The sequence below is a fragment of the Lutra lutra genome, chromosome 3, assembly GCF_902655055.1.
Source record: "Lutra lutra chromosome 3, mLutLut1.2, whole genome shotgun sequence".
NCBI classification, from domain to species: domain Eukaryota; kingdom Metazoa; phylum Chordata; class Mammalia; order Carnivora; family Mustelidae; genus Lutra; species Lutra lutra.
In genome coordinates this window covers 112,446,120-112,507,067 of record NC_062280.1, presented here as the reverse complement: position 1 = coordinate 112,507,067, position 60,948 = coordinate 112,446,120, and the positions used below count along the sequence as shown (strand labels likewise).

The 60,948-nt window shown below is 43.5% G+C and overlaps 2 protein-coding genes across 6 annotated transcripts in view; both read left to right on the top strand.

The window, feature by feature from the left end:
- Window positions 1-263: 263 nt before the first annotated feature.
- ERCC3 (ERCC excision repair 3, TFIIH core complex helicase subunit) lies at window positions 264-30,630 on the top strand. The gene is made up of 15 exons (XM_047722709.1): window positions 264-407; window positions 769-974; window positions 1,610-1,846; window positions 3,570-3,619; window positions 4,042-4,177; window positions 4,433-4,597; window positions 4,880-5,084; window positions 6,355-6,669; window positions 17,367-17,551; window positions 19,161-19,363; window positions 20,146-20,242; window positions 21,506-21,623; window positions 24,873-24,991; window positions 26,902-27,054; window positions 28,627-30,630. The coding sequence occupies exons 1-15, from the start codon at window positions 380-382 to the stop codon at window positions 28,756-28,758; spliced, it is 2,349 nt and encodes a 782-aa protein (XP_047578665.1). The 5' UTR covers window positions 264-379; the 3' UTR covers window positions 28,759-30,630.
- Window positions 30,631-55,625: 24,995 nt separating this feature from the next.
- Window positions 55,626-60,948, top strand: part of LOC125096318 (cytochrome P450 27C1) — a 22,308-nt gene continuing 16,985 nt past the window's right edge. For 3 of the 5 annotated variants that reach the window (XM_047723173.1, XM_047723172.1, XM_047723171.1), the window contains exon 1: window positions 55,626-56,104. In XM_047723173.1, the coding sequence (XP_047579129.1) occupies window positions 55,829-56,104 (276 nt within the window). In that variant the 5' untranslated portion in view covers window positions 55,626-55,828. The remainder of the gene's footprint in view (window positions 56,105-60,948) is intronic. The other 2 variants (XM_047723174.1, XM_047723175.1) reach the window with 2 other exon arrangements.

The following is a 60,948-nucleotide window of genomic DNA, read 5'->3' as shown; positions in this document are numbered from 1 at the left end:
TTCTTCTCGGAGCTCTTAACGCCATTAACTCTTTGCGCCCACGTCTCTTTCAGAATTTACGTTCCAGACGCCAGGGCCTTACTTTGTTCACTGTCCTATCCCGGCGGCTAAAAACAGTGCCTGGACGCTCATAAACATGCTCAATAAATATTTCACTGACTAACTACAGGAAGGAATGGAAAGGGGAAAAGGCCTGCCGCAGAAGAACAGGACGGAGAAAACGCAGTCGCGAAGTTTTCCCGACCACCCCGCGACCCGCCGCTCAGAGGCGGGACTTCCTGTGCGTTTGCCGAAGGAGCTTCCGGTGGAAGGGGAAGTCCCCCTGAGAGCATCCGCCGCAGGGACCCGGAGGCACCGGCTGTTGGGTGCTTTCGCTGCCATGGGCAAAAGAGACCGGGGGGATCGCGGTGAGACGTGGCGCGGGCGCCCTGGGGCCTGCCTGCGTTCGCTGTCCATATTGTCCTGTGTCGTAGCTGCTCTGGGCTTCGCAGCGGCTGCCGACCCCATAGTGTCTCGCGGACTGTACATGCTGTCGCGACAGGCCGCGGGGGCGGGGGAGATCCTTGACCTTTGGGCGCCCTGTGTCGTGGGCCGGGTGGGAGGCATTTGAGGGAGAGGACGCCAGCGGCACGCAGGTGGCTTTTGGGTAGGTGTGTGTGGCATTTGTGAAATACGGCAGCTGCCAGGCTTCCTCGAAATGCCCCTAGGCAGTGCGGAAAGAGCCCTCGCTTCCTCCTTCTCGGCTCACTTCTGTGTCCGTACCTGCAGATAAGAAGAAATCCAAGAAGCGGCACTACGAGGATGAGGAAGAAGATGAAGACGACGTCCCTGGGAACTACTCTCAGGAAGCGGTCCCCTCGGCGGCCGGGAAGCAGGTGGATGAGTCTGGCACCAAAGTGGATGAATATGGAGCCAAGGACTACAGACTGCAGATGCCGCTGAAGGACGACCACACCTCGAGGCCTCTCTGGGTGGTAGGCATACCCTCACCTAGGGCAGGACCAAGAGTTTGTAAACCCAAAATAGAAAGGCAGGGTACTACTCTCCAGAGCTGGCCGGGAGAGAGCTTTCTTACATAATGTTGGAGCATATAGGAATGCACAGGTGTGGCACACATGTGCTGGCTAGACCAGACTTGGGCTCCCTTCATCTCCAGCCCTCCTCTTACTCACCTTCCCTCTATTTCTACCGCTCGCTTCGAAATACTTTTTTATTACCAAATAAATGCCATGTACTATGTAATATGTTAGTTCCCCATTTAAAAAAATTAATGGAAGTTATATACATGCTAGGCAGCTCTTTTGCTTAACTTGAAGTAATTAATACTCTACATTCATTTAGAACCTGGCCAAAAGGTACCTTGAGGATAGCCAATGAGGTGGGCTTTCCCTGTGAAGAACACTGGGAAGCAGCTACTGACTTTGGAAACCTGTTCTAGTCTCTTCATTTCTTGTATCTGATTAAAGTAGGTCTTTACAAAAACATCCCAGGTGTTAAAGATCACTTTGTGGGCAGCTTCTCTTTTCTGGATAATGATCTGGGAAGGAGTCTGATACTCTCTGCAGCTCATTAATTTCTTTGTCTTTTGTGTCCATTTGCTGTTTCTTAGGCTCCTGATGGCCACATCTTCTTAGAAGCCTTCTCTCCAGTTTACAAATATGCTCAAGACTTCCTGGTGGCCATTGCAGAGCCAGTGTGCCGACCAACCCACGTGCATGAGTACAAACTAACTGCCTACTCCCTGTATGCAGCTGTCAGTGTTGGGTTACAAACTAGTGACATCACCGAGTACCTCAGGAAGCTCAGCAAGACGGGAGTCCCTGATGGAATTATTCAATTTATTAAGGCAAGTGGAGGCTAAGGCTGGCTCTTTTGCCTTCCTTGTTAATGCAATAATAGTGGAGACAGATGCTACACATTGTGAGCCTGTGGCAGTCATGAAAATGCCATTCAGATCTCATGTGGGGAGCACGCGTAACTGATTACCCCAGCTTCTACTCTTCTGGATCCAGTGTGGTGATCATGCTGAGGCCACACTCTCCATGAACTTTTCTAAATACAATGGGTACTAATATACTGGGGATACTAATTCAGCCCTTTTGGCCAGGGTTATTTGGGAATGCAGCCTAAAGTGAATGGTGTTTTCGGCTGAAAACTTCAAAACTCCTTCAAAACTCATATGCTGAAGCTGTAATCCCTAATGTGATTGTATTTGGAATAAGGAAGTAATTAAGGTTGCATGAGGTCACAGAAGTGGGGCCCTGATCCAATAGGATTAGCATCCTTTTAAGAAGAGTCAACTAGAAAGCTCATGTGCTCTCTTTCTCTTTGTGTGTGCACAAGGAAGAGGTCATACAAACACATGGTGAAAACACGGTAGCCAGGAAGAGAGCCTTAACTAGAAACTAATCACTGGCAACTTGATTGTCGACTTCTGGAAATGTTTCTGTTGGTAAATCACCCAGTCTGTGGTGTTCTGTAATGCAGCTGAGTAGACTGGTATAACTGGTAAACTCTCTAGGGCTGAATACTGCATGGGACCAGTAGTCAACAATTTCTGTTTGGGAATGTCAAAAAGAACTTCAAGTGTTGAAGTGGCTAGGGTTCCATATGAAGAGCAATTGAACATGCTTGGGTTTGTATCTATCTAAGAGATAGATGAATGCCTTTCAGTAGAGATGGACAGTGACGTTTGTTGTCCTTGGCTGTTCTAAAGGGAGTTGGATTTAGACTCCCAAATCTGGAGTGGCAGGTGAGTGCCACAGGCATCCAGTACAGTAAAGCATCCAATCTCAGAGAAGCCGATAGGGGCTCTGGTAAGAGTTCTCTCTTCTCCTGATGTGGAAAGGTGTGTAGGGAGAAGGGCTTGCACCTTGCTGGAATGAACCCTGCATCAGCGCACTGTCTCTGCTCAGTCTTGGTTGGGAGCTGCCTGCAGGAATGTAGGTGTTGGTACAACACAGTGGTAGATCCAGAAGGGCAGCAGCAGGAGCAGGCCACAGCCCGAGTGTCAAATTTCCATGGCTACCACACATCCTCTCCTGCATTCCATTCTGAAGATTATTGGGAACCTGGAAGATTTTAGCTATATTCTCTTCCATCAAAAAGCTTACATTCTAGTTGGGGAAATAGGAACATTGGTGAGGAGGTTGGGAGGCTTTGCATTTAATATATGCAGCCATTACTGAACCCTCACTCTGCCAGGTTTGTGCTGGCTGCTATAATAATGCTGGTGTGGCTGGATGAACTGTTGGGTTAGGGTGGGGCCTGTGGGAATGGAGAAGAAAGGGGAAAAGAAAATAAAAGAAAGATTTTGTATAGCATTTTATAAATCAAGGGATGTGTATCAGAAAGAGCCAGGCAAGAGCAAGGTTTTACTCTCAAAAGTAGAGGTTAATAAGAAAAAGCTCAGTTTAGGTAGAACTAACCTCTTTAGGATTAAACATTGGGCTTTCCTAAAGTAAAATGAACTTTTCACTTGGTAAAGTAGAAAGACATGCCCATTAGTGAATGTGTCCTGAATGAGCTTCGTGTTGCTAATTGTGCCTGTTTGATGTCACTCCTTGCAGTTGTGTACTGTCAGCTATGGAAAAGTCAAGCTGGTCCTGAAGCACAACAGGTAAGGGATTCTGTGAGAGGCCCACCCGTGGCACATTCACTCTGCTTATAGAAGGGGGCAAGGAGCACATGTCTGTGAACCGTCTGTCTTCACTAGCACCTACTCTCCTGAGTAAGGGGATAAAAGGAATAAGCAAAGTGAAGTGACCAAAACTGGAAATTCATTCACTGGCTACTGTGTTCCCCCTGGCAGTGGAGCTGGGATTCAGACCCCTCCTTATTTGACTTTAAAGCAGGGTTTTGCTTCTTATTTGCCATATCTTGGCCAGTAGCTCATAGCTCAGATTTGGCCAAGGCTGTGGGAGAGTAAGAGCAGAGAGAGGCACAAAGCCACTATTTTCAGACCATCTGATCAAATAAGCAACAGAACGTTCTAGAAATGGTGTACTGGTCACTAGTCACCTCCTTCATCACCTCTTGCAGGTATTTTGTTGAAAGTTCCCACCCTGATGTCATTCAGCATCTTCTTCAGGATCCAGTGATCCGGGAATGCCGTCTACGGAACTCCGAGGGGGAGGCTACAGAGCTCATCACAGAGACCTTCACCAGCAAGTCTGCTGTATGTGGCCTCCTGGGTCACCCTCTGGGGTGGGAGCATTTGGGATGTCAGCTCTCTCAGGGATGGTTAGTTTAGCGTTTGCAACCTTGGGAACCTACAGTCTTCTTACAGCTACGGTTCCCCTTGAAACTTTGGCTCTTGCCTGGTAGCAGGAGGGCTTGTTGTCATACAGAGGTCTGGTTCCCGCCTTGCTCTTACAGACAAGATCAGACGCGTTCAGGGTGGTATGGCCATAGACCCGCCTTGCTCTTACAGATTGCCAAGACTGCTGAAGGCAGTGGTGGGCCTTCCACTTCCCGGGTGACAGATCCACAGAGTAAATCTGACATCCCCACAGACCTGTTTGACTTTTATGAACAAATGGACAAGGATGAGGAAGAAGAAGAAGAGACCCAGACAGTGTCTTTTGAAGTTAAGCAGGTTAGTGAATGTATCCCTGCCTAAGCTGCCCCAGCCCTGCATGGTTTCTGCAGTGTGTGGGAGACCGGGTCCCCATCTATTCCTGTATTGCTTTCTCCTTTTTGACATCTGTGGGGTGTAGCCTCCTAATGGAGTTAGTCCTGAGTGTTCTGTTCCTCAGGTTGGTATGGCAGTCTTCACAAGTCCTAGAGAGATGTAGGAAATGGCCCCTTGGATTATGTACAGTTTATCAGCTTGGTTTGGACTTAAGATTATAAAACCTCTTTCATACTCACTCCCCAGGAGATGATTGAGGAACTCCAGAAACGTTGCATCCATCTGGAGTACCCTCTGTTGGCAGAATATGACTTCCGGAATGATTCTGTTAACCCTGATATCAACATTGACCTGAAACCCACAGCTGTCCTTAGACCTTATCAGGAGAAGAGCCTTCGGAAGATGTTCGGGAATGGACGTGCCCGTTCTGGGGTCATTGTGCTTCCTTGTGGTGAGTGACACCTGTGTGAAGAAGGTGGTCAGGCTCTTTTGTCTTGGTCTGCCAGCTTCCCTTCACTCTCCTGTGTGTGCCTTTCTCTAAATCACACCTGGACAGGGAACAGTGAAGGTCAGAGGGCTCCCTAATTCATTACTTAACAAAAGTTTGCGTGCCTGTGGTGTGCAGAGTGCTGACCTCAGCAGTGAAGATATATTGGTGGATAGATAGCACTTCTGATCTCATGGAGCTTGTTTTGGTGGTAGAGAGAGATGGAGGATAAACAAATCAATTAAGCCATGTATCAGACCTTGGGAACTGGAGAAGAGGGAAGGATCAGCAGTTAGTGATGTGGGGAAGGTGCTATTTTAAACAATGGGGTTAGGGTCTTGTTCCTTGTAATCAGTCTTGTGAGTCGTGTGTATATAGAGACCTCCTAGTACAGAAACTTCGCTTGCTTGTTCCTGGATGGCTTATTACAGTGGACATGTCTAAGAAGGGGCAGTATAGCTCCCTTGTTACCTGTCTGATATCATTTGTCCTAAGTCATGTCAGGTCCTGACCAGTGTTCTTGGCCAGAGGTCATAACAGATTCACCTGGGGGCCCTTCTTCAGACTTAAGGAGGTTAGAATTTCCAGGGGAGAGGCCGGTGCCTTTAGGTTCTTCTTTTTTTTTTTTTTTTTTAAAATCAGCCTGGGAGATTTTGATGCACATGCCTGGTAAGAAAAGAATTTCTGTTTAAAGGAAGAGCTTGATTTTTATCTTGATCTTCAAATGGTGGGTGATAGTAAACTTGGAAGCCCTGGAATTTCATTTCTGTCTGTGCCAGTAATGTCCGCCTTTCCTGTATTCCTGAGCTCTCAGCCCAGCATGCCCTGTGGTCGCAGCTGCCTTTTACTGAGCGCTCAAATGTGCAGTCCATGTACCCCAGCAGCACCACCTCCCCATGGCTTGGGCACATTATCCTCAGCTTTCCTCTTCTCACGTTCAAAATGGCAACAATAAGAGTGTCACTCACCTCTGGTTTGTTTTGAGATTTCAACATTTGAACTGAATTCATGGAAAATGTTAGAGTAGGGCCTAGGGCTTGTCTCTTTTAATTCTCATGTTCGGCGTGAGCTGAGCATATCTTCTTTCTATAAGAAAGAAAACAGGCTCTGGAGCAGTAAGTGCCCCAGAATATCAGCTGTGAGGATTATTACAGGTAATTCGCCCAGATTCATGTGTTGATGGGTCATTCTGTCTGTCTGTATCCATTGCAACCTGGCCTTTGGTTTCTCGTAGGTGCTGGGAAGTCCCTGGTTGGCGTGACAGCTGCATGCACTGTGAGAAAGCGCTGTCTGGTGCTGGGCAACTCCGCTGTGTCTGTGGAGCAGTGGAAAGCCCAATTCAAGATGTGGTCCACCATTGACGACAGCCAGATCTGCCGCTTCACCTCCGACGCCAAGGACAAGCCCATAGGCTGCTCCATTGCCATTAGCACCTACTCCATGCTGGGCCACACCACCAAAAGGTCCTGGGAGGCTGAGCGAGTCATGGAATGGCTCAAAACTCAGGAATGGGGCCTCATGATCCTGGATGAAGTCCATACCATACCAGGTAAGCAGGCTGAGAGCTGAGCTGCCTGCTCATTGCAGGGACAGAAATTGATTTCCACTTGTTGGGTTGAGGGAAGGACTGCTGTGTAGTGTATCTGTCTTGCTAGAAAGCCTTGCTGCTTCGAGTTTTAAAATAAATCATAAGCTTATGGGGGTGGGCGTGAGGGTGGGAGGTGGATGGGTGTATCCCTTCACGGCTTCCTCAATCATGGGCCCAGAGTAATCATTCAGAAAATGGTATTTCCCTCTTTCCTCCATCTTACTGTTGCAGCTCAGTTTACCCTTAACCCACCGGTTTGTAGTGCCATGAAAATTGTACCAGGAGCACTGAAGTCCTTGCTGTAGTGGTGTTCGTTTTATTTGGAGCCCGAAGTATTGATTCTTTTTTTTTTTTTTTTAAGATTTTATTTATTTATTTGACAGAGAGAAACCACAAGTAAGCAGAGAGGCAGGCAGAGAGAGAGGAGGAAGCAGGCTCCCCGCTGAGCAGAAAGCCCGATGTGGGGCTCGAACCCAGGACCTGGGATCATGACCCGAGCCGAAGGCAGCGGCTTAACCCACTGAGCCACCCAGGCGCTCCCGAAGTATTGATTCTTAATATATTATAGAAGCTTTACTTCTCCAAGTGTTGCAGGCAGTCTTTTTTTTTCTTTTTTTAAAGAATAGCTATATTGATACTGATCCACTGATAAAATCCACCCTTTATAAGCATATAGTTCGATTCTTAGTTAATTTGTGGACTTGTGCAGCTGTCACCGTGATCCAGATTTAGAACCTCTCTCTCATACTCATTTAGTCAGTGCTTTCACCCCCAGCCCCAGGGACCATTGAGGTGCTTCCTGTCTCTGTGGGTTTGCCTTTTCTGGAAATATAGTATGTATTTTCTTATATGTACCTGGATTTACTTTGCATGATGATTTATCCCTGTTACATGTATTGATAGTGTCTTCCCTTTTATCAAAATCATTTTTTTTTGAATTGCCTATCATTGTATTCTTTTTTTTTTTTTGATTAATTTTTTATTTTTTCAGCATAACAGTATTCATTATTTTTGCACCACACCCAGTGCTCCATGCAATCCGTGCCCTCTACCATACCCACCACCTGGTGCCCCCAACCTCCCACCCCCCACCCCTTCAAAATTCTCAGATCGTTTTTCAGAGTCCATAGTCTCTCATGGTTCACCTCCCCTTCCAATTTCCCTCAACTCCCTTCTCCTCTCCATCTCCCCTTGTCCTCCATGCTATTTGTTATGCTCCACAAATAAGTGAAACCATATGATAATTGACTCTCTCTGCTTGACTTATTTCACTCAGCATCATCTCTTCCAGTCCCGTCCATGTTGCTACAAAACTTGGGTATTCATCCTTTCTTATTTTCTTTTTTTTTTTTTTTACAGCTTTATAAACACATATTTTTATCCCCAGGGGTACAGGTCTGCGAATCGCCAGGTTTACACACTTCACAGCACTCACCATAGCACATACCCTCCCCAATATCCATAACCCCACCCCCCTCTCCCAACCCCCTCCCCCCATCAACCCTCAGTTTGTTTTGTGAATTAAGAGTCACTTATGGTTTGTCTCCCTCCCAATCCCATCTTGTTTCATTTACTCTTCTCCTACCCCCTCAACCCCCCATGTTGCATCTCCTCTCCCTCATATCAGGGAGATCATATGATAGTTGTCTTTCTCCGATTGACTTATTTCGCTAAGCATGATACCCTCTAGTTCCATCCACGTCGTCGCAAATGGCAAGATTTCATTTCTTTTGATGGCTGCATAGTATTCCATTGTGTATATATACCACATCTTCTTTATCCACTCGTCTGTTGATGGACATCTAGGTTCTTTCCATAGTTTGGCTATTGTAGACATTGCTGCTATAAACATTCGGGTGCACGTGCCCCTTCGGATCACTACGTTTGTATCTTTAGGGTAAATACCCAGCAGTGCAATTGCTGGGACATGGGGTAGTTCTATTTTCAACATTTTGAGGAACCTCCATGCTGTTTTCCAGAGTGGTTGCACCAGCTTGCATTCCCACCAACAGTGTAGGAGGGTTCCCCTTTCTCCGCATCCTCGCCAGCATCTGTCATTTCCTGACTTGTTAATTTTAGCCATTCTGACTGGTGTGAGGTGATATCTCATGGTGGTTTTGATTTGTATTTCCCTGATGCCGAGTGATATGGAGCACTTTTTCATGTGTCTGTTGGCCATCTGGATGTCTTCTTTGCAGAAATGTCTGTTCATGTCCTCTGCCCATTTCTTGATTGGATTATTTGTTCTTTGGGTGTTGAGTTTGCTAAGTTCTTTATAGATTTTGGACACTAGCCCTTTATCTGATATGTCATTTGCAAATATCTTCTCCCATTCTGTCAGTTGTCTTTTGGTTTTGTTCACTGTTTCGTTTGCTGTGCAAAAGCTTTTGATCTTGATAATATCCCAATAGTTTATTTTTGCCCTTGCTTCCCTTGCCTTTGGCGAAGTCCCTAGGAAGATGTTGCTGCGGCTGAGGTCGAAGAGGTTGCTGCCTGTGTTCTCCTCGAGGATTTTGATGGATTCCTTTCTCACATTGAGATCCTTCATCCATTTTGAGTCTATTTTCGTGTGTGGTGTAAGGAAATGATTCAATTTCATTTTTCTGCATGTGGCTGTCCAATTTTCCCAACACCATTTATTGAAGAGGCTGTCTTTTTTCCATTGGACATTCTTTCCTGCTTTGTCGAAGATTAGTTGACCATAGAGTTGAGGGCCTATTTCTGGGCTCTCTATTCTGTTCCATTGATCTATGTGTCTGTTTTTGTGCCAGTACTGTCTTGATGATGACAGCTTTGTAATAGAGCTTGAAGTCCGGAATTGTGATGCCACCAACTTTGGCTTTCTTTTTCAATATTCCTTTGGCTATTCGAGGTCTTTTCTGGTTCCGTATAAATTTTAGGATTATTTGTTCCATTTCTTTGAAAAAAATGGATGGTACTTTGATAGGAATTGCATTAAATGTGTAGATTGCTTTAGGTAGCATAGACATTTTCACAATATTTATTCTTACAATCCAGGAGCATGGAACATTTTTCCATTTCTTTGTGTCTTCCTCAATTTCTTTCATGAGTACTTTATAGTTTTCTGAGTATAGATTCTTAGTCTCTTTGGTTAGGTTTATTCCTAGGTATCTTATAGTTTTGGGTGCAATTGTAAATGGGATGGACTCCTTAATTTCTCTTTCTTCTGTCTTGTTGTTGGTGTAGAGAAATGCAACTGATTTCTGTGCATTGATTTTATATCCTGACACTTTACTGAATTCCTGTACAAGTTCTAGCAGTTTTGGAGTGGAGTCTTTTGGGTTTTCCACATAGAGTATCATATCATCTGCGAAGAGTGATAGTTTGACTTCTTCTTTGCCGATTTGGATGCCTTTAATTTCCTTTTGTTGTCCGATTGCTGAGGCTAGGACTTCTAGTACTATGTTGAATAGCAGTGGTGATAACGGACATCCCTGCCGTGTTCCTGACCTTAGCGGAAAAGCTTTCAGTTTTTCTCCATTGAGAATGATATTTGCGGTGGGTTTTTCGTAGATGGCTTTGATAATATTGAGGTATGTACCGTCTATCCCTACACTGTGAAGAGTTTTGATCAGGAAGGGATGCTGTACTTTGTCAAATGCTTTTTCAGCATCCATTGAGAGTATCATATGGTTCTTGTTCTTTCTTTTATTAATGTGTTGTATCACATTGATTGATTTGCGGATGTTGAACCAGCCCTGCAGCCCTGGAATAAATCCCACTTGGTCGTGGTGAATAATCCTTTTAATGTACTGTTGAATCCTATTGGCTAGTATTTTGGCGAGAATTTTTGCATCTGTGTTCATCAAGGATATTGGTCTGTAGTTCTCTTTTTTGTTGGGATCCTTGTCTGGTTTTGGGATCAAGGTGATGCTGGCCTCATAAAATGAGTTTGGAAGTTTTCCTTCTATTTCTATTTTTTGGAACAGTTTCAGGAGAATAGGAATTAGTTCTTCTTTAAATGTTTGATAGAATTCCCCCGGGAAGCCGTCTGGCCCTGGGCTTTTGTTTGTTTGGAGATTTTTGATGACTGTTTCAATCTCCTTACTGGTTATGGGTCTGTTGAGGCTTTCTATTTGTTCCTGGTTCAGTTGTGGTAGTTTATATGTCTCTAGGAATGCATCCATTTCTTCCAGATTGTCAAATTTGTTGGCGTAGAGTTGCTCATAGTATGTTCTTATAATTGTCTGTATTTCTTTGGTGTTCGTTGTGATCTCTCCTCTTTCATTCATGATTTTATTTATTTGAGTCCTGTCTCTTTTCTTTTTGATAAGTCTGGCCAGGGGTTTATCAATCTTATTAATTCTTTCAAAGAACCAGCTCCTAGTTTCGTTGATTTGTTCTATTGTTTTTTTGGTTTCTATTTCATTGATTTCTGCTCTAATCTTTATGATTTCTCTTCTCCTGCTGGATGTAGGGTTTCTTTCTTGTTCTTTCTCCAGCTCCTTTAGGTGTAGGGTTAGGTTGTGTACCTGAGACCTTTCTTGTTTCTTGAGAAAGGCTTGTACCGCTATATATTTTCCTCTCAGGACTGCCTTTGTTGTGTCCCACAGATTCTGAACCGTTGAGTTTTCATTATCATTTGTTTCCATAAATTTTTTCAATTCTTCTTTAATTTCCTGGTTGACCCATTCATTCTTTAGAAGGATGCTGTTTAGTCTCCATGTATTTGGGTTCTTTCCAAATTTCCTCTTGTTATTGAGTTCTAGCTTTAGAGCATTGTGGTCTGAAAATATGCAGGGAATGATCCCAATCTTTTGATACCGGTTGAGACTTGATTTAGGACCAAGAATGTGATCTATTCTGGAGAATGTTCCATGTGCACTAGAGAAGAATGTGTATTCTGTTGCTTTGGGATGAAATGTTCTGAATATATCTGTGATGTCCATCTGGTCCAGTGTGTCATTTAAGGCCTTGATTTCCTTGTTGATCTTTTGCTTGGATGATCTGTCCATTTCAGTGAGGGGAGTGTTAAAATCCCCTACTATTATTGTATTCTTGTCGATGTGTTTCTTTGATTTTGTTATTAATTGGTTTATATAGTTGGCTGCTCCCACGTTAGGGGCATAGATATTTAAAATTGTTAGATCTTCTTGTTGGACAGTTCCTTTGAGTATGATATAGTGTCCTTCCTCATCTCTTATTATAGTCTTTGGCTTAAAATCTAATTGATCTGATATAAGGATTGCCACTCCTGCTTTCTTCTGATGTCCATTAGCATGGTAAATTCTTTTCCACCCCCTCACTTTAAATCTGGAGGTGTCTTCGGGTTTAAGATGAGTTTCTTGTAGGCAACATATAGATGGGTTTTGTTTTTTTATCCATTCTGATACCCTGTGTCTTTTGATTGGGGCATTTAGCCCATTAACATTCAGGGTAAGTATTGAGAGATATGAATTTAGTGTCATTGTATTGCCTGTAAGGTGACTGTTATTGTATATTGTCTCTGTTTCTTTCTGATCTACTACTTTTAGGGTCTCTCTTTGCTTAGAGGACCCCTTTCAATATTTCCTGTAGAGCTGGTTTGGTATTTGCAAATTCTTTCAGTTTTTGTTTGTCCTGGAAGCTTTTAATCTCTCCTTCTATTTTCAATGATAGCCTAGCTGGATATAGTATTCTTGGCTGCATGTTTTTCTCATTTAGTGCTCTGAATATATCATGCCAGCTCTTTCTGGCCTGCCAGGTCTCTGTGGATAAGTCTGCTGCCAATCTAATATTTTTACCATTGTACGTGACAGATTTCTTTTCCCGGGCTGCTTTCAGGATCTTTTCTTTGTCACTAAGACTTGTAAATTTTACTATTAGGTGACGGGGTATGGACCTATTCTTATTGATTTTGAGGGGGGTTCTCTGAACCTCTTGAATTTTGATGCTTGTTCCCTTTGCCATATTGGGGAAATTCTCTCCAATAATTCTCTCCAATATACCTTCTGCTCCCCTCTCTGTTTCCTCTTCTTCTGGAATCCCAATTATTCTAATGTTGTTTCGGCTTATGGTGTCACTTATCTCTCGAATTCTCCCCTCGTGGTCCAGTAGCTGTTTGTCCCTCATTTGCTCAGCTTCTTTATTCTCTGTCATTTGGTCTTCTATATCGCTAATTCTTTCTTCTGCCTCATTTATCCTAGCAGTGAGAGCCTCCATTTTTGATTGCACCTCATTAATAGCTTTTTTGATTTCAACTTGGTTAGATTTTAGTTCTTTTATTTCTCCAGAAAGGGCTTTTATATCTCCCAAGAGAGTTGCTTTAATATCTTCCATGCCTTTTTCAAGCCCGGCTAGAACCTTGAGAATCGTCATTCTGAACTCTATATCTGACATATTACCAATGTCTGTATTGATTAGGTCCCTAGCCTTTGGTACTGCCTCTTGTTCTTTTTTTTGTTGTGATTTTTTCCGCCTTGTCATTTTGTCCAGATAAGAGTTTATGAAGGAGCAAGTAAAATACTAAAAGGGTGGCAACAACCCCAGGAAAATATGCTTTAGCCAAATCAGAAGAGATCCCAAATCGTGAGGGGGGAGAAAGGGGATAAAAATGGGTTCAAAAAGAAAAAAAAAAAAAGAAAGAAACTATTTAAAAAAAGAAAGCCAATAAAGAAAAAATATAAAAGGAGGAAAAAATATATATATATTAGATAAACTATTTAAAAAAACGTTAAAAAAGAAAACGGTAAAAGTTAAAAAAAAATTTAGCAGAAGAAGAGAAAAAGAAAAAAAAATTGAAAAAGAAAAAAAAATTAAATTAACTGCAAGGCTAAAAAATCATGGGGAGAAAGCCATGAGTTCCGTGCTTTGCTTTCTTCTCCTCTGGAATTCTTCCGCTCTCCTTGGTATTGAAACAGCACTCCTGGGTAGGTGAACTTGGTCCTGGCTGGGTTTCCCGTTGATCTTCTGGGGGAGGGGCCTGTTGTAGTGATTCTCAAGCGTCTTTGCCCCAGGCGGAATTGCACCGCCCTTACGGGGGGGGCGGGGGGGGGGCCGCGCTGAGTAGCTGAGTAATTGGCTCGGGTTTGCTTTCGGGAGCTTTTGTTCCCTGAGCGCTTTCCGTAGAGTTCTGGAGGATGGGAATGAAGATGGCGGCCTCCCGGTCTCCGGCCTGAGGAGCCGATAGCCCGGGGCCCCACTCCTCAGTGTGCCCCCAGAGAACAGCACCCAATGACTCCCGTCACCCTGGCCTCCGGCCGCGCTCCGAGCTGGCCGAGCCTGCGACCGGTCCAAGGCAACCCCGAGCTGAGAGTCACTCCTCGGCTCTGTCTCTGCAGCCAGCTTCCCTGTTCTAATACCGGTAAGCTCTGCGACACTCAGACACCCCCGATCCTTCTGCGACCCTGTGGGACCTGAGGCCGTGCTGTCCCCACCTGGGCTTCACCCCAGTTAAGCCTCTGGAGCGATGTCCCTCAGCGGAACAGACTTTTAAAAGTCCTGATTTTGCTCCGTTGCTCCGCCGCTCGCCGGGAGCCGGCCCCTCCCCCCGCAGTCTATCTTCCCGTCGCTTTGGATTCACTTCTCCGCCAGTCCTACCTTGCAGAAAGTGGTTGATTTTCTGTTTCTAGAATTGCTGTTCTTCTTCTCTTCAATCTCCCGTTGGATTTGTAGGTGTTTGCAATCTTTAGATAAGTTATTTAGCTGATCTCCCGCTACCCGAAGTAGTCTCAGCCTGCTACTTCTCCGCCATCTTGACTCCTCCCTCTCAAAATCATTTTTGATGAAACAAGTGAAGGGGGATCCCTGATAAGTTAAGAGGTATAAATTAGAGATTTCTCTGAATAAATGAAATCAGAGGCATTTTCACATAGAATATTCAAAATATGGCCAAAGTGGCCCTAGCATCCATTCTTTTCAGTGCAGTGAGAGCCTCTCTGGTGCTCCTGGATTTCTGAACATAACTAGAGGTGTTCACGGCAAGCCAGGTAGGGATCAGAGGTCTTTCAGGTTGAAGGAACAGGGCATTAGTCCTGAGGTGGGAGAGTACTTGGCATGGTCCAACCCAGCAAGGTGGTGGGAGGGATATAGACAAGAAGAGTCCAAGCTAAGGATAGAGAGAGGCAGACAGGATGGAGTGTGGGCCAAATGCCATAGGACCACATAGGTCACTGTAGGGTCTTTGGCTTGTACTATGGTGGGAAGCCATTTGAGGGATTTGAGCAGAGGATGACGTGATCTCATTTATGGCTATAAAAATACTGTCCTGGCTGCTCTACTGAGAATAGACTTAAAGAGGCACGGTCTAGTGGAAGCAGCTAGATGGGTCCCAACAAGAGTAAGAATAAAGGTAATCTACTTCTGGATGTGTTGTGAGGGTGAAGCTGACAGGCTGGAAGTGGGATCTGAGAGAAAGCGAAATCAAGGACAGCAATAAGGTTTTGGGCTTGAGTAATTGGAAGGAAGGAGTGGCCATTAATTGAGATGTTGAAAGCCATAGAAGGAACAGGTTTGAAGAGTGCTGAGTGGGAGTTAGGTTTTAGACATATTCATTTGATTGCCAGTTAGACATTCTGATAGCGGCAAAGATGTTAGAAAATGGACAAGAGACAAGAATAGACATTTCACCAGACAGATTGTGCAGATGCCAAGAGGCATTGGAAGCGATGTTCCACATCATTAGCCCTGAGGGAAATGCAGATTAATACCATGAGATGAGATGCCACTTCACACACATCATAGTGGCTACAATGAAAAAATACTGACAATAATGAATACTGATGAGAGGCCAGAGCAGCTGGTATGTATCACCAGAGGAATCTCAGAATGTAGTCACTGTGGAAAAGTTGGGCAGTTTCTTAGAAAATTGGCATATGACTCAGCAGGCCCACCCCTGGGCATACATCCTAGAGAGTGAAAGCTCAGGTTCACACAAAAACCTGCTCCTGAATGTTTATAGCGGCTCTAGTCAGAGTCTCCAAAACCTGGAGTTTTGGAGAATGCCCAGCAGTGGGTGACCAGACAGACAAACGGGTCCATCCCTCCCTTGGAACGCTACGTCAGCCATGAAACAGGACACATAGTTGCTGTGTGCAACAGCTTAGATAAATCTCCAGAGGTACGTGCTGAGTGAAATCAACCCATCTCAGGAGGTTATATAGTGTATGGTGCCTTTAGAAAGCCTAAAGGATAGCGATGGAGAGCAGATCAGTGGGTGCCAGGGGTTGAGGAGGGTGTGACAGTAAAGGGAGAGCACAGGGGAATGTTGGGGTAATGTGTTGGTCCATATCCTGATTATAGTGGTGGTCACACAAATCCATACGTGTGTTAAAATTATAGAACCAATCCCACCCACCCACTTACCAGTTTTACTGTGTGCTAATTGAAAAACTAAAAAAAGTTTGGGAACAGGGGACATTGGGTCTGATTGGATTGGAAGTTGGTGACCTAGAGAATCACATCCTACAGATGAATTTGAAATTGCCATGTAGCGGTTTAGCTGGAGGCTATGTTTGAAGCTTGGGAAAACTTGAAGCTTTCTGCTTGAGTGTGTATTTAGTTTATGTTTATGTTCCTCTTCAGCCTGTGTCTCAGGTCCCAGAGGGCGGCTATCAGGCCTGGATTGATTGTCTGGTGATGAGGATACAGAAGTGTACCCCCACAAAATTTCGCTCTTGCCGTGGGTGTCTATGTGTGTCTCTTTCTTCCCTGGTTCACTGGGTCAGTTTGTCTCTGGCTGGGTGGAAGAGTAAAACCAATAACTGTAAAGAATTCTGACTTCAGTCCTGTGAGCCCCTTGGCTTGGCCACACTCGCTGGGCCAGAGAGCCAAGGTCAAATAAGGGAAGTCTAGTAAATCATAGTAAGTTTTGTGATTGTTAAACATCTATCACATTGGATTAGGTAAAAAGATAAATCTTTGAGATCTATCTCAAAAGGTAGGTAATGATTTTGAATCACTTGGCTCTAGTTTTTCTGATTCTTGCCTTAAATAAGAGGAAATATCTAGCTAGAAATGACTACCCCATTTATAAGGATTTTTAAAAGATGAGCTCATGGAAACCCACAGTCGGGTTTTTTGAAATTAATGTGTCATACCTACTTTTGTGTGAGGAATTATAACATTCCAAAGAGAGAAAGACGGGATTGCTGGTTGACCAGATGGATCTAATTGGAAAAGTACGAAGGTGGTTTCCAAGGCAGGTCAGGGTGCCTGGGGTTTCATGTCTCCCTGTTTTCTCTTTGGTCTCTGGGAAGATGGTGGGAAGCCAAGCAGATCCAGCTTCTATCATTCCTCTGATCCCCCATTTTCCCAGCCATCTTCCTGTAATCTGGGTACAAATTTTAGGACGAGCAAATTCCTTGCATCCTTTAGAGCTCAGTGGTGTTTTAAGTGTTGTAGGTCATGTTTCAAATTGCCATTTGTGCTCCTGCTGGTAGCTTAGCTGCTTTAAGGAAGGATCCTGGGGTTCCCTAACTTGGAGCTTCCCTAAAGCCATTTCTCCCTTATGTTCTCTTTTTCTTCCCTCTTTTGAACAGGTCTGAAAATGATGATTAAGCGTTCTTGACTAGTCACTCTTGTCTAGAGCGATTCCTGTGATTCAGAAACCTGGGGGTTAGCCCCCATAGTGTCCCAAGCCAGTGTGAAGTTGCAAGGCTGGGTGTGGTCCTTGAGCATTTTAAAAAGTGACCGTGTGAATGCACCGATTGTCTTCCTAGCCAAGATGTTCCGACGGGTGCTCACCATCGTGCAGGCCCATTGCAAGCTGGGTTTGACCGCAACCCTTGTCCGGGAAGATGACAAAATCGTCGATTTAAATTTTCTGATTGGGCCCAAACTCTATGAAGCCAACTGGATGGAGCTGCAGAACAACGGCTACATCGCCAAAGTCCAGTGCGCTGAGGTAGCTGGCTCCTTCCCAGGACTGTCTCCAAGGGAGGGACTCCCCCAGGGTTCAGGGGAAAGGGATCAGGTCTGTTCCCCATGGGCAGATACACAGGTCAGGACTTGTGGAAAAGTGCTGCCACCTCATCCTCTTGCCTTAGGCCCCCTGTGTGGTGGGCAGTGTTCTTCCCACTCTGCAGACTTGGGAAGCAGAATCACATTCCAGGGGCACACAGTCAGTAAGTGCTCAAGTTGGGATGGTAATTCAGACTGGTTTGACTCCGGAGTCCATGGTCCTCTTCTCTGGGAGTGAGCACCTCAGGCTGTTCCCACCCACCCTCACCCTTGAGGAATTCTTGGTGGTCCTGTATGGGCAACTGTCCAGACCCACCCTAGTGTCTAAGCCTCTTGGTTTTGATGCCCCTAGAAGGCACCTGTGGCCTAGATCATTTATTTCTGAACACACTGGGAAATCCACTGTCCCAATCTATTCTGCAGTGAATACCTGCACAGGTAAAATGCCTGAAGTAAATGTAAGTCTTCTCACGGGGAACAACAGCACCCTGAAGTGACTGTCACTCCCTGGCTAGGGTAGGGTGGCCTCTGTCCTGAAAGGGCAGAAGGGGTTCCCTTGGAGGGAGGTAAGTGTGAAGAACCTGTGCAGGTGGACTTGCTCCGCTGAAAACTTCCCTACCCTGTAGTTTCATCTTCATAATCGGCACCCATTTTACGACGCAGAGAATTGCTGATAATGTGTGAGCCCCCCGTTCCTCTCCAGTTGCTTCTCTCCTCCCTCTGCTTGTGGAACTTGGGTTTGTCACTCTTTTGCTTCCCTTTATTATTTTATTTCCTGTGTAAATTTCTCTCATCTATTTTGTTTAGCTTTGCCTTAAAAATAAGTCTTTAGGGATGCTTGGGTGGCTCAATTGGTTAAGCGTCTGCCTTCAGCTCATGTCACGTGGAATGGAGTCCTGCTAGGTTGACTCAATAGACAGAGTTAGGAAGTATGAGTGCATTTCTCCATAGCAGTGCTGTGCATAGACTTGTGTGTGAAGGGGTGGTCTACACAGGAGGGATTACTTGGACCCCTGGTTAAGAACCTGATTTCCCTTACTTGGAGCTGTTGTAAAAGTAATTCCCTAGATATCAATGCATTTAAAAATCTATGTGTTAAGAGATAAATATGAGAGTGTCCTGGTTCACCATTAGGTATTTGATTTGTGTGTGTGTGTTTACATATATATAGATGGATGGATGGATGGATGGATGGATGGATGGATGGATTTGATTTGTGTGTGTGTGTTTACATATATATAGATGGATGGATGGGTGGATGGGAGGGAGGGAGGGAAGGAGGAAGGAAGGAAGGGAGTGGGGAGGGACAGAGGGAAAGGGAGGGAAAGGGAATCTTAAGCAGGCTCCAAGCCCAGCTTAGAGCCTGATGTGAGGCTTGATCTCACAACCTGAGGCGAAATCAATAGTCTAATGCTTAACCGACTAGAGCCACCCAGGTATCCTTTTTTAATTTATTTTAAAGCTAGTTCTGCTAAATGAAATGGTCTTCAAAAGTTTCTAGTCATGTGATGTTTCAAAGTGGAAACTGACCCTTGGTTCTTACTGTGTCACAGGTTTGGTGCCCAATGTCTCCTGAATTTTACCGGGAGTATGTGGCAATCAAAACCAAGAAACGAATCTTGCTGTATACCATGAACCCCAACAAATTCAGAGCTTGCCAGTTTCTGATCAAGTTTCATGAAAGGAGGAATGACAAGATTATTGTCTTTGCTGACAATGTGTTTGCCCTGAAGGAATATGCCATTAGGCTGAAAAAGTAAGAATTGAAAAGTTGGAGTTGCTGCTAGGCAGCTTATTTTTCTCAAGCCAGAGTGCAGAAGTGCTCGGTTTTTGTTGTTTGTTTGTTTCCTCTTCCTCTCTTGAAGCTCTCAGGATCTTCTTAGGATCTAAAGGTCTGGTTCTGTGGCCCCAGTCCCAGGAACCAGGTAAGACAGTCAGACTTAGTGGTCAGACTCAAGAGGTTAGAACATATAGAAAGGGAGCCCGGTCACCCTCAGCCCAGGGATCAGGGGCTAGATTTGCACTGCTTTGGTGGGACACTATCTTTGAGCTGGGCTCCAAAGGTGGGCAAAAGTTGGCATCTGGAATGGCAGGCCGAGTTAGCACGCTGGTAGAGCTGAGGTCAGACTATATGGGCCAGGGGCCAGGAAAGCCAAGCTGACTCATCCAGCATCCCAGCTATGGCCCTGCATCTAGAAAGAGCTTCTCAGGAATCACCAGCAGTGTCTTCCCTGGCCACGGTCCCACCTGGATTCTGTGTTAGCACTACTTGTGTAGACATGAAACTTAGATCGAGGGATGCTGACTCAGGAGAAAGCATAAACAAAGAAAAAAGGAAAAAGTAAGGGAGGGAATCCTGAAGAAAATGATGACCAGAATGTTGGCTGAGGGTCTGTGGCCACTCATTTTTATGGGCCTCCTCCTGATATTCTTGGAGGAGAGAGACTTTGCAGAGGTTTCCTTTCCCCCTCATGTGCTTTCAGGATAATTGAGGGGGTGATTCTGTGGCCTTCCTAATACAGCTTTATTCTTCTCTAGACCCTATATCTATGGTCCTACATCCCAAGGAGAGAGGATGCAGATACTCCAGAATTTCAAGCACAACCCCAAAATCAACACCATCTTCATATCCAAGGTCTGTGTGGCATGCAGGGTGTCCCCCAGGCTAGGGGGACACTGGGGGATTTCTAGACAGTGAATTCATGTTTATTGAAGGGACATCACGTGTCAGTTTTCATTCCCATGTTTCTGTGTCTGGGGACAGAGGAATGCTTCCTGATGGGTAGCAGAAGGAGCAGATGCAGGCCTCAATGTACTGTGGATAATTTATAAAGTCTCTTTGCTTGACTAAGATTTTTCCTGCTTCTTTTGGGGATATGGGGATTTAAAATTATATTTTATTTATCTAAGGGGGAAGTAGGCATTCAGATGAGGTTCTCTTTGTGGAGTTAGAGATTGCTGTGGCCTGTAGGGAGCCTTTCTCCTGGCTCCTCATGTGTCCTGATGGTGGGTGATGAATATAAGCATGATAGAAACTCATGAAGGCCCGGCTTGGTGATGCTCTTAGAAGCTGTGGCCCAATAGTGGAGAGCGGTCATTCAGATTAGAACAGACCCAAAGCTCAAAATAAATGAGATTTACTAATAAGGTGATCATGGCTGGGTCAGTAATACCAAACTGTGGTGTGTCCTTGGGAATCTTGGTGGTAGGAACCCTCAAGTGGAGGCCGTTACCTGGAGCCAGATCCATCCCTGTGTGGACAGTGACCCCTACCAGGACATGTGTCCTGCACGTGCCAGTGGTTTCATTGACCTCCAGCTAAGAGTGTGGATGTTTTTTTTTTTTTTTCCCCTAAAGATTTTATTTATTTATTTGACAGACAGAGATCACAAGTAGGCAGAGAGGCAGGCAGAGAGGGGGAAGCAGGCTCCCCGCTGAGCAGAGCGCCTGATGCGGGGCTCAATCCCAGGACCCTGAGATCATGACCTGAGTCGAAGGCAGAGGCTTTAACCCACTGAGCCACCGAAGTGCCCCGGAGAGTGTGGATGGTTTTGTGCAGACATATTTCTGTAGCAAAAAAGGAGAGGGGTCATTTATAGATAATGTTGATAGGGCCTTCTTATCTCTGGGCCCCAGCAGCCCATACTGGCAATGTTGCTGAGACAGCTGGTGGGGTCTGTGGATCTTGACAGCTTCTTTAGGAAAGCTCACAGGAGAATTCACACTAGGTCCTAGATGCCCGCTGGCATCTGCAGGACTCTGGTACTGAGAGAAGAGGATGGTGATTATCTTTCTTAATTACTGGAAAGTTTATTTAAATTCAGGGCCAATTGATTTTTTTTTCTCTTTGTCCCAAATAAAAAACCTTCCCAGACTTATAGCTGTTTCATTTCTGTAGGTGGGTGACACATCGTTTGATCTGCCAGAAGCAAATGTTCTCATTCAGATCTCATCTCATGGTGGCTCCCGGCGGCAGGAGGCCCAGAGGTTGGGGCGAGTGCTCCGAGCCAAAAAAGGTAAAGGTGGTCCTACCTCTTCTGCTCCAGGAAGTCTTTCCTTTTGAACCACTTTGGTTAGGAAGAGGGCAGGGCTAAGCTGCCTCTGTGTTCATGGTGGCAAGGTTGTGCCCCTGGGCCTAGTAGATTCTGCAGGGAGGGATCCCAGAGTAAGGACCAAGATCTGCTTGGTTCTTATTATTTCTCGTGCCTTGGGGTTGCTATGTGGATATTTTCCCTGGCAGCTGCTTGGTTCACATGGATATCCTTTCAGCTGGGCGCTTGCTTTGGTAGATAGTAAGAGGAGCTAGGAGCAAAGTGTGTAATGGTGTAGACATAGAGGGAGAAAGCAGAGCTGGGCCACCAGTGCCATCTAGGAGCTGGAGCTGTACCCTGGACCTTGAGTCAAGAGTAAGGGGAAGGCTTGGGCAGCCACGGATGGCTTCCTTACACACCACCTGGGAAGAGCCCCACCCTGGGCGGCAGCTTGCAGCAGGGCTGGTGCATGTTCAGCACTTGAGGACTCTGGAGGTTGGAGTCTGTGCCTGATTATTGTGGCAGAAGGACCCAGACCCTAACAGTGGGCATGGCAGGCACTGACGATGCTGCTTAGAGATGGCCACGGCTCTCCTCCTAGGACCAGGCAGGCCCTAAGACAGGGACACAGGCCTTGGCCTCAGGCCTTGCTTTCCTGTCCTAGGAGACAGCTGGACTGCAAGGGTGTTAGTGGAAACAAGGTTAGTGGGTGTATGTTGGAATTGTACCGTATTAGAATATGTGTAAGAGGGTCTAACTGTATTTAATATGGAGGCAGGGCACGTTAGTGGAAAGAACATGCATGTGGGCACCAGGCCAACCTTGTGACCTTGGGCAGGTAGTTTGCCCCTCTGAGCCTTGCTTTTCCATCCAGAGTGGGAGTGACATCCTGTCTTACCAGGCATTTGTGAGGAGTGAGCCTTATGCAACAGGATATAAGAAGCTGTTGGGTAAATTGCAGCTTTTATAAGCTGAAAGGAATATAATCTGCCTAGCATATGTGAACATAATTCCTAATTTATGCCTTATTCACCACCTCCCAAAAAAGAAACAAATCTAACCTGAAAACCACTTTGAATTTGAGTAGAATTTTGTTTTTTATTTTTAAATACTAGTTGAGAAAAGGTATTTGGCTGCTTTCTTTGCATCTCTGAGCTCTTGTAAGACTAAGAAACAGTTGAATTCATAGGCAGTACACAGATGCAGAATGTGCTGACAATTGAACTGTGAAGCAAAAATCTGCAGATTGTCCAGAGGCATCAGCTTTTATAGGGTACAGTATTCTCTGTCCTAGTTTCTGTGATAATTCTGTCCTAGGTTTTCTCTTTGAGCCATTTTTTTTTCTTAGTAACTTTATTGAGATAGAATTCACATACCATACAGTTGATCCATTGGAAGGGTACAATTCCGCGGTTTTTCCCTTCATTTTCCTTTTCCATTCCCTTCCCTTTCCTTTCTCTCTTTTTCTTTTTCCCTTCCTTCCTTCCTTCCTTCCTTTCTTTCAAGAGAGCATGAGTGTGCACAGTTGGGTGGAGAGGGGCAGAGGGAGAGGGAGAGAATCGTAAGGAGGCTCTACACCCAGTGCGGAGCCTGACTTGGGGCTCCATCTCAAGACCCCGACTGAGATCATGACCTGAGCCAAATTGAACCCTTAACCAACTAAGCCACCCAGGTGCCCCCAGTGGTTTTTAATATAATTGCAAAGTGTGTAAGCATCATCATAAACTGTGTTTAGAATATTCTCATCACTCCAGAAAAGAAACCCTTTCCCACTAGCAGTCACTCCTTTCTCCTTGTCTCCTAGCCCCAGCTGCGGGCAATCATGACTCTGTTTTTACCTTGATAAACATGCCCATTCTAGACATTGCTTACATGCAGAATCATGCAGTCTGGGTCCTCTGTGACTGACTTCTTTCACAACCGTGATGTTTTCAAAAGGGTCCTCTATAGTAGCATGTAGTTTTTAAGATTTTATTTATTTATATGAGAGAGGGAGAGAGCGCACACAAATGGGGAGAGGGGTCAGAGGGAGAGGAAGATGCAGACTCCCCTTTGAGCAGGGAACCCAATCCTGGGACCCCGGGATTTACCTGAGCTGAAGGCAGCTGCTTAACTGGCTGAGCCACCCAGGTGCCCCAGTACTTCCCTCTTTTTATTGCTGAATGATCCTCCATTGAGCAAACATATCACACATCTTGTTTGTTTGTTCTTCTTTTGATGGACACTTGTGTTGTTTCTACTTTTCAGTTCTTAGGAATACTGCTGCTGTGAAATTCGTATGCAAATTTTGTGTGAACATAGGTTTTTCGTTCTGTTGGGTATATATCCAGGAGTAGATTGTTGGGTCAGCTGTGGTAGCTCTCTGTTTAACATATTAATTATCTGCCAGACTATCTTCCAAAACGGCTGTACCATTTTACACTCTACCAGCAGTGTATGAGGAATCCAGTTTCTCTACATCCTTGACAATTGGTATAATTATCTCTTTTGTTTCTGGCCATCCTAGGGAGGGCTAGGGGGGTACCTCACTGTGATTTTGATTTGCATTTCCCAAATGATGACTGATGATGTTGGGCACTTTTCATGGGCTTATTGGCCATTTGTAGATTTTCTTTGGAGAAATGTCTGTTCAGATCCTTTGCCCTTTTTATAATTAGGTCATTTGTTTTTTCATTGTTGATTTGTAATGTGATTTATATATAGTCCAAATACAAATCCCTTATCAGGTACATGCTTTGTAAATATCTTCTCCCATTCTGTGGGTTGTCTTTACTTTAATGGTGGTGTCCTTTAAAGCACAAATGTTTTTAATTTTGATGAAGTGCCCAAGCAAAGTCAGGGCTGTTTGCACCCTGCCTGCAAAGCTTTCCCACTACATTACAGTTGGCCCTTGAATAACATGGGTTTGGACTGTGAGGGACTTTTTTGATAACTGTAGTGCAGTAAGTGTATTTTCTCTTCTTTACAATTTTCTTAATAATGTTTTCTCTAGCTTATTTTATACTAAAAATAGTATGTAACACATACAAGTCAATCAACTATTTATGCTATTGGTAAGCAGGCCAGTCAGCAGTAGGCTCTGAGTAGTTAAGTTTTGGGGGAGTCAGAAGTTACATGTGGTGCCCCTAACTCTCATGTTGTTCAGAGATCGGCTGTACTTACTTTTGAGCCCTGGACGCTCGGTTCCTGGCACTGTAACAGCTAACGTTGTCCTTTCTCCTTTCCTCTCTTAAGGGATGGTTGCTGAGGAGTACAATGCCTTCTTCTACTCACTGGTGTCCCAGGACACACAGGAAATGGCTTATTCAACCAAGAGGCAGAGGTTTTTGGTAGATCAGGGTTATAGCTTTAAGGTATGTATTCATTTGATCTCTGCTCAGAATAGAACTAAGGCTCTTTTTAGTGCCCACGCCTCCAGGAGAAGTGGGAACTGCTATTGGCACCAGTGTGGGACAAAGCTCAGACAGACACAGAACATTAGGGCATTGGAAGCCCTGCCTCAGGTTCCCTTTATCTCGGCATGAATTGCCAGGGACTTTGAGGGAAAATATTGTTCAGAATCCCTTCCTGCACCCAGCTTCCCACAGTGAATGGTCAAAGAATGGTGCCTCTGCAGCAAGGGGCTTGGATTGTCTACTTGTTAACATTTATAGTTGTCTTGCAAAAAGAATGTTAGTTGTCAGTGGGAAAAAGTGCTAGCCTCGCAGGACTTGAGATGCCACGGAGCTATGGCCATCACTGTGCCACCATGAGCCCCTTGGGATTACTTTCCTTTGCTGGCAGTGGTTGTCAGCCAAAGCTTTAGGATTTCCTGTTGTTCACAGACCTGATTTGTAATATGAGGAAGGCTGCGATGGGGTTCCCCTCCAGGTAACTGGGAGAGCCCTTCCTTTAGTCAGCTGGTGAGCTAGGGCCTCAGTGGGCCTCACTCTGGAGCTGTCCGCATGCGACGAACTGGTGGTTATACAGCTTCGGAGATGCTGAAGATTTGGCTGACCTCCATCAGCTGAGGTGTTTGTTCTCCTTCCTGTTTATGTCAGGACTTAGTGTTCCTAAAGATTTTTATGTGTGGGAGTGAATGGGGGAGCTGAAGGCAGGTAACTAAAGAATGCCCCTAGAACATGCAGGTTCCCAGGTTCTTGGTTTACAAAAGAATACAGGCTGCCTTTTCAGATGCTTTTGATTATGTGTTTTTACAAGTTGATAAGTTCCCATTATTAGCCATAGACAAGAGGTCAGGGCTGTCTAGCCCCTCCTTTCAGACCTCTCCTGCTGAGCTGGAGTATAGGATATTTGGCCATATTTTAAAGGATTTGCATGATGGCCTTTTTATGTACCTGTAAAAAGTATGCGATGGTGGCAGCATTCATATCTCCTTCTCCCTTGAGAGTCAAGGATGACAGAAGCACCAAATCAGGGAGTGTTCTGGGTTGTTTGAAAGGTGAGCTGGACAGAAAGGCACCTTGGGCATGTGATTGTCTGTGTTGGTTTGGGCTGCCCTTGCCTTCCTTGCCTTCAACACCGCCCACCGAGAGCAGCCAGGTTAGAGTTCCTAGAATCAGGACCCTGCAGTTCCCAGAGGAGTGACTGGGCCAGGGCAGACATGGCAGGTATCTGTACTCCAGGTCTGCAACCACTTGAAGGGCTCAGCCACAACCCTACTTCTGGGACTTTTCTTTTAATTAAAATGATGAGAAGAACTTAAGGGGGGAAAATAATTCCTCTACACCAAGCAGTCCAGGCTTTCTTCAGGGATATGTAGGCAGTGTAGTAAGTAACCCCCAAGAAAGGTAAACCAAATCTCCACCATGCTGTTCTCTTGCTCTCTTAGAAAAAATCTTGTAAATCCACCTCAACAGGCTCCCATTTCTAAGTGTTCCCTCCCACTGGAAGCCCTGGCTGCCAAGCCCAGGAGGCGGAAGACCCTGCCCAAGGGCAGCAGGCTGTGCCTGTCAGTCTTTGGTCCCTTCCTTTATCTGGTGCAAGATGGAAAACTGCCAGAAGGGACATTTTAGAGCTGCTGAGGCTCCTGTTGATCTGTTGTAAGTGATCATGTATCTGCTGTTTGAAGAGTAGTTTTCTCTGGAATTTCCTTCACCTCTCCTGCCCTACAGTTAGTAGTTAAGCTCATTGTCTCAGATGGCTCCGAAGCTGGTCTCTGGAGTGCCAGGGAGGAGCTCTCCTTTGTTAGTCACCTGCTCAGCTGGGCCAAACAGAGGGAAAACAAAAGGGGACATAGGGCCTGTGGCTTTCGGCTCTACAGGTGATCACAAAGCTTGCTGGCATGGAGGATGAAGAGCTGGCATTTTCCACGAGAGAAGAGCAGCAACAGCTCTTACAGAAAGTCCTGGCGGCCACTGACCTGGATGCTGAGGAAGAGGTGGTGGCAGGAGAATTTGGCTCCAGATCTAGCCAGGTGAGTAAATGGGTGAGGTTGCAGGTGTCAGTTCTCCCAAAGGACAGGAGTCTTATGTACACGCATGTACTTAGTTGTGTGTGCGTGCACGTGCACCTGTGTGACCTTTGTAAAAACTTGGAAAACCCAGGAAGCTGCAGAGAAGAGAGTAACAGAAACAGCCCCCATTAGCCTTTTGGTGTGAATCCTTCCTTCCTTACATATTGTTTCTCATGGCCAAGTCCACGGTGGCTGTAGCTGGCCTCCTGCTCCGTTCCCCTCACAGTCTGGTCTAAGTTTTGTTAGTTTCTTGAGGTTGCAACCCAGAATATCACAGGTGGCCCCAGGCTTACACCAGGGTGGCTGTGGGAAGAGGTGTTGCAGCCTGGGCCCGCCATCTGGGGCATTGGGCAGGTCACTTCAGCTCTAGCTCCCTGTTATAGAGCTGAGCCTTCCAGCCTGTAAGGTGAGTCTAGGAATGAGCTCACATTGTAGTTTGACTGTTTATCTTGAAACATTTAGAGTTCTCTGAAGATAGTGAATTATCCATTTATTCTGCAAATACTTACTGTATGCCTACCATGTGCCAGGCCAATATAATGTGGTATAATTAATGAAAGTTCCATTATGGGGAGTTCTGATTAGCCCTTCCAAGAGAAAAGTACAGTTTAGTCAGTTCTTTGGAAACAAATTAAATTGATATTAGAGCCAAAAGGTGAGCAATGGTTGGGACAAGGAAAGAAAATCAGCGTCCCCTGGGGAAGTGCTGCTTTTCTTCCAGCCGGAGTCCATTCTCCCAAATGTGGGGGCTGGATCCCCCTCTGGGCACCTTCCGTGGATGGATGCTTCAGGGAAATTTCTTGCCTCTGTGTGCTAAGGCCATTCCTACCAACCAGTGAGTCACCTAATGTCAGGCTGTTGAAGGAATTACTCGGTGCCTGTCAGCATACGTGGCTTGTAATCTGGTACAAGTAGTGTTCCAGGCTCTGGGTCAGACTGTTGCCTGTGTGGTATCTGTTCACACCACTTATATCAAGATGGATGAGGCTATCCCCATCTTACAGATGAGTTCACTGAGGCTCACACATTCAGTATTTGTCAAAAGTCATCCAGAGAGAGATAGAGCCAAGATTCATGCCCAGGGCTTTCTGGATTTCCACTTGATTCAGGGCCTAATGGTAGAGCCTTAAGGTGTTGGGGGACTGCTGCCCTCGTTGAAAAATTCTTTTTATAAATTGGCATTAAGAGAGGCAGAGTAGCATTATGGTTAAGAATAGGGAATCTGAAGCCAGCTGCCTGGGTTCAAGTCCCATCTCTTAAAGAGCTGTGTGATCTTGGACAATTTACTTCATCTCTCTGTGCCTCAGTTTCCTCATCTGTAAGATGGGGATTACAGTAATTGTGAGGATTGGATGAGTTAACACATGTGAATATGTATACAATGCCTGAGACACAATAAGGGGTCAATAAATGTTCTTAAAAAATTAGTATTTATTAAACTTAAAAACATTACAAAACTTATTAGGATTATAAATGTTATAAAAGGAGTGTCTTTTCCCTTGGAAACTAACCGTGGGCTGGGTTCCCCTGCAGGTATCTCGGCGCTTTGGCACCATGAGCTCCATGTCTGGGGCCGACGACACCGTGTACATGGAGTACCATTCGGCTCGGAACAAGGCTTCCACGAAGCACGTGCACCCGCTTTTCAAGCGCTTCAGGAAATGACATCCGTAGGGTCACGTGGGTGAGGGCTGGGTCCTCGGCACCAACATCAGATAGGGATTTTCCACATCCTTATTCTTTGCTCTAGCATTGGCCAAACTGATCTAGAGGCGATGTTTGTTAACTGTGTTGAGGAAAGTGGATCAAGAGCTTGGTTCTGTTTTCATGGGTCATCCAGGGCTTAAAGAAAGTTGGGAGACTCTGTTTTTTGGGTTTTTTTCCCCCAGACCCCTTTTCAATCATGGGCAGTGGTCATTCCTGTATATAAATATTTGTAATATTTAAGATGTATTTATCTTAATGTTCTGAATAAACAGAAGTGGAGAATTTGACCACTCTTGATTACAGGTGTTCTGCCTTGTCACAGGCCCTTTTTGTAGCAGGGACTGAGGAGTAAGATGGGGCCCATCTCTGAGGAGCTCTACTGGGGAGACACACCCCAAGATAAAGAAGACCTGCTTCTTGGTGTTGAGGCATGGACAGGGCCAAGGCTCAGAGAGAGGGAAGAGCTAGAGCTGCCTATTCACCGTTTAGCCTCTGTGCCTTCAATGCTAGGCACCCCTGTGTGCAGGTCCTCTTGGTCACCTGAAGGCCATCCATGCCTAGGAAGCCACCGTGCACACAGGCCCTACAGTTGGGCTTCACCGAGAGAGTGAGCTCTTACTTCTTCCCCAGATTCATTTTTGATATTGTTGGGAGGCTGGGTTCCTTTTCAAATAGCAGTGTGATGTTCTTGGGTCTTTAATAGCTAGTTCCTTTATTCTGAGAAATGTCTTTTTCTCTCTTGTTCTGGGCATGAAAGAAAAGAGGGAAAGAAAAGGCAGGAATGTTTCATAAAAGAGAGACACACAAGGCATATATAGGTCACAAAGAATAACTTGTTATTTTGAGGAGGAGGCTTATCCTAATAGGCCACGGTACTTGCACCTGGGGAGTGTTGAAAGCCTGTGCTAAATAAATAAGGCCTCTAAATTTGGAGTCCCTGCCCACCCTCCCACCACCCCCCTGGGGCTCCGCAGCAGCAGCAGCAGCAGTAGCAGCATTCTGTTTCCTGTCATCAGACACACCTCTACGGCTGTTCTGTGAAGCAGCTGCAGACCAGGCATGGGAAGACAGTACCTATTTGATCAGGAGTGCTTTGCAGCAAGAGCCACCTTACCCGAATTCCACTTCTCTGAGCTGACTTTTGGGGCCAAACACTCATAGTCTGGCCAGCAGCTAGCTGCTCTGTGCAAACCCCAGAAATGGCCCGGAGCAGCCAGATCTGAGGCCTGCGCTCAGGCATGTATGCACTAAGGCCTGTAGGGCTGCTCATTACTCACCCTGATGGGCTGGCACCTAAATGTCTTAGACTTGATCACAACCGGTATTATTTCCAGATTCTTATCTCCTGTTACACCTTTCTGCTTGAGATACTCAATACCAAATACTTCTTGTATCTTCACATTTCTGCCCTTGGTTCTCACTGTTTTCTTGTTCTGTAATCTGTCTACTGATAATGTGGACTTTTACCCAAGCCCTGTGATCTAGAAAATGGGGACTGTTAAAGAAATCCTCCATTTTTTGTGTTCTGGAAAAGTGCTTACTGTAGAGAGCAACCTTCCCACATATGACTTGGACAAGACTAGAGGATGCCCCCTTTGTTTGCCTGTGACAAGGCCAGACACAGATCTTCCATGTTCCCATTTTTTGCCTCTGCTGTGCTATGTCCTTTATGGTGTTGGTTTTCTTCGTTTTTTATATTTGTACCTATTAGTCTGAGTTCTGTCTGTACCTTAGGAGCTGGTGTATAGTAGGTGCCTAGTGACTGTTGAATTGGATTCTTAAAAGAGTTTATGGACTTAAGAAAAGTTAAAGAAAAATCTTTAAACACTTTTTAAAAACGTAAAGTTTGTGGACTTAAAAGGAGCACTATGACCCCGTCTGCTTATTGAGTGAAACCCCTACTGGTAACCATCCACCCCACTATCCCTTCCTCCTGCCTTGGCCCTGAGCCAGCCCTCACACCCATGACAAACGGCATCAGCAGGATAAAGTACCAAAGAGGAGAGTTGCATGAAGAACTACAGAGATTTCCTTATGGTCCCCTGAATCTCGCACCAAGCACTGGTCAGCACGGGCACATAAGAAGCCACGTGAGGGGCACCTGGGTGGCTCAGTGGGTTAAAGCCTCTGCCTTTGGCTCAAGTCGTGATCCCAGGGTCCTGAGATCAAACCTCACATCAGGCTCTCTGCTCAGCAGAGCCTGCTTCCTCCTCTCTCTCTGCCTGCCTCTCCGCCTACTTGTGATCTCTCTGTCTGTCAAATGAATAAATAAAATCTTAAAAAAAAAAGACACATGAAAGGATTGGGGGAGCTTACCCGGGGCCTGGTTGGTTCTGTTCTTATCAGCCAGAGCGAGAAACCTCATCATTCACAGGGCATCTAGTAGAACGTGCAGCAAGGCTCTGTGTCAGCAGTGTGTGAAGTGAGAACTAAAGTAAGGCTGCCTCAGTCCTAACAAAGTTTAAAAGCCAGACCCAAAAGGACCAAACTGTTTGCACGTAACTTACTGTGTCCCAGAACAAAGCTAACTGCTGCAATAAGAAAATATCCCGCAACCAATAAGGTAAAATTCCTGATGCCTGACATCCAATCAGAAATCACCAGGCAGTTGGGGAGGCTGTTGGCTCAATCGATGAAGCATCCAACTCTTGATTTCAGCTCAGGTCATGATCTCAGGGTGGTGAGATGGAGACTGTATCAGGCAATGTGCTGCTTCGTGCTGGGTGTGGAGTCTACTTATGAATCTTTCCCTCTCTCTCTGCCCCTCCTTTTCCCCTCCCCTCTGCCTGCTCATGTATGCTTGCTCTCTCTTAAAAAAAAAAAAAAGAAAAAAAGAAAAAAATTACCAGGCAAACAAAAAGCCAATAAAACACAACCCATAAAGAAAAGGGAAATAAAATGGATCCAGAAATAACCCAGTTGATACAATTAGTACACAGGCTATTAAAAGTTATAACCGTGTTCCAGATGCTTACAAAGCCAGAAAAATTCAACATGTTGACACAGAAGATAAGAAAACCCATGTCAGACTTCTAGAGATTAAAACTACAATGTCTAAAATGAAAAATCTACTTTATGGGTATCTTGGGCAGCTTCTGAAATGGCTCTCAATTATCCCACCTCTGGCATTCAGGTTTTGGTATAATCTCCTCCCTTAAAGGTGAGCTAGAAGTACAGACTTGCTTCTAATGGATAAAATCTATCAGAAGAGATGGCTATCCCTTCCAAGATCGGGTTACAAAAGACTTTGACTTCTGTCTTGTTTCTGTCATCTCTCTGACACTTCTCCTTTGCTTGCTTTGATCAAGCACGCTGCCCTGTGGAGAGTCCCACACAAGAAGGAACGGAGTGGGCGTGGTGGTGGGGCTAGCCTGACAGCCCAGGAGGGACTGAATCCTGCCAATGGCCCCATGAGCGAGCTTGGAAACGGATCATCCCCAGTTGAGCCTTAAGATGGCTGTACCCCTAACCTAGCCCTGATTACAGCCTGTGAGAAACCCTGAGGCAGAGAATCCAGGTGAGGCCCTGGACTCCTGGATTCCTAAGGCACAGAAACTATGAGATAGTAAATGTCATTTTAAGCCACTGAATTTTAAATTTAAAAACTTTCCTATTATTTATGTCTTTTTTTTTTTTTAAGATTTTATTTATTTATTTGACAGACAGAGATCACAAGTAGACAGAGAGGCAGGCAGAGAGAGGGGGAAGCAGGCTCCCTGCTGAGCAGAGAGCCCGATGTGGGACTCGATCCCAGGACCCTGAGATCATGACCTGAGCCGAAGGCAGCGGCTTAACCCACTCAGCCACCCAGGCGCCCCTTTTTTTTTTTTCTTTTTTTTTTTCTTAAAGCAGAATTAATTGCTAGGTTCTGGGGATGGATAGTGGTCCTGGCTGCGTATAGTTAACAGGGCAACATGGCAATGGAACGGGTTACCAAGGGTGGTAGAGAGGGTGAGATGCTGCTGTAGCAGATACCCAGGAGCGGTGGATGTGGTTTTGAAACTAGGAAGTGGGCAGAGGCTGCTGGGCTTTGGAGGCACATGTTAGAGCACACCTAAATTGCCTTCAACAGACTATTAGTAGAAATCTGGACTATACCAGTGAGTGCTCAAAAGAAAGTGAGAGGGACACCTGGGTGGTTCGGTTGGTTAAGTGGCTGCCTTCGGCTCAGGTCACCATCCCAGCGTCCTGGGATCGAGTCCCACATTGGGCTCCTTGCTCGGCGGGGAGCCTGCTTCTACCTCTGCCTCTGCCTGCCACTCTGTCTGCCTGTGCTCACTCTCTCTGACAAATAAATAAAATCTAAAAAAAAAAAAAAAAAAAAGCGAGGGACATGGTATTGGAAACAACGGGGATCTCTTACACAGCGGCAAAAAACTTACTGGCGCTATTGTCTGTGGTTCTGTGGAGAGCAGAACATTTTAATGAATTTGTGATCTAGGTTTGCAAGATTTGCAAACAGCATTCAAGGTGCCACCTGATTAGCTCTTGCTCCTTAAGTAGTAAGATGGAAACGGAGGACAGAACTGTTTTAAAGAGGAGTCATTTCTTGATGGTTTAAAAAATTCTCAGCCTCTCCCAACAGCAACTGATAGCTGAAACAGTGTGGTTATTGGAGATCAGATATTGTGAAGGAAAGATTTGTGAACTTGAAAATACACCAACTTAAGTGCCCAAAGTGAAACAGGAAAAAGACTGAAACAAATGAGCAGAGCATCCATGAGCCATGGGGCGACTTCAGGTACATCTATTCAGAATCCTGGCAGCAGAAGAGGGAGAAGACAAGACAGAAAAAAGGGTTCTTGAATATATAATGACTGAAGTTTTTCTAAACTTGATGCAAAATGTAAGCCCCCAGTAACAAGAAACAAAATGAACTCCAAGCACCCAGGATACAAAAGGAAACAACACCCAGAATACATCAAAATCAAATTGCTTAAAACCAGTAATAAAAAAATCTTAGAAAGAAGCCAGAAAGAGGATATGTTATTATTTACGGGGAACACAGATAAAGATGACTGCAGAAAGAATTCATCACTAGCAAACCTGCACCACAAGTTGTGTTTAAGGAAGTTCTTCCAAAGAAAGGAAAATAATATTAGTTTGAAATCTGTGTCTGTGCAAAAGAAGGAAGAGCACTGCAAAACAACAGTGAATATGAAAGATTTTCTTATTCTTTACATCTCTAAAGAATTTATTGCAGAGTTCTGGAGAGATAGATAGTGGTCATTGTTGTGCAACAATGTGACTATAATTAATGCCACTGAACTGTGCACTTAAAAGTGGTTCAAGAGCACCTGGGTGGCTCAGTTGGTTAAGCATCTACCTTCAGCTCAGGTCTTGATCTCAGGGTCCTGAGATAGAGCCCGGCATTGGGCTCCCTGCTCAGCAGGAAGTCTACTTCTCCCTCTCCTCTGCCCCTCCCCACCACTCATTATCACTCTCAAATAAATAAGTAAAATCTTTAAAAAGAAAAAAGTGGTTAAAATGGCAAGTTTTATGTTACATATATTTCATTGCAATAAAAAATAAAAATAACTTTAAAGCAACAATAATGTGGAGTTTATAAAGATAAAATATATAACAATAGCACAAAAGCCAAGGGGATGGAAATGGAAGTATACTATTGTAAATTTCTTGTATTATATATAAAGCAGCATAATATTACTTGGAAGTAGTCTGTGATAAGTTAAAGCAACCTCTGAAGTAGCCACTAAAATAGCACAGCAAAGAATTATGGCTGATAAGCCAACAGAGGAGCTACAATGGATTCATGAAAAATACTGAACCCTAAAAAGGTGAACAAGGGAAATAAGAGGCAGATACAAAAAATCAAGAATAAATAGGAAATGGTCTGAACAGCCTCAATTAAAAGGCAGAGAGTGTCCGATTCTGAGAATGAGAACCAAATTATGCTGCCTACAAGATGAAATATTAGGATGCAAATAGGTTTGAAGTAAAAGAATGGAAAAACATATACTGCCTTAACACTAAGCAAAGGCAAGCTGGGGTAGCTATACTAATACTGGGTGAAGTAGACTTCAGAGCATAGACTATTACCCAGATAAAGAGCATCATTTTATAATGATAAATAATTCAATTCATAAAGGGAATAACTCTAAATATTTTTGTCCCCAATAATAGTTCAAAAATACATGAAACAAAAGTTGGTAGTCCTGCAAGAAGGAATAGGATAAGTTTACATTTATATTCAGAGATTTTAATACCTTTCTTTCAATAATTGGTAGAGTCAGTAGACCAAAAATCAGTTGAGACACAGAAGACAACACTATTCACCAACTTGACCTAATCGACACTTCCAGAATACCACCCACTAACAGAAGAATATATATTCTTCTCAAGTTAAGACAGATCATTTGCTAAGACAGATTTCATCTGGGCCATACAGCAGTTCTCAATAAACTCAAAAGGATTCAAGTCATACTGACTATGTTCTGTGATCACATTGGAATTAAATTAAAAATCAATAAAAGAAAGATCTCTGGGAAACCCCCCAAATATTTGAAAACCAATAGTGCGATTATAAATTAAAAACCTCAAAAGGGAGTTTATTATTTTTGAATTGAGTGAAAATGAAAACCATGTTGTTTATATTTTTGTATTTCTGTATATTACAATGTTTGGTATCTTAACCTTTCTGGCTGGGAAGTGACTGGTCCTCCTGGGGTGAGCAAGTTCTGGGGACAGCAAAGGGTCCAGCCAGGAGCATGTCTTTGATCTGCTGACTAACAAATCCAGAACCATCCCTCCTCTATCTGGCCCAGACACCTGAAGAGGTAATATTAATCATACCAGAGCCAGATGTGGACAACTAGGGACCATCTCTCTTAATTTAGAGCCTGCTGAGATTATTCAAATTAGCCAGCCCTGAAGTGTTTATCCTGCCTTGCCTTGCCTGTTTCACAGAAACTCCAGTAAAGATTCTAGCCCCAGCCCCACCCCCCAACTCCTGCTATCTGTCTGGTGACCACCCTGAGGCTTCCCCAGGGGGTCCTGTGTGGCATGGTGTCCCATGCCTTGCGTTTCTATGACGTGTGAGTATAATGAACCTCTCCTATGTCTTCTCTTGTAGCTATACCTGGCTGACCGTGACATAACTGAACCCAGCATATCAAAAATTGGGACATACAGGCAATCCAGTTCTTAGAGGAAAATGTATAGCATTGAACTATAATAGAAATTAAGAAAGATCTTAAATCAATGAACTCAGCTTCCATTTTAAGAAACTGGAAAAGAAAGAGCAAACAAAACACAAAGGAAGCAAAAGAATTTTTTTTTTGTTTTTTTTTCAAAGCAGAGGGGTACCTGGGCAGCTTGGTCGTTAGGCATCTGCCTTTGGCTCAGGTCATGATCCCCGGGTCCTGGCATCCATCCCACATTGGGCTCCCTGCTCAGCAGGAGGCCTCCTTCTCCCCCTCCTACTCCCCCTCCTTGTGTTCCCTCTCTCGCAGTGTCTCTCTCAAATACATAAATAAAATCTTAAAGAAAAAAGGCAGAAAATCAATGAGATGAGAAACAATGCAGAAAAACAGCAAAACTGAAAACTTGTTCTTAACCAGGACTTCCATGGAAGTTTACAAACTAATTGTAAAATGTCAAAGAATAAAGAAACAAAATATTAAAGATAATTTGCAAGAAGAATGCTGTAGGCACAGGAATGGAAAAATACACCAATGGAATGGAACAGACAACCTAGTTAAAACTAAACTCATCATGGAGAACCTGATTCATGATAAAATAGCATTATATGAGTGTATATACACCCTTATACATCTATATCCATTTCAGTGGTGTCTAATATCTCTCTCTCCCCTTTCCTTCCTCCCTCTTTCCTCCTCCCCACTTCCCCTCCTCCTTCCTTCCTTTCTTTCTTTCCTTCCTTCCTTCCATCTACCTAATTATCTCCCTATGAATTCACATTGATACCTATATAATTCCAGTTCAACACACAGGGCTTACTTTAGCTTTCATATTTACAACTCCCTTCTCTGACAGTGAGAAAACTGATTCCCATCTTACATAATTTATTTTCCCATTTTCTCAGTCCTAGAATGTACATAAGTTAGTTTCAGAGATGTTAATTTTTACCTCTGTAGAAGAGAAGCCTATTATTATTATTATTATTCAGTGTTTGTTTAGGGATATTTGAGGGCTTTAACCTGAGGATATACATCTTAATACTGTGTTCAAGCATATTTTGGGTTCTTTCCCTAATCTCCCTTCCGTGTGGTTATGTTATTCATTGGATATTCAGTTTGGCTCATTTGGAGTTTTTTTTATTAGTGCTGTTAAGTTTTAGTTTGTATTAAATTTTCCCCCTCTTTGTAGATTTTACTTATTTTCTTTTTTTGATATGTGAAACACTAACATAATTCCAAAAGTCTGGGCTTTGTAAAAAATTACATTCTGAGAAGTGTCTTTCTCACTCCCCTGCCCCCTTAATTTCCTTTGTCTTTTCCATCCATTTCCTGACATGCCCACTAGCCATCCATCTAAACTTAGTTTATCTTGCATGTGCTTCCTTCTCAAATGAGTAAATACATGTATATTTTCTTATTTTTCCTTCTTTCTTATTATTTCTTCTTTATTACACAGTAGTAGTATACTGTAGATCATCCTTTGCATTTTGCTTTTTAAAATTTTTATTTAAGTAACTCTACACCCAATGTGAGGCTTGAAGTCACAACCCTGAGATCAAGAATCATATGCTCTTAAAAAAAAAAAAAAGAATCATATGCTCTATTGACTGAGTCAGCCAGGCACCCCTGATTTTTTTCTTTTTTTAACTTAATAAATTCTGGAAAATCATATCAATTCATGGAAATCGTCCTCTGTCTTTTTTTCTTCTTCTTCTTTTTCTTCTTCTTCTTCTTCTTCTTTTTTTTTTTTTTAACAACTGACACCACCCCGGACATTGGGTCTGCTTGGCCCTCCCTTCTTTCAGAACTGAGCCACTGTCTATGGTATTTCATTATAATAGCCAGAGCAGACGAAGCCAACTGTCTCTTGTTTGGCATTTAGATTACTGAAAATATTCTGCAACTGCAAGTAATGCTTCAATAATAAACATTGGGCAATATATTTTCTTATTGTTGGAAGTATATCTTCAGGAAAAATTCCTAGAAATGGGATGGCTAATTCAAAAGGTAAAGGCAAAGTAGATTTGTTGGATACTCCCAAATTACCCTTTATGATGGATGTACGAATCCACATTCACTCCAGCAATGTATGAGATGCTTGTTTATCCACTGCCTTGTCATCAGGATGTATTATAATTTTAAAGTTTTGGCAATGTGGTAGGTGAGATATGGAATTTTAGTGAGTTTTAATTTGCTTTTCTCTTATGAGTGGGGTTGAAAATCTTTTCACGTATAAATTTTCCAATAAAAATTTTATTTTTTATTTATTTATGTTTTATTTGACACAGAGAGAGAGAGAGATCTCAAGTAGGCAAAGAGGCAGGCAGAGAGAGAGCGGGAAGCAGGCTTCCCGCTGAGCAGAGAGCCCGATGCGGGGCTTGATCCCAGGACCCTGAGATCATGACCTGAGCCGAAGGCAGAGGCCCAACCCACTGGGCCACCCAGGCGTCCCCACATAAAAATTTTAAATTACCAGTTCCCATCTTCTGCCAGTTTTTCCTTATTTTTTTCCCCCTCCTTCTTTCCCCTCAATTTTACTTATACATTGGCATATTGGTCCTTGCTCTGTAATATATGTTGCAAATATTTTCTCCCAGGGTGTTGACGGTCTTATGACTTTGTTTATGGTGATATTTGCCATGCAAAACCACAGTTTTTGCTTTAATCAACTATATCAATCGCTTAGTGCATTTAGTGAATCTGGATTTCGAATCATAGTTAGAAAGACTTTTTTTATATGCAGGCTATTCATCTAGTTTTCTCCTAATACTTATATGGATTCAGTTTATATTTAGATCCTGATCATTTGGAGTTTATTATTTCTTAAAACTTCATTGTGCTCACTTCGGCAGCACATATACTAAAATTGGAGTTTATTCTTTTTAAAATTTTATTTATTTATTTTTAATTAGCATATAATGTATTATTTGCTTCAGGGATACAGGTCTGTGAATCATCAGTTTTATACAGTTCACAACACTCACCATAGCACATATCCTCCCCAATGTCCATAACCCAGCCACCCCATCTCTCTCCATCCATCCCCCAGCAACCCTCAGTTTGTTTCCTGAGATTAAGAGTCTTTTATGGTTTGTCTCCCTCCCGATCCAATCTTTCTTTCATTTTTTCCCTCCCTACCCTCCATGACCCCCTGCCCTGCTTCTCAAATTCTTCATATCAGAGACATCATATGATAATTGTCTTTCTCTGACTTGTTTTGCTTAGCATAAAACCCTCTAGTTCCATTCATGTTGTTGCAAATGGCAAGATTTCATTATTGTTGTTATTTTTTTTTTGAGGGCTGCAATGTATTCTGTTTTATATATATATATATATGTATATATATATATATATACACCACATCTTCTTTATCCGTTCATCTATTGATGGACATCTAGGTTCTTTCCATAGTTTGGCTATTGTGGACATTGCTGCTACAAACATTAGGGTGTGGAGTTTATTCTTGAATAGTTTGGGGTAAAGCTCAATATTATCTTTTTCCCAAATGGCTAACCATTTGTTCCAACATCATTTATTAAAAAGTCAATTTTTGCCCTAATGATTTGAGTTGCTACCTATAACATATACTAAAGCTTAATATGTACTTGAAATTATTTCTGGTTTTTCCATGCTAGACTTGACAAGCAATGATAGACTTGCTTGTCTATTGCTGTGTTAGCACCACATTTAATAATTATAGAAATTTTATAGCATGCTTTAATGATTTATAGGGCTAGTCTCCTTATATCATTTTCTTTTAGTGTTTTCTTTGGTATTCTTGATTTACATGTTTATTTTTCCATATGAAATTCAGCATCAACTTGTATATTCCATTAAAAAAAACTTGTTAGTGTCTTTCTTGGGCTTGTATTAAATTTATAAACTAATTTAGGGAGACCTGACGTTTTTATAATACTGAGTCATTATATTCAAGAACAAGAAATGTTTCTCCATTTGTTCAAGTCTACTTTTATATTTTTAAAAATTTCCTCATGTAGTTTTTAAATATTTATTATGTTTACTCTTAAGTCATTTATTTTCTTGTCATATAAGTGGGATTTTCTGTATTATATGTTCTTACTGCTTATTGTTTGTATAGGTTGGAAGCTATTGATTTCTTTTTTTTTTTTTAAGATTTTTATTTATTTATTTGACAGAGAGAGAGAGACAGAGAGCAAGCACATAAGCAGGGGGAGCGCAGGCAGAGGGAGAGGGAGAAGCAAGCTCTCTACTGAGCAGGGAGCTGGATGCAGGGCTCGATCCCAGGACCTTGAGATCGTGACCAAAGCCAAAGACAGACACTTAAGGAATGAGCCAGCCAGGTGCCCCACTGGCTGAAGATTTCTATATGCTAATTTGATAGCCTGCTAATTTTTGAAGTGGTAGTTTTATCGCTAATTCCCTAGGGGTTTCTAGATACATTCATATTATCTACAAAGTAGAGATAGTTCTACTTTTCTTTAACAAATTTCATGTCTGTAATTGAGTCTCTTGTCTTTACTGGCTAGTGTTGCCAGTATAATGTTGAATAGCAGTGGAGATGGTGGGCAAACTTGCCTTGTTCCTGATCTTAGTGGAAGGTTCCTAGTGTTTCCCCATTAAATGAGATGCTGGTTGTAGCACAAAAGTTTGTGTGTGTGTGTTTGCCATGCACATGTGTCTATTTACATATTAAGAAAGTATCCACCAGTTTCTATTTTCTTGGGTGTTTTTAATGAGTTTTGGGTGATAAATTTTGTCAAAAGCTTTTTCAGCATTTGTGGAAATAAATTTAATTCTTCTTCTTAAATCTATAAATACGTTGTATTCATTTATTAATATTTAATCAACCTTGTATTCCTGGAATAAATCCCACTTGGTTATGTTGTATCATTTTTATAATGTCATGTTGGATTCTATTCACTAGTATTTTCTTTAGAATGTTTTCATGAATATTCATAAATGATATTTATAATCCTTTTTTTACTGTCTTAATCAGGTTTTGGTAGTGTTCCTCTTTTATAAAAAGAGTTTAAAAAAAGTTAAGAAGTTTTCCTTCATTTTCAATGTTCTGGAAAAAGGTGTAAAGCACTGTGACTCTCTAGTCTTTAAAGATTTGGTAGAATAATCCTGTGAAAACTTGAAGACTTGGTTCTTTTTTAATGTGGAAGTTCCTTGATAATTTTTTCTACTTCTAGGAAATTAGTCTGTTTAAACTGTGTACATCTCTAATGGGATCAGTTTTGACAAACTGTATTTTCATAAGAAGTCATCCACTTCATATAGGTTTTCAGTATTTTCATAGAGGCCTGAGAAAACATCCTTTAGGATTTTAAAAATATCTTCTGTTTCAATGATTATTTCCCCACTTAATATTTCCTATTTTGCATATTTATACTTTCTCCCTTTTTTTCTTGAGTAAATGTAAGTAGCAGTTTGTCTGTTTTGTTCATTTTTTCCCCAAGAAACCTGGATTTCAATTTACTAATTGAATCTATTGTTTCTTGATTCTTTGCTGTATTAATTTCTCTTTGAGCTGAGAACTGAAGTTCTTTCATTTTATTGATAAAAATGTTCAAGCTTCTTCTGATCACTACTTTAAGTGAATTTGATGGATTATACTATTAGTTTTCATTATTACTTTTTCTTAGAAATTTCATAATTTTGGTTTGCATTTTCCTGTTTATTCAAGGAGTTTTTTTTTTTTAAGATTTTATTTCACAGAAAGAGAGAGAGAGAGAGAACACAAGAAGGCAGAGCAGCAGGCAGAGGAAGAGGGAGAAGCAGACTCTCTGCTGAGCAGGGGGCCCGACACAGGGCTCAATCCCATCAGGACCTGAGCTGAAGGCAGATGCTTAGCCTACTGAGCCACCCAGATACCATGCTCAAGGAATTTGATAGAAGGTTATTTAATTTCCAGATGGAGGGGCCTTTTAAAAAATTGTTATTAATAATTTCTTATTCTTATGTTCTAGCACCATTTGTTGAAAGACTTTCTCCATCATATTCCCTTTGCTCCTTTGTCAAAGGTCAGTGGATATTGTGAGGATCTATTTCTGGGCTCCCTATTCTGTTTCATCAAAATACTTGTTTATTCTTTCACCAATATCACATTGTCTTTATTCTTGTAGCTTTATGTAGGTCTTGAAGTTGGGTAGTGTCAGTCCTCCAACTTTGTTCTTTTCTGTTTTATTGGCTATTCTGGGTCTTTTGCATCTCCATATATACTTTAGAATCAGTTTGTCAATAGCCACAAAATAATGTGTGTGTGTGTGTTTTTTTAAAGATTTTATTTATTTATTTGACAGACAGAGATCACAAGTAGGCAGAGAGGCAGGCAGAGAGAGAGGAGGAAGCAGGCTCCCTGCTGAGCAGAGAGCCCGACGCGGGGCTCGATCCCAAGACCCTGAGATCATGACCTGAGCCAAAGGCAGAGGCTTAACCCTCTGAGCCACCCAGGTGCCCCAATAATGTGGTTTTTTGATTGGAACTTAATCTGTAGATGATATTGGGAAGAACTGGCATATTGACAATATTGGGTCTTCCTATCCATGTAATATCTCTCCATTTATTTAGATCTTTGATTTCTTTCATCAGCATTTTTTTAGTATTCTTCATATAGATCTTGTACATATTTTACTGTATGTATACTTAATATTTCATTTGCTAATGTAAATGGTATTGGGTTTTTAATTTCAATTTCCAACTGTTCATTGTTAGTTTAAGAAAACAACTGACATATATTAATCTTGTATCTTTTCTTTTAAAGATTTTTATTTATTTATTTGACACAGAGAGAGAGCACACAAGCAGGGGGAGCTGTAGGCAGAGGAAGAGGGAGAAGAGGGCTCCCCACTGAGCAGGGAGCCCGACGTGGGGCTTGATCCCAAAATCCTGGGATCATGACCTGAGTGGAAGGCAGATACTTTAACCCACTGAGCCACCCAGGCACCCAGTATCTTGTATCTTTAATCTTGCATCTTGCAACCTTGTAATTGCTTATTCATTCTAGGAGTTTGTTTGTTGATCCTTTGGGATTTTCCACATGGATAATCATGTCATCTGCAAATAAAAATAGTTTTATTTCTTCCTTCCTAATCTGTATACCTTTATTTCCTTTTCTTACCATATTGTCCCAAGTTGGGTGTAGAGATTACTTTGAAGAAATTAGAGCAGAAATTAATACAATTAATTCTACCAAACATTAAGAGGATGTCTGTTATCACAACTTCTGTTCAACATCATACGTGAAATCCATGCTAATATGATATGGTAGGCGCCCCTCTCTTTCACTTCTTAAGAATAATTCTTCTAGGGTGCCTGGGTGGCTCAGTAGGTTAAAGCCTCTGCCTTCGGCTCAGGTCATGATTCTGGGGTCCTGGGATTGAGCCCCACATTGGGCTCTCTGCTCAGTGGCGAGCCTGCTTCCTCCTCTCTCTCTGCCTGCCTCTCTGCCTGCTTGTGATCTCTGTCTGTCAAATAAATAAATAAATCTTCAGGGGTATAGCTCAGTGGTAGAGTGTTTGACTGCAAATAAATAAAATCTTTGAAAAAAAAAAGAATAATTATTCTAGTACAGAATTCTAGGTTGGTGGGTTTTCTTTTCTTTTTTCTTCAATGCTTTAAATTTTTCACACTACTCTCCTTTTGCTTCCATGGTTTCTGAAGAGAAGTCCAGTATAATACTTAATCTTTCTCTTATACAGATAAAATGTTTTTTTCCCTGTATCTCCTTCAAGATTCTCTCTTTGTCTTTGATTTTTAGCAGTTTGAATAAGATATGTCTAGGTATAGATTTTTTTTTTTTTTTTTTTTTTTTGGTACTTATTTTTGTGTGATGTTTTCTGAGCCTTGATGCTATCTGAGCTTGATGTTTTCAGATCAGTAGTTTGGTCACTAATGGGAATTAGTTAGTTGTCATTAATTTTGGAAAATTCTCAGTCATTATTACTTCAAATATTTCTTCTTTATTTTTTTCTTGTATTTCCATTATGTGTATATTACGCCTTTTAAAATTGTTCCACCGTTCTTAGATATTCTGTTCTTTTCATCACCTGTATTTCTCTTTGTATTTCAGTTTTAGAAGTGTCTATTGACATTTCTTTAAACTCACTGATTCTTTCCTGCGCTGTGATCAGTCTGTTGATAAGCCTGACATTCTTCAATTCTTTACAGTGTTTTTTATTTCTAGCATTAACTTCCAATTTTACTTTAAAAAAAAATATTTTACTTATTTATTTCACAGAGACACAGCGAGAGAGGGAACACAAGCAGGGGGAGTGGGAGAGGGAGAAGCAGGCTTCCCGCTGAGCAGAGAGCCTGATGTGGGGCTCGATCCCAGGACCCTGGGATCATGACCTGAGCTGAAGATGGATGCTTAATGACTGAGCCGCCCAGTTGCCCCAGCTTCCAATTCTTTTTTAGAATCTCCATCTCTCTGCTTACATTGCTCATCTCTTCTTTCATGTTGTCTACTTTTTTCCATTACATCCTTTAGCATATGAATCATAGTTATTTTAAATTCATAGTCTGATAATTCCCACATCTCTGCCATACCTGAGTCTGGTCTGATGTTTGCTCTATCTCTTGAAAGTGTTTTTTGTCTTTTTGGATTTCCTTGTGATTTTCTGTTGAAAGCCTGACATGATGTAGTGGGTAAAAGGAACTGAGCTAAATAGGCCATTAGCGTGAGGCTTTATGTTTACCTAAGAGTTAGACTTTGTTCAATGTTTGTTGTAGCTGTGTCAGAGGCTAAACTTCCCCTGATTTTTTTTTGTTTTTGTTTTTGTTTTTGTTTTGTTTTGCCTCCCTTTATTACACAGGAATCCTACTGATGTCCTCATAAGATGTGTGGGAGGGGAACATTCTCTCAACTCATGATTAGATCTCAGTCTTTCAGTGAGCCTGTGCTGTGACTGTTTCAAGTGCTTCTCAGATCCACTGTCCCCTTAGGTGGGACAGAAAGCATAGAGTGGGCTGCAGTTGAGTATTCCCCTTCCCTCAGGTTGGCTAGGCTCCTGTAAAACCTCAGCTATGTAGGCTCTGGTAAAATAGATTTTTTTTTTTAAAGCTAGTCTTATTAAAAACTGAGTGTTCTAATGTATTTCCCTTTGTTAATTTGCAACTTCTTTGGGAGCTTTCTGGGTGAAATTTGAAACCAGCCCCCAATACATGGGGGGCAGAGAAAGAGCAAAGTGAGAGGCAGAGCCCTGCAGATTGGTAGGTGGCAGGTTTCATATGCAAGAAAACCTACTTTACAGGGCTTGTCTTGGGCAGCCACAAAATGAGTAGATTTCTGCACTTGCTCTACCAGAATCTTAAAGTTTTTACAGATGCCTTAACTGGGTGCAGTCGTGCATACCATCCAGATAGTCTCAACAGTGCATTTCTTTCTCTGGGCTGTATCCTTCCTTGGGGCAGCTTCTGGGAACACAGAAAGCAAGTGGAACACACATTCCAAAGGACAGGGGAGGGGTGGGGAGTCCACCAGTTCCACTTTAGGTTGATTGGTGGTCACATCTCAATGACTTCCCCCAACACCCCTCCCAGTTCTGGAAGTATGGTGGGATTTTCCTCTGATCTTCTTGGTAGGGCTCTTGGAGGTAAAACTCACAAAAGTTTGAGGTCTTCCCTAAGAATGGGCACCTGGTGTTTTAGTCTCAAACTTGCCCACACTAAGCCTCCAGCAATTCATCCATCACAGTTTCAGTTTCTCTGCTCTGGTGCTGCTTTCTGCAGAGCTTTCATGCTTGGGCTTCGTCTTTGGTATGTGGTGATTCTCTGTACTCACGTGTTGGTCTCACCAGTGTATGGGGTGGCAGCCTGCCCTGTGACCACAGTTCTCTCCTGGATCTAAGAAACGTAGTTTTCAGTTTCTTGTTGTTAGTGAAGAGTGATGAGTTCCAGGTGCCTTTTGTGTCAGACCAGAAACTGGAAATCTGGGTTGCCATTTCACTTTTCTTTCTTTGGAGCACAACGATTTTAAATTTTGATGAACTGCGACTTACTTTTTTTTTTTTTTTTTTAAAGTAAGCTCTATACCCAGCGTGAGGCTTGAACTCACCACCCCAAGATCAAGAGTTACATGCTCTATCACTGAGCCAGGCAGTTGTCCCTTATTTTTCTTTTGTTGTTTGTGCTTTAGCTGTCTTACCTAAGAGACCATTGCCTAATCAAAGGTCATAAACATTACACCTATGTTTCCTTTTTTTTTAAAAAAGATTTTATTTATTTATTTGACAGACAGAGATCACAAGTAGGCAGAGAGGCAGGCAGAGAGAGAGAGGAGGAAGCAGGCTCCCTGCTGAGCAGAGAGCCCAATGCGGGGCTCGATCCCAGGACCCTGGGATCATGACCTGAGCCAAAGGCAGAGGCTTTAACCCACTGAGCCACCCAGGCGCCCTACACCCATGTTTCCTTTTAAGGGTTTTATCGTTTGGGCTCTGTTGTGTTTAAATCTTTGGCCTATATTTGAGTTGCTTTTTGCAGATGGCATGAGGTAGGAGTCAAACACTATTCTTTTGCATGTGAATATCCAGTTGTCCCAGTACCATCTGTTGAAAAGGCTTCTTTCCCCACTTAATTGTATGGGCACACTTGTTGAAAATAAATTGTCCATAGTTTTATGGGAAATTCTATCTCATTGATGAAGTGTCTATCATTATGCCAATACAGTATCACCTTGATTATGTAGTAATCTTGATTATGTAGTAAGTTTTGAGAGAAGGGAGACAGTGAGAGTTCAGTGGCTAAGAGTGGATTTTCTTCACCCCACAGGTGACTTTGGGAATCACCCATTCACATAATTTGCCTATGTCCCACTAGGCCCTCCTAGCCCAAGACAGAGGCAAGTTTTGTGTATGTCCTGTCTCTCTACTTTTTTTGTCAGTGGCACTGGCAACATCAGCGCCATTTGAGACAGGTCCTGTCCACCATCTCTGTCTTGTCTCCTGAGGCTGGAGAGTCCCAGGTAAGAACGCCTGCTAGGAAAACAATGTGCTGGGTGCAAAGAAATGATCTTTTACTTTTTGCTTGTTCTTCTTCCAGTTTCTTATCTGGAATTTTTGTTTTCCCTTAAAAGATTTCCATAGTGGATCTTCACTAATAATAAACTCTACTGCTCCCTGACAAATTTCTCATCTTAAAGAAGGTTTTCTGAGATATATTAAGATCTCAGTTTAGAATTCAGCTATTTCTTCAGGCCATCCTTTGTTCTCACCTAATAAATGAGATAGACATGTCTGACACAGAGGTAAGAGGTTTGGGTGAATTCCCCAAGGTCAAGTAGTAAGACACAGGCTTGGTCAAAACTCAGATCTGGGTCAATCTGGGACATTAGATGTCTACAGTACTGTTTTTCCATACAATATTGCTTCACACATGCTAGGGCATTTTCTGGAGACCCTTTGCTGCTGCTGGTTTGCCCTCTGATGCTGTGGTGTGGAGGCTTAGCTGAGAGGGTACAGTGCTTGGCTAAATTTGTGGGCATAGAGCCCAAGGCCTGGTTTGAATCTTGATTGCATTGTTTATTGCTGGGTGGCCATGGGCTTATTGAACTTATGTAAATTGTCTTTTTTTTTATGTATAAAATGGAGATTTTTATGAGAATTGAGAAGCTGCATGAGGATCTCTGTGTAATGCCTGGCATGTAGTAAATGCTCAATAAGTTACAATTATTAACATTATTCCTTCCACTGGGGAAGGGAGGACAGTTTGATTCCAAGTAGGTCTGTCTTGCACAGAACGCCTTGCTGGTGGCCCGCTTTCATCAGGGTATATGTCATTGCCTGCGCTCCTCATACTTCAGAGCCTGCTTTAATGCTGAGAAGACTTGCATGGACAGTGGAAACCCATGCACTCTTCTCACTGGCCTGACAATAGCCTCAGGCCTCCATGAAGTTAAGGTGATTTTGTGGCAAAATACGGATTCTTAGTCTAGGGAGAACTGTGGATCTTTAAAAAGGATTAGAAGTAAAATAGCAATAATGCAGTGACAGACCCAAGGCCTCATTGAGTTGAGAGTCAACCTTCCTGTTTCCAGTGGGTATCCTGTCCCAGGAGCCTTCACCACCCTCCCAACATGCTGAGGTTCCCAGGCTACCCCTTTGTTCCTCTGGAAGCCCAGTCCATGGTCACATGAGAAAGGGAAGGCCAGGGGTGACAGGAGGCTGCCTCCTACACCTAGCAATCACCACTGGGCACCCCCTGCCCATGCCTAGAACATCACTTAGCCTTTGTTCACTCTCTGGCCTGGAAGGCTGGAGAGCACAGGTCAGGAGTTAGCCGGAAAGCCTACTGGCTGTGCTGCCTGGGTGCACAGGGCCAGGCCCCTCCGTTCTAAGACCTGCTGCATGCAGTATAGCGTTGTGCAGCAGAGCACTGGGAGCCCAGCCTGGCCCCCCACACACATAAAGCCAAGTTCTCATTCCCAGCTGTGTGATGCAGGCAAGTAGTTTCTCTTTTGAAGAAGAGGGGACAATGAAGTGTTGATGGGGACCTTCAGGTATATGGTGGTGTGTGACCAGAAATTTTACCTTATTCTTAGTCACATAGTTTCCCTGTGCCTCAGTTTCCATATCTGTAAAATGGAGATCAACCCCACGGAGATTTCAGAGACTGTTTATAGTAGAAGTCAGCGGCCAATTTAAAGTCATCACAGGCAGGATGCTGTGGTAGAAAACAGATACAAAGTGGCATGGAAAGAGGGAAGGTTCTGTGCTGTGAGGTGGCCAATGGAATTCCTGGGGAATGGAACTTGAGCTGGTTCTTGTAATGGGGAAAGTGATTTCAAGGTAGAGGAGACAAGACATCAGTCGTGGGCTGAGGGATAATGCGGGAAGGCAGGGAAGGAGGAAAAGCTCTGCTAGAAGTAGCACACCCTGTCCTGGGACTTTCCAGGTGTAACTCCCTTTGCTGGAAAACCATGTAATCTACTGTGAGTTCTATGCTGACTAATTATTTGCCTACTAGGAAAAAACAAAAAACATGGTATAATCAGTCCTTAAAAGGGCAGAAGACCTTTGAGGGCATAAAAAAGCATTGTGAATCCCACATACTCATTCCTATGTATTTATTCACAAAAAAACCTGTTCATAAATGTTCAGAGAGTTGGTTCATAATCCCCAAGTCTAGAAACAACCCACAAGTCTTCAAGTGATCAGAATGACTAACAGAGCTATACTGGAAGACTACTTAGCAACGAAAAGGAACAGACGACTGGCAATGGAACAATGTGGGTGAATCCTAAAGGCATTGTGCGAAGTGAAAGAAGCCTGACTCAGCCAGCTGTCTTCTGTACAACTCCATTTATATGATATTTTGGAAAAGGTGGAACTGGAGGGGTCTACCCCCAACCTAACTGGTTGACTGTCGAAGAACATGAGGGCATTTCTTTGAGGTGATGAGACCAGTATCTCGGCTGCAGTGATAGTTAACACAACTGTGTGCTTATCAGACTGTATCCCAAAGAGTGTCCACTTGAAATTGTGCCTCAGTGGACGAAGGACACTGGAGTTGGTGCCCAGGCAGAGAGGCTCCCATTTTTCTCAGCTTGTCTTGGCACCCCCCACAGCTCCTTGCCTGCTGGCTTCCACACACAGGAACTCAACAACTGGGGATCACCACAAGTGAACTTCAGTCTCATCAAATTCTGGTGTTGATGGAATACAGCAGTGTGATATTTCTGGACCTAACTGTGGCGGCTATCAGAGCATGTGTGGGAAGAGACCAGGCAGGTAGGCAGAGAGAAGCTGGCCTCCAAATTGGGAAAACCAGAATTCTCCTGGCTACTGGCCAGCAGTGTCTCTGGGTGTGCCACTTGACTCATCTCCGATGACCCGTCACTGGGCCGTCTAGACCAAGAGTCGTGGAGAGGGTCAACTGAAAATAAGGTGTGTTCAGATATTAGTATTATTTTTATTATTGTCTTCATTCATTTATTAATTCAAATACTTTAAAAAAGAAATCAAAATCTTTGGGCAAGACTTTAAAGCATGCAAATGAATGCCACCAAATATGTTTGCAAAGCTATGTAACATGAACACTATCCCAGGCAAATGTTGAACCCAGTTAGTAGTATTATTGTAATTTCAAATAGGGAGTGTAAGTATCAGGATTTAAGGGAAATATCCAAGATAAAAATCCTAAAGGGGTGCCTGGCTGGCTCCACTGGCAGAGCACGTGACTCTTAGCTTCAGGGTCCTGAGTTCAAATCCCATGTTAGGCGTAGAGCTCACTTAAAAAAATTCCTAATGTGAAACTCCTTCCTAAACACTTCTCAAGTTAAACGAAAAGTTGGTGCTCTCAAAATAAAATGAAAAACAAGCCTTGGAAGAGCTATTTTAGGCAATTTAGAAGGCATCATGATATGAACTTGCAAGCTACTTAATCCATATACACCTCTTCTCCTATTTGTTACAAGGGAATTTATATGAAGTCCCTGTGTCCTGTGCCCCATGGCTGGTGCGGGGTTTCAGCGCCCATGGAGGGTGGAGTGGAGGCAATGGTCCACAGAGCTCTTGGGGACTGGGGCAACTGCCTGGTGTCCCAGAGGACTGTAGAGGGAAATGCTGAAGCCAACTGTTCTATAATAAGTCTCCCTCAGTGGACAGTGGGCTCAGGAATTCATATAGCTACTGGAAGTTCATCTGTCTAAAGTCAAAGTCATGTTTTGCCATTGCAGGGAAAGTTTCCACTTAAGCAAGAAGTTGCTTTGTGGTTTGTATCTCAGTAGTAGAGACTGGATTCTTCATTTTGCTAACTGAAACAGAAATTGGTTTTGACACTTGTGTCACTGTGGGCCAGCTTTGTGTTAGGCTTGGGGGACTGCAGCCACAATCCCAGCCCTTAGGATGTTTATAGTTCTAGACTCAGGCTGGGAAACTGTTACATGCACACGCCCAATCAAGGGTTAAAGGGATCTATGGTAGACAGGAGGACTGGGCCCTGCTCACCAGGCAAAGTTCTGAGAGTTTAGTTTTCAGTGTCCACAGGGACAAAATAGGCTGGTAAGGTCAGTGGAAATGTTTGATACTTAGAGAGTTCTCCCTCTTATTGTGAAGTAATCATTTAATTGGAAGTGCCCATTCCTTTGGGCAGGTATTCTCATAAATGGGGCTCTAACATTCTAGTAAGGAGGACTCTTTGAATCTACAAGACGAAGACCTCACCTCAAGCGGTGATTCATTCACCGAGTAAAAGCCGCTTCGTAAAGGAAAATGAAAGAATGTGTGACTCACCCACCTGAGAAATCAGGGAGAGGGTGGTAGATCTCTTCTGGGCACAGTTGGATCCGGTGTCTCCAAGGAGGGTGTCAAGGCTGTCTGTTGTGTGCAAGGCCCTCAGTCAGGTGCTATCTGTGTATGATGGGACAGATGGCTCACAGGGCCTTCCAGATTGCAGTCCCCAAACAAGAGGGCACCTGGGCTGATGCTCTAGCAGAGTCCCTTGAAGACTCTGACCACCCTGGAGCAAGGGGCCCAGGGCAGCTGGTCCTATCCAAGCCACTTGGACCATACAGAGCATACGGGAAATGAGGAGAGGGTGGCTATCCAAGGAAAGGAGAGTGAGCATACAATTCTCATCTCCTACGGATCTTCTGGAGACCATGGGGGAGCCTTCTGCCTCTGCCTTTTTTTCTGAATTCACTACAGTCATTCCTTGTGAATCTCTCACATCACTAGTGTCTAAGAAATGGCGAGTGCTATGAAGCCTGCCTCCGGCTTATGCGAGGAGAACAGGCCTGAATCCTCTTCACTTCCACTAAAGCAGGTATAGGGAAAACAAATGTAGAAGCAGATTGGGATTCAAGACTCAGCTCTTTGGAGCAAGTCTCTGAAGCCTGTTTCCTCAAAGAAAATGAAGACAGTGTACCTGTGTAGGGTAACGGTGAGAATGGAATGGGTGAAAGGGTGCCTAGGATAGAGCCTGGTGCTTGATACATGTTTGTGAACAGGCAAACCCGTATTTCATAAAGCTAGTTAGTGCAATCAACAGGTTTTCATTCTGGGAAGTTAGAGCTATTTTGGCAACTAGACAACTGCTTCTAAAGCTTTGCTGGCTAACCAAGCCCACTGGAGAATTCCCACATAGCTGTGAGGAAGAGAGGAATTTTTCTCTTTGCCTCAGCTGATGGGAATTGTTGGGGCTACATGTCAGTGGTGGCTTAAAGAACCCCAGCTTACTCACAGAAAGAAGATTTGAGATCTACCAGTTCTATCTTCCAGAATATCTTCGTTTCATTTCCTTTCTCTTTTGTCTTTTAATTGACGGGTGTGGGGAAGTAGAAAGATCATACCATTAAGTTTTTTTTGAGGTATCATTAATTTTTCAGATGGAAAATGAAACCAGTCAGGGAAGGAATCAGAGCACAGGAAGCCAGCATGGGGGACAGATATTTCCCCAGACCATGGGAAGCTTGGGAAACAATTCCTGCCCCACTGTGACTGGCAAGTTTGGGTTTTGGAATGGAAAGCCTTGCTTCCTAGAATGTCCTGTACACTAGTTCTCTTTTCTGAGATTGTTTGATCATCCCTGTTCTATTCCACGAATATACTTCATGAAGCTTTGGTTACCTATCAGCCCCCACATTCCAGTTTTGCATCCTAGAGATTCATCTGAGGTGACCTTGATTTGAGTTCTGGGAGCTTTTAAAGACTATATCTTGATTTTACACCCACAGATGGCTAATGTGTGTAGAGTTTATTGGTCCAACTTCTAGAGGGCAACTTTATTTCCCCCCTTTTTTTTGCTTTTGGGCAAAAATGAGGGCACCTCATTGTTTCCTATATACTGCCAATAAGCTGGTTTTATTGAGGGAAAACAGCTGTGCAAAGTCTCCTGGTTTCAGGTCAGATGGGGACAGATAGTGCTGTCCTGTCTACTTGAAATCAGAGTCTCATTTTTGTTTCTCTTGCTCACTGGGGGAGAAAGGAATAAACACATGAACAGTATTTTCCTATTTGGAAAAATTTTTTTCAGTCATTTTTTACTCGTGTTTCAGATTCTTATAACATTCCATGCTTTATTTTCTCCCATTAAACTTCCCTGTAACTATGAGAATCATTTATTTCAAATAAACTATATTTTACTATAAAAGTAATATTCATTGAAAAAAACTGCACCAAGACCAAAGTAATAGTTACTTAGTTATATATATACATATATGTATATATGTATATATATATATTTATGAAAGAAATTCTCCCAGTCAGAATGATTTATTCTATTCCTGGGTTCATACACGTTTTCTACTAATAGTAATAATTAGCCACAAAAGAGTAATAAGAAAACAGGAAAAATGGGGTGCCTGGATGGCTCAGTGGTTTAAAGCCTCTGCCTTTGGCTTGGGTCATGATCTCAGGGTCCTGGGATCGAGCCCCACATCGGGCTCTCTGCTCAGCGGGGAGCCTGCTTCCCCCTCTCTCTCTGTCTGCCTCTCTGCCTACTTGTGATCTCTCTCTGTCAAATAAATGGATAAAAATCTTAAAAAAAAAAAAAAGAAAACAGGAAAAAAAAAGTAAATGATATACTGTTCTACTGCAGAATTTCAGATTGAAAATTTATACCACCATACTGAGATTCTAAAATAGCCTTCAGCTTTGTTTCATTAGGGCTTGAGGCAAATATGAAGAACTGATAACTTTACCTGTATCCACAGTTATGGAATGAGCTTTAGACATCACCAGAGATGACATCCTGAGACACAGAAGTGCAAGGGTGCTCCCTGAAAACCCATTTCTGTGTGTGATTAAATCTTTCTTCCTCCTTATCTTTCTCTATATTCTTTTTTATTATTATTATTTTTTATTTTTCTTAAGAATTTATTTATTTACTTGATAGAGATATCGCAAGTAGGCAGGGAGGCAGGCAGAGAGAGAGAGGAAGGGAAGCAAGATCCCTGCCGAGTAGAGAGTTCGATTCCAGGACTCCGAGATCATGACCTGAGCCGAAGGCAGAGGCCTTAACCCACTGAGCCACCCAGGTGCCCTCTCTATATTCTTTTACTCTCCTCTATTTTCCTGTCTTTCACCACAGGCTTTTCTTAGTTAGCCCTAATAAAGATGTAGCCACATTTATTTTTTAAAAGAGATTTTATTTGAGAGTGAGAGAGCCAGCATGAGTGGAGGGAGGGGCAGAGGCAGAAGCAGGCTCCCTGCTAAGCAGGGAGCCCAACTTCTGGTCTATCCCAGGATCCTGGGACCATGACCTGAGTCCAAGGCAGATGCTTAACCGACTGAGCCACCCAGGCGTCCCAAATCACTTATATATAAATCTGTGTTCAACAGTTTCTTGTCTCGAATGGAGACTTTTATACGCAAGGTCCCTTTGATGAGATCTTCGTTTGGAGGATGAGTAACCCTCAGAAATACTTAAAGTCTCTCGGAACAAAGTCATTGTGCCATTCTTCATACTCCCCTTGCGTAATCGCTGCCCCACTTCTGGTCACTGAAACTGAGCCCAGGCTTCAAACCTTGCCGAAAATGCTACTTCTCTTGGGAGGTCTTTCTTCCGCACCAGCCCTTCAACTAGGTGTGATTGCTCCTTCCCACAAATTCCAGTCATACTCTGTACCAGCTTTATGACACTGATGCTAAACCTGCTTGGATTTGTGTAGCTGTTGTATTCCTCTTTTAGGTTATGAGACTTCAGAGCCAGGTTCAGTGGCTTACTCTTTGAACTCCTTGCAGCTACAGTGCTTTCTAAATAAGAGTTCTAGAAATTGAATAATTGTGGCCATCTTTGCTTCACTTACTTACTTACAATTATTATAACTGTATTATTATAATTGTGTAGATTTAACAGAGTTGTAAAGGCATAAACTACTAATCAAAAAGTAGATCAATTTTTGCTTACTAACAATACTTGGTGTTTGTGGTTTGTGTGTGTGCGTGTGTTTTCTCCTTCAGCTGCATGAGTACAAACCGTATGAAATCTTTACTTAATGTTCTCAGTTTTTAGAGTAAGTTGTTGAACTGCTCATTCAGAGTCTGGACTCCCTTCCTGAAACCAGATGACACACTTCTTGCCCTTCCCATACCAAGTCCCTCCTTCAGTGGCCCACTTCCTCTCTACAGCAAGGCACTGAGCTCTGAACCCAAGCTGGCAAACTCCCCTCTCTTCTCACCTTCCCGCGGAGGTGTGTTCCTTCCTCTTAAGCATTGCTAACAGGACCAATCCTTGCCAGAAACGGGAAACTTGCCAAATGCTCAAGCCAATGTTCAAGCACCACACTTCCTCACTACTTGCAGTGGTGAGCCGGGATAAAATTCAGGAGACTTATAAAAGCCAAATGGAGACTGCACAATTATCCTTATGGAAACTTGTGGTAAAAGAATAGTGTGGCCATTTTACAATGTCAGGAACTACGTGCACAAATGATCAACATATTTGTATGTTGAATTATAACTGTACAGCTTGAAATCATGAAGAGCTGTTTCTAAAATATATATACATAAAAAGTGAATTAGATTTTTCGGGTGTACTCACCATAGTAATTTTTGAGGAAGAAAGTACTTTTAAAAATCCCAGTAGATTTTTCTTTTTCTTTCTTACTTTTTTTTGGGGGGGCATGGTTGGAAGTGGGGTTGAATGTAAAATTTTGTGGTTTCGAAGAACGCTTAAGTGGTGAATTAATGTGATGTGAAGGAAAGCTAACCGCCTCATTCTCTTGCAGTCTAATCACAAACCACCCCCTCCCCTTTTTTTCCAGCCTTAGGGGAAGGAGCCTTTAATAATGGTCTGTGTAAACTGATACAGTTCGAAGTTCAAAGTATGAGTTCGAAGAAGCGCTGCTCGAACACGTTGAAGCGGAGCAAAGAGCAACCCCCAAGGACAACAGCTCCCCAAACAAAAAAATTGCTTCGAACAACCAACCCACCCAAACGGCTGCAATGGCTCTGCTGGCGCGAATCCTGAAAGCCCGAGTGAGCCCGGCGTCCCGGCGAGGCGGGTTCCTGGGCGCCGGGACCCCGCGGCCGTCCCGGCCCGAGGGCGCCCGGCTGCCGACGGGGGCGCGGGCTGAAGACAAAGGAGCCGGGTCCCCGCCGCGGGCCAGGGGCCAGGCCGAGGGACCCCGCAGCCTCGCCGCCATGCCGGGGCCCCGCACCCTCGCCAACCTGGTGGAGTTCTTCTGGAAGGACGGCTTCAGCCGCATCCACGAGATCCAGGTAGCGGCGCGCGCGGGGCCGAAAGGGGAGCGGGCCAGGACACTGTTCCTCTGAGCTCGGAGAGCTCGCGCGCGCCGGAGGGCGTCTGGGAGGAGGCACCTCGGAGGGTGCCTGAAGGGACTCCAGGGAGGGGGCACCGGGCGGGGGACGCCGGGTGGGGGTGGGGCAAGAAAAGTGCCTTCAAGGAAGGGCGCCAGGGCGGGGTCTCCGGGCTGGGCGCGCGGGGGAGAGAGCTCTGGGGAGTGAGCGTGAGGAGGTGTGCCGGGGAGCAGTCCCCGGGTAGGAGACCTCGCGCGGGGTTGGGACGTGTGGAGCCCAGCTGAGGGAGTCGCCGTCCCGCCCCGGGATGGCCCCGAGGGGGGCCCAGAAGAGCTCCTTCTTCCGCGGGGGTGTCGGGGCCCGGCCCCGGAGGGCTGCGAGCGGCTCTGAGCTCTCAGAGCACCGCGTCTACGCGGTCGAAGTCAGGTTGAGTCCGTTTCTGGTCCCTTTTGCTTTGTTTTGTAAATAGAAAACAAACACGTTACCCCTCCCCCAAAGAGCCGAGGTCCGGAGGTCACAGGTCCGTTAGCCTCTAAGTGATGAGGTCGCCACACGTATGTAAATGAACCTTGGCTGCCAGCCAGGACTCAGGCAGGGACCTAGGAAGAACCCAGTCGTTCCAACAACCTGTAGGAGTATTGGGACCGGCTCAGTCTACAGTTTCTAATCTTGACCCTGAGTTTTGCCTTTCTTCCCTCATCGCACATTGCGCCCTTCATTGCAAGGCAACCCTCCACCTTCCTCTCGTTCGCTCTGGCAGCTGCTTCCTCGCTGGACTTCCTGCTGGGCTCCCACCCCAGCGCACACTTATTTCTGGGACCCTTATGACCGTTTCCAAGAACACCCTCCCTTCACCCCCACTCCCCATAGCCCCACTTCCTTCTGTCATCCTTCAAAGCACTTCTCAGGGGGAAATCTGTGACCACCCACCTGGCCTGCTGTCATGGTCATTCATTCGTTCCCTCAACCGAGAAGCATACGTGGTGGTGCAGAGGCCTTGATTGGCCTGGAGAAGCAGAAACTTCATTGGGAGAGAACAACAGTAGAACTCAGGAGCAAGTTTAATTTGATTGAAATTCCAGCCCTCCTCTCCATCCCCCACACCAACCCTACACAGTGTTCTGCCTGACATGCTTCTAGGGGTCAGAAATGGTTTTCTCTCTTTTCCGTGTGGAATTTGAACATAAGCTATTAGGATGGTAGTTTTCAAATGGGATAAAACATGTTTTGCTATTGATTGTGGGCAAGTCATTGCAGCTGGATTTCTTTGTTTCTGTTTTTTTTTTTTTTTTTTTTTTTTCCTTTTACCTGCCTCGTGCCATCTGGTTTTATCCTCACAGTATAAGCCCACAGTTGGTTCCTTAGCACAGGTTTCTTTGAGAAGCTGACCATGTTTAAAACCTGCTTCTCTAGCAGGAGCCACCTAGGGAGCCACCTCTCCACAACTACAAAGTGTTCAGAGGGGCGTTTTCTCTGCATCTGGCCTGCTTCCCGCCATCACCCTACATACAGGCAGCCCTCCTGCCCAAGGCTCAGACCCCGCCTATCACCGTGATCAGTCCTGAGTGGTAGCACCACTTGCCAGAGGACAGTCATGGAACTAACTCACCTGAGCTTTCCTGAAACAGGGTAGACAGGCCCCAACTGTTCCCAGTCCTTCTGGGCTCCCCTTTTCCTTTATTCTCCAAATAGCACTCATTTGCAAGAGCTGGAATCCTCCTGAAACCCCTCTGAGGACCCCACGGAGTGCTTGATTTCCTTGGGTTACCCCACTGCAGGAGTGCTCAGATTGCTTTAGACTGAATAAGGTTTTAGCAAGCCCATCTGCCCTGTTCTTCAGCTTGCTCCTGAGGCACTTGTAGGAGGAAGACAGTTACTCTGCTACCATTACCTCCAGTATACTTTATTCCACTTGTGATCACACTTGTGATAACACAGTGTTAGCTCACGAGTCATCTGTATGGTCCAAGTCTTTCCTGCACAGGTGGGAAAGACCCAGGTGTTGGTTGAGTGACTTGCCGGAGGTCACACAGCTTGTTAGTGGCAGAGCAGACATCCCAGCCTGTGTTGCCAAAGACTGGTTTCAGATGTGACGGAGCAGGAGGGCCCTGTGTTCAAATGTTAGCCCTCCACAGGCACCTGTGGAGTCTTGACCAATTATTTATTCTTTCTGGACCTTAGTTTCCTTGTCTGTACCGGAGTCTGACAGTCCTCATCCATCTCACAAGTTATGGTCTGGTCAAATGAGATTAGGACTGTGGAAGGGCTTTGTATGCTATAATCATAACATGTAAATACTAATAATGAACATTTCTAGAACTCTTTTCAAAGTCCTACACATGAGGCAAGTTCTATTATTTGTCCATTTCTCAGGTGAGGAAACTGAAGTACAGTGGGTAAGGTTGCCTAGCTAATGCACGTTGAGCTAAGATTCAAACTCCAATGTCTGTGCTTCTAATGACCAGACAAATTCTAAGTACTGGGACTGACTGTATGGTTCTGTGGTCCGCTAGCAAAAAAGTGCTGTACAGTATCTGGGTCATTCATCTTGTTCTTTCTTGTGCCTGGTCGATTGCTTCCTTGGGCTGAGGGTGCCCGTTCAATAGCTGAATTTGTTTGGGGAGTGACCCATTTCCCAGTAGTTTCAATCCCATTTCCCAGTAGTACAGTCATCTCATCCATGGTTCCCATTCAGAGACCCAGTGGAACACCTTTCAACTGAGTCTGAGTTTCTTCATATCTGGGTGGGAGGACTTCACCCAGGTTGATAAGGAAGTGAGTATCTTCTATCTGAAGAGCAGAAGAACGGAGAGACAACAGCCCCTCTGGCCTGCTATTTCTGAGGTTAAGAAGGGAGTGATAAGAAATGTTGGCAGATGCGAAAGAGAGACTTAGTCATTTTCTCCATATGCTCAGCCCTGGCTCTGCCATGCGACCTAAGGCTAGAGGCTCTCTCTCTCTCTCTTTTATTTATTTATTTAACCCATTTACATTTATTGTGATTTCTCTTTGTCTTTTGGTACTAGCGCTATTGAGATATAATTCATATACCACACAACAGTCACCACAGTCAATCTTAGAACATGTTCAAAACCTTAAAAAGAAACTCCATATTGTTTCTTTTAGCTATCACTTCCCAACTCTCTATCCCTCCAGCCATAAGCAACCATTAACTTACTTTCTGTCTTTGTAGACTGGCCTATTCTGGACATTTCATATAACTGAAATCATAACATGTGGTCTTTTGTGTCTGGCTTCTTTCACTTAGCATCACGTTTTCAAGGTTCATCTATGTTGTGGTGTGTACCAGTACATCATTTCTTTTTATGGACAAATAATACTCCAGTGTAGGGGCATACTACATTTTGCTTGTCCATTCATCAGTTGACAGACACGTGGATCATTTCTACCTTTTTGCTAATTGTGAAAAATGCAGCTATGAACATTCAGTATAAGTTTATTTTTGTATAGATATATGTTTTCATTTCTTTGGATATATATCTAGGAATGGAATTGCAGGGTCAAATAGCACCTCTAGTTGAAACTTTTGAGGAACTGCCAGACTGTTTCTCAAAGTGGCTGCACTATGTACATTCCAACCAGCAAGTGTAAGAGGTTGTGATTTCTCCACATTCTTACCTATTCTTTTGATTATAACCACTGTAGTAGGTGTGAAGTGGCATCTCATTGTGATTAGGATTTGCATTTCCCTGATGACTAATGATGTTGAGCTTCTTTTCATCTGCTTATTATCCATTTGTATATCTTCTTTGGAGAAACGTCCATTCAAATAATTGCCCATTCTTTAATTGGTTCATTGTTTTATTGAGTTGTAATAGTTCTTTATATGTTTTACATACAAGTCCCTTATCAGATGTGTGCTTTGCAAATATTTTCTCAAGTCTGGGGATTATCTTTTACTTTCTTTATAGTGTCCTTTGAAACCCAAAGTTTTAAATCATGATGAAGTCCAATGATCTACTTTTTCTTTTGTTGTTCATGGTTCTGGTTTTATATCTTAAGATGCCATTGCCAAATTCAAGGTCATGAAGATTCACCCCTATCTTTTCCTATAAGAATTTTATGGTTTTGGCTCTTATATTTAGGACTTGAACGCTTTTGAGGAAATTTCTATATCTGGTATGAAAGAAGGGTATATATTCATTCTTTGCCTTAGATATCCACTTGTCCCTGCACCCCCATTTGTTGAAGAGACTATTCTTCCCCAAATTAATTGTCTTGGCACTGGCACCCTTGTGGAAAATCAGTTGACCAGAGATGTGTGGGTTTATTTCTGAATTCTCAATTCTACTCCAGCGGTTTAGATGTTTATCCTCATGCCAGTACTACGCTGTCTTCATTACTGTTGCTTTTGTAGCAAGTTTTGAAATAGAGAAAAGGGAAGCCTTCAACTTTGCTCTTTTTTTCAGGGTTGTTTTTTATATTGGTCCCTTGCATTTCCGTATGAATTTTAAGCTTGTCAATTTTCTACAAAGAAGTCAAAAGAAATTCTGATAGAGATTGTGTTGAAACTTTGGGTCAATATGGGGAGTATTCCCATCTTAATATTATTAAGTCTTCCAATCCAGGAACATGGGAAAGCTTTCCATTTATTTAGGTCTTCTTTAGTTTCTTTCAATGGCTTTCAAAGTATAAGTTTTGTACTTCTTTTGTTGTCTAAGCATTTTATTGTTTTTGATGCTGTTGTAAATGGAATTGTTTTCTTAATTTTCTTTTTGGATTGTTCATTGCAACTGACTTTTTTTTTTTTTTTTTTGCAACTGACTTTTGTATATTGATCTTAT

Bases quoted from the DNA above. Each gene is read 5' to 3' on its own strand.
- ERCC3 (XM_047722709.1), top strand. From the start codon at position 380: ATGGGCAAAAGAGACCGGGGGGATCGCG. The intron at 17,552-19,160 runs GTAGCTGGCTCC...ACTGTGTCACAG, and splicing joins CCAAAGTCCAGTGCGCTGAG to GTTTGGTGCCCAATGTCTCC. The intron at 20,243-21,505 runs GTCTGTGTGGCA...TCATTTCTGTAG, and splicing joins ACACCATCTTCATATCCAAG to GTGGGTGACACATCGTTTGA.